Here is a 65000-nt window from a genome sequence, read left to right on the forward strand (position 1 = left end):
AGTACTCAGTAGGGTCTCTGTATGAGGGTTCACTTTGAGAAATGTAGCTCAGGTACTCCAGTGCTTTACAGAAGGACTGAGAGAGGGATAACACACACACACACACACACACACACGCATAGATAGATAGATAGATAGATAGATAGATAGATAGATTAAATCCATCCATAAACATATCTGTTTGTGAGAAGTTATGACTAATGTAAACTATGTGAGATGACAGCTGTTATTTTTCAGTTTGTCTAAAAAATTAGGTAAACATTCAAATACAAAATGTAACTCCATTATTTACAGTTCATATGCAGGAAAATACAGTAGTCTACCTGGGACGTTGCACTTACTACTGCACTTACTACTGCACTTTACTACAGAAATGCAATATTATGGAGAGAGAAATGTAATTGTACTGGCTACACGAAGACCCTAAAATAATATGAAACTGGCCTGCAGCTGTACGTAATACTGTTAACCAATGCAAGGAATTTTAACATCTTTTATTGAAACACTCACACATATCACTGACATGTTCCTCCAAAGCACCTTCTGTCTTGGTTCAAGTCGCAAACAAGGTCTTTTTGATAGGGTGCAGTGGCGAACTTGTTCTAAACTTAATGGCTTCGCCACCAGCTTAATATATTTTCACTAAACTAACACGCGGAGCAGGCGGAACAATTATTTCTGGCAGGCGGACCGGAAGACTAGAGCAAAAGAGAGAACTTGTGTACCGAAGATGTACTTTCATTGGCTAACCGCCTAGCGTTAACCTCCCGACGCACCGCCGCGCCGCCTTCCCGAGATGCATAGCGGACGCGTTAACTACGCATTGCGCTCTCCATAGGAAATCAATGGGCTATGTGCTGCGCGGTGGCCTTTGCCGCGAATGCGTACCCAATGCGTCATGTTAAACGCCTGTGTGGGTTGCATTGTCCCTCTCGCACGATACAGGTGTACAGCAACTCCTCTAAGCTGGCATTAGATGGGCATGTCACATATTATTGACTTTTTTGGTTAGGCTTACCAAGCGCACATTTATATTTTAATTAAGATTATGGATCGATCATTTAAAATAAAAGCAAATTTCCCGCACTGTTACTGAAAGCGTCCGATATGTCGCTCTTAGAAAGGCCAAATCCGAATGCGTCCTGTGAAACGCATATGTGGGTTTTATTGAAGAAAGCCATGAGCGTCTCTCTCGCACGGTAAAGGTGTTGGAAACGGCCAATATACTCCTCTATGCGGGCAATAGATGGCACAGGCATGTCACCTGTTATTGTGGGTTTTTTTTTGTTAGACCTACCAAGCACACGTCCATGTTTAAATTAAGGTTAGGCTACTGGATAATTTAAAACAAAACCAAATTGTCCGCACTGTTGCTGAAAGCGTTGGATATGTCGCCCTTGTATTGCAATTTGGCCAAATCCAAATGCGTCCTGTGAAACGCCCGTGGGTTGCATTGAAGAAAGCCATGACCGTCTCTCTCGCACGATGAGGGTTTTGAAAATGACCAATCAAATCCTCTATGCAGGCAATAGATGGCATGGGCATGTCACATATTATTGTGTTTTTTGGCCAAGCCTAACAAGCACACATTCATGTTTAAATTAAGGTTACTGGATCATTTGAAACAAAAGCAAATTGTCCGCGCTTTTACTGAAAGCGTAAGATATGTCGCCCTTGGATTGAAGGCCAAATCCGAAAGCGTCCTGTGAAACGTGGGTTGGATTGGAGAAAGCCATCTCTCTCTCGCACGGTAAAGGTATTGAACACGGCCAATATACTCCTCTATGCGGGCAATAGATGGCACGGACATTTCACCTGTTATTGTGGGGTTTTTTGTTAGACCTACCAAGCACACGTCCAGGTTTAAATCAAGGTTAGGCTACTGGATAATTTAAAACAAAACCAAATTGTCCGCACTGTTGCTGAAAGCGTCGGATATGTCGCCCTTGTATTGCAATTTGGCCAAATCCGAATGCGTCCTGTGAAACGCCCGTGGGTTGCATTGGAGAAAGCCATGAGCGTCTCTCTCGCACAATAAAGGTGTAAAACGGCCAATAAACTCCTATATCAAAAACGATTAATGACCTCCTTTTTTAACCAATCATCATGGAGGAAACATAACTCGTTGTTGCTCAAACCCTACGTCTGTGCAGTCGTTCAACATTGTGGTGAATTAATGACGAGTGAAGCCCAGAGCGTCTAATAACATCGCGGGTGGTTTTACGCTGAAGTTGGTTGAAAGCCATGAGCGTGCACCTACACGCGAAAGGGTGCTATATGCGTGGATAGAAAACGCCGAAGGACGTGACAAAACGGCCTTATATGACGCCCTGAGATGAGAACGGGTTGCGAAATACTGTTACTGCTGGATATGCTCTCTCTACACAAACACAGACATGAGGAAATACTGTTACTGCTGGATATACTCTCTCTACACAAACACAGACATGAGGAAATACTGTTACTGCTGGATATGCTCTCTCTACACAAATACAGACATGAGGAAATACTGTTACTGCTGGATATACTCTCTCTACACAAACACAGACATGAGGAAATACTGTTACTGCTGCTGCCCCACAAAAAAACCTTTGGTTCTCATAAAACATGTGTACCGTACATTAACATTCATGTTCAAACAAGAATAACAATAGTATTCAAGTATGATTGATCATTACCATGGCCATGATGTGATGAGAGCTCTTAGCAATTATTTGGATGGAGTTTCCCCCCTCTCCTCTCACCTCACTGGGCTGCAGTGTTGGGCAAGTTACTTCAAAATCGTAATGTACTATGCATTACTTATTACTGTCATTTCAAAGTAATTTGTTACATTATAATATTACTGTCTCTGAATTGTAAGGCATTACACTACTATTGCATTACTTTTAAGTTACTTTCACCAAAATATCTAGAAATATGGATTTGCCATTCTAAATGCAGTTTATTACGCTTAATGCAGCTTACTCTTCCAATGGAGGGAGGTGTGGTATAGCATAATGACTGAGCTAGGCTTAAGGCAACAGTAGAATGCAATAGGCGCAGTGCTCATAATGCAATACAAGGAACAATCATAGTCAGAATTTTGTTAAAAACCGACAAAAGGTCAAAGTCTGGTAAATTGTGATAGAAATACTGTAACTTTAAGGCCTAGGCCTACTCATTAAAATCAATAGAGAGCCTACTATATTGTAAATCAAAGCTTAAAGGAACCGTATGTAAGATTGTGGCCAAAACGGGTACTACAATCACTTTCAAATTACTGTAGAGCGGTGTATCCCCTTCCCCTCCCCTCTGACTGGCAGAGTTGGCAACCGGATGACGAAACACTACTGACTTTGTGATTAGTAGATAGGTGGAGGGTGACACATTAGGCCAAAACACAACATGACAACATCAACATCAGTTGAGGTCTGCAACTTCACTTTTTAAATGACAATATCCTGGCCAGACTACTGTTGTCAGTGATATAAGTATTTTAAATGAACATGATTTCTTAATGTCTAGTGACATATCAGGGCAATTTTATGATTAATTGAAATACATTTTTTACATACGGTTCCTTTAATAAAGACATGTCAAGATGGTGGCCTGCTGGCCATTTCGGTGCCCTAAGTGAGTGGCTTTGAGTGAGTGACATTTAAATGATAACTCAAACACCTAAAGTAAAATAAAAGGCCTATTATTTACAGACCATTACTGTGTATTTTTAAACATTAATTTCTGAAGAAATGCTGTTTTACTTATAAATGGTGCACTGTCACTTTAAGAGCATTGATCTTTACGTTGTCATAATGCCCTTTTGCCAGCTCTTGTTTACAAGCCTTATTTGTTTGAGTTACATTGATAGCACAATATTAACAATAATATGCACAATGTTAAGTTGTTTTAAGCAACCTTCATTGCTTTGGAAATGGAAGTATGCAATGACATGTTGCTTCACATTTCGTTCTGTGAATTATGAGCCTGGTATCCACCTAGCTATCTGAATGGAATGCGTTTCAGTCGACTCAGCATATCATGTGCTTCATGTAGCGTAAATGCTTGGAAAACGAATGATTGAAGACCCACCAATTCTAGTAAACGTTATTGATGAAGAGTGAAACGCAGTTTGCAGTAAAGCTACTATTTATTGGTTACATTTGGGTGCCCCCTCTGCAGTGTTGGGAGGGTTACTTTCAAAACGTATTCCGTTACAGAATACAGAATACATGCCCAAAAATGTAATCTGTAACGTATTCCGTTACGTTACTCAATCTGAGTAACGTATTCTGAATACTTAGATTACTTCCGCATTGAATTGGATTTTATAAGTGTAGGAATGCGGCCATCAAATCCTGCTTAGGCCTACTAAACAGGCCTATTCTGGTGTGTTCTTCTGTTCCAAATGGCTGAAGTGTTAGGCCCACATAGGAGAATGTAAAGTCAACTAAGCTACCTGATACAACTTTAAAATAGCAAGGTGACCACTAAAACTACTGTACAGCAGGCGACTAGGCTAATTAAAACAAACTAAATAAATAGGCTACTTTAAGGGCGTAGCCAGAAAATATATTAGTGCCTGTGAGATTTTTCGGTGGCATCAACCCAGTACAAGTGAGGGGCGCATATGACAGGTGGAACGCAAATGACCTGTAAATGTAAACACTATCTAGGCTACTGTATATCAGTGCTCTCAAAATGAACGTGATTGCGTAATGACAATCAAAAACCGCACGTTAAAATATGCTAGCCTACTCGCAAGAATAATTCTTCAGAGGCTCCACCATATAATTCATTTTAAAATGTAGGCTAGATCTAATTAGAAAAAAAAATAATCCATAAAGCTATTTTAAGTTAGAATAAAAAACTTAGAATGCAGTGCCTATTTTAGAGATTGGTTTAATTGTAGGCCTAGGTCTAAATCAACACGTGAACTATAGGCTCTGTTTATTGATTAGCAAACTGTGTAACCGATTGGCCGAAGTAGCCTGAGCTATTAATACTTGGGAAAATATCCTTTGAACAGACATCAGGAACCGCGATCAGTGAGGAACAGGAGTTACCTCCACTTACTTTACTCCTAATTTGCTGTGCAAACAGTCATTTCAGGGTCTCCGATGACGCGTCCATAATGCGCGCTGGCTGCGTTTTGAGGCTAGTGCAAGACGGCGGGGCTTGGATTTAAACATGGAAATCATAGATTGCTTTTAGGAGCTTCTGAGTTGCCTTTATTTATTTAGAGAGTGAATAAACTTATGAAACAGAGAAGTATCGTCATGTAATCCAAAGCAAAGTGCGTGATGCGCGTGGTGGGAGCAGTGGCACTGCCAGGCTACACAATCTTTTTCTGCATTTCTATCCCTTTATTCTCTTCAATTCAAGTTCACAGCACAAAGCTGACATGCACAACACCATAGTTTGTGTTTTATCAAGAATCAAAAAGATTAGCGTGGCACTACTTTAGATGTTTCATTAATTTACTTGTGCTATTTCGCGAGCTGAGAGATATTTCGGTTTCGCACACACAAAGTGCACTCTCTGACAAGCTGAAAATAATGAGCGTAGGCTTATGTCCATCCTGCAAATAGAGTCGCCTGCGACTATTTTGCACGGATTTTTTCTCCTCTCTTGTTCTCGCATGGTGTTTGCGAATATGTATCAAAACAAAACAAGCGCTTAATGTTGGGTTAAACTGCATTGTAACGCGCGTTACTGAAGTTTGTACCGAGTAAATATTACCCAATTTTTGTAATGCCTTACATTACCGCGTTACCGCAAACAGCAATATAGTAATTACATTACTTTTGTAACGCATTACTCCCAACACTGCTGGGCTGGTATTTTGTTCTGGAGAACACGCAGCTGTAGCTTCCTCTGTGCTCTTTTGTGGCACTTGTCACTTGGAAAGTGGAGTCATAACTGTTGGTCGAGGCCTTATTTATGCCAACTCCGTCCTTGCAGAGGTAAACAAACATCACTTCCTCAGGTTTCTTTGATCCAAATGTGCTGCACTTGAACTCAAAATCCCGTCCAACTTTAACACTTGAAGAAGCTCCAGAAATGTGAGCAGGGAGAACAGGATCTTTATCTCTAGCTGCTATAAAAAATAGTAAATACAAAGTGAATTTAAATGGTCTTGACATGTTACAGGTTTTCTTTTATTTCTCGATTAAACATACCTGAGCCCTGGGACACTGTGTGAATCTCCTCTGTCACAGTAAGTGCAACTGTAAGATTAAATTAACAATACAAAAATATACAATAAATTGTTTAATCAAATCTGTTATCAGTAATTTAAATTAAAACTTAAAGAGCATTTACTTACCAAGAATATATATTAAAATAAAAATCTCACAACGTGTGAGAACCAAGCCTCTGGACAGCAACACAGCAGTAGTTTCAGACTAAATTTAGAGCAGGCAGCCCTGAATGACGTATGTAGAAATGGCTTTTCACCTGTCAATGTATTCTTACAACAACAACAACACATTACATTTATATAGCGCTTTTCTTGAGACTCAAAGTGCGTTACATGGATGGGGGGACCTCACTAGTAACCACCACCAATATGTAGCACCCACCTGGGTGATGCACGGCAGCCATTATGCGCCAGAACACTCACCACACACCAGCTTGAGGTGGAGAGTGAGGGAGAGAATGAGCCAATTACAGTGGGGGATGATTAGGGGGCCAGATTGGGAATTTAGCCAGGACACCAGGGAACACCCTACTCTTTGCGATAAGTGCCATGGGATCTTTAATGACCACAGTGAATCAGGACCTCGGTTTAACATCTCATCTGAAGGACGGCATCTCCTACAGTGTAATGTCCCCGTCACAGCACTGGGGCATCAGGATCGATCTTTTTTGGCCAGAGGGAAGAGTGCCACCTACTGGCCACCCACCAACACCACTTCTAGCAGCAACCTAGTTTTCCATGGAGGTCTCCCATCCAAGTACTAACCAGGCCCACACCTGCTTAGCTTCAGTAATTCAGCTAAGACAAGGTATCCATTGGTCTGGCTGCTGGCAACTTATGTAAGTCAGTGTGGTCTCAGTTTTCTGCCTATGCCGCTAGTCACAACTTATTTTCTCTCTCAGACAAAGCATGATGTGTGTCCTGGTTTTAGCGAGGCTTTATCAGCTGGTTTTGATAATGAAGTCACGCTGACTGGTAAGGTTAAACACAAAAAAAGTCAAAGAGAATGGGGGTTGGGAATCTTTTCAGATGAGATTTTTTAATAACCAGTTGTTTGTGTATGTATGTAGGCTATGTATGTATGCGTATGTGTGTGTCTCTGTGTGTGTGTGTGTGTGTGTCTGTGTGTGTGTCTGTGTACATGCTAAGATGCTGCATTAAGATGTTGCCCGCTACGTTTCAGTTTTCATATTGTCATACCCTGTATTGACCACTAGAAGGAAGCAGCTCCCCTGGTCAACACATTTTCACATAATTTCTGTCTGCACATGTTTACTCTTCTGGTACATTGTGATGCTGTGGTGATCTTATGCCATAACCTTGTTACCATCATTGGTGTCATCCAGCATTAGTCATGCTACATAACCTGTATTGGAATTTCTTATGGTGTTGCTATTGGTGACAGACTTAAACAGACTTACTTTTAGAAAAGGCAACATGAGCTCACATGCAAGCTGACCAAAAGAATGTGAGTTAAGAAATGAATCTACATTTTGATAATAAATAATTATGAATACATAAATAAATAAATAATGTTTATGTAGATTCTATAAAACAGTGTGCAGATGAGCCATGCATTGAATATATGAATGAGGCTCAGCATATTCAGGTGTGTTGAAAGATATTTGGGGGGTGCTCTGCAGCACACAGATTATCCTGTAAATAATCTCACTACAAGCTGAACTCAGAAGTTGGCAGCCCTGATTATTCAGTTTTTATTATTATTATTATTATTATTATTATTATTATTATTATTATTTATTTCATTTGTAACAGACATGCACAGGTTTGATGCATAATCAGATATAACTGGTGGGTATATAAACCCAGAGAGGACATAACTGTCTGCTGTGCCACATACAGAGAGAGCCAAGATGTAACACTGGCAACAGGGTCGACACATTTGTCTGTCATACAAAATACATTTCACTTCACACTACTGCAACCAGGTAGACCAATGCTGACACTATGACAACCAATGGACCAATCATGTTGCTGATCTGCAACTCTGGTCTGAAATCTTCTAAAGTGGTGGTTTCGGTGGGAGAGTTGGTGTGACTGATCACTTCGTAGGGCTGACAAGATGATCTTTTCTGTGAACTTAACAAAACAGAACATTTAGGGGTAACAAGGCTGTGATGTCTGTGAATAATCTAGAGTTGATGCATCAAGATGATTTGGGGGAGAGAAAGGTCAAATAAAAGGTTTTTGTATGATAATACGCAGCTTAGAACTGAAGGACTAGAGAGAAGTCGAGGACTTCCTGTGGACGACATAGTGGTGGCTGTGGTCCAAATTTGCACACAGACTATACTTCCTCACAAGCACTCCCATTTTATCATGAGAAGTGTTATTTACAGAAGAAACATGTAGATAGTGAGAAAGGCTCATACAGAGGGTCATCATGACCTATAAGTATAAGTATTAAGTATAAGTAGGCCTATATATACTCTTTTGATCCTGTGATATACATACATCACAACCTGTCTTTAAATGAAGTAAAGTCAAAAAGCTGTATACTGCCTGGCTGTTTAAATACCTTCTCTGTTATCCTTGGATTCAGAGGGGTCCTTTGTACACATTATTGTACATCTAATCCTGCTATAATACAGAATATATTGTGCACCATGGTTTGCACTTTTTGGATGTGAGGCCTTGATCTTGTAAAATGATCTTGATCTTGTAAAATGAAGTAGAATCAGCTGAAGTCAACATTGTATCTAGACTCTTTGAACACCATCTCCATTATTTGGGAGACATTTGTACTACAAAGTTGCATGCATACAGGTTTGCTATCCAGCAGATGAGTCATCGAGCTTGCTTTGCCCATGTACTCTGTGTTCATATTCAAGTCAGCCTGGTCCAGTGGTCAGTCCCATCCACGTCAATTTACATTAGTGATCTGCAATGCATTTCATTTGTGCTCCTAAGAGTAGTTGGTTATATTTCACTTCAGTTAAAATGGTTCTTGTGATTGACTTGAAGCCAAAACCATATCCTCAAATGGGTGTAATGTTCAATAAATTGTCAAGCACTTCCTCATACACTTTCTTTGCTGTGATGGAATCACAGAGTTTCATTCTTCTAGTCTGTCTCATGATAAAATGTCACAGTAGGAGATGCTTTTCATTCTGAAACCCATTTTCTGAAATGTTCATAGTTTCGGTTACTTAGCAGATGCTGTTGTCCAAAGTGACATACAGAATATGAACACTACAATAGTTAAAATTGTAAGTACCGGTAAGCTGGTAAGCCTATGATAAGCATAATTACTCATGCATATAGTTGTTCTACGTAGTAGCCTATTTTACACAGAGAAATTAAATATGTACACATTTTATAAGGTGACAGTTCATTGATTTAACCATCAACAAATTACTTTTGGTCTCCCCTGAAGGGTCCACTCATTTCCATTACCTACAGAAAGGAGAGGAGGTAACACTGTCCTGTGGAACATGTCAATGGGAGGCTGATGTGGACTCAGACAACAGAGTGGACTGCAGATTATTAAATAACACGATTAATTTAAATAAATCAAAAGGTCAAAATGGAAAACCAAAGTTATGCGATAATGAAGAGATAAAGAGAAGCGAACCCAACGTGTGTGACATCAGTATAAAGAGGGGATTCTTTGCTTGTGTTAATGACTTTAAATCTGACTCTTGCTTCATTTATCCATTCAAACCCTGTGCTCATCATGTGGAGTCCTTCACTGTTGTTCAGGAAGAACCAGAGAGTAAGTGTGAATGTAATATACCTTTTGATATGAACAGCAATAGTAACAACATGTCATATTTCATTTCAACATTTCACTTTGTTCACAGTGGTGTCCGAACCTGTCATGAAAAGCTCAGTGAATGTGTCTGCAGGAGGATCAGTTAATCTGACATGCATCTTTACAACAAAGGGAAGGTATTCCAATCAGCCTTTTGTGGTGTACTGGATTAAGACTGGTGCTGAGAGCAGCACATGTGTGTACTCATTTCATTACGCTTCATATGATGATGCTGGTTTTGATGGACACTGTTCCATTGACAAAGATCTTCTGCTGAGGAGATCAAACACATCCAAACCTTCTCTTGCTGATACCAACACCCATAACCTGATGATCAGCAATGCCACTCACTCAGACAGTGGACAGTATGTGTGTGCCTTACAAGTGAACAAGAACCAGCAGCACTGGAGCGTAATCACCAACACTACAGTCACTGTGGGTGATACAGTCAAACCTGGTAAGAATATGCAACCCGATCACACTCGCCATGCGTATGATTCCGGACGCAAACCTGTGCACGCCAATGCGTACAGTAATGTACGCACTTGTAAATAATTCGCACATGCGCGATAGCCTGAAATAGGCTTCCTCGAGCTTGCAATGGTTTTCACAGGTAGGCTACAGTAGGCTAGCTTAAATCCGTTCATTTGCTTGTGTTTGCTATTGTTTCTGTTTCAAAATGTGTGTTTAAACTGCTACCCTATTTTAGTTGGATAACATGACCTATCACGCACATCTGTAGGATATTTAATATTTATTGGCGATAGTGTTTTGTTTTTTTAATTGGTATAAACGAGCGTGCATTTAATAGGCTATGAGCGAGCCTAATTTTAATAATAATAGCCTGGTAAAGCTGTAATATTTTAATTTGAGCCTTGTTAAACATCCGCGATATATTTAGTAGTTTGTTTCAGATTTGTGGACTGTTTGGAAGGTGACTGCTATAAAGTTCTCGGACATACTTTTTAAAAAAAGTGGCGAAAGTCCAGTTCAAATCGGAGAAATTTTCCATCACGTCCTATATTGATGTCATTAGTTTGCGACATAATTGTTCACTCCTCGGCTGCGCAGCCCAGATGGATGCATAGGGATGGATGTTGTGGTCAGCCTTGGTAAATTGGTACAAAAATATGTTTTTCGTGGTCAGTTAAACTCCTGTTCTGCCTCGTTCGCTTCCAAGTTTTGCAAGTATAAGAAAACAAGGAGATCACGTCAATAGGCCTAGGTTTTAAGACAACAGCTGGCAGCAGTCTGCCTGCCCCGTGTCTTACCATGCCGCCGGTGATGTAAGTTAGCAATGTCCCGTTTAATGTCAATATAACTTACTGTTCACGTTGATAGTTGGCTATTGGGTAATGTTTCCATTTTCTTTTCTAGTGTACTTTGATAATAAAACGATACATATTCAATGATGGAATGGATCATTCTATACACATCGATGTTACATGCACGCAATGAAAAAGCTAATAAGCTAGCGCTGGCAATAGGCAAACTTCATCAAAATGGACAGTTCAAAACAAACGTTGAATCTTATCATTCTCTGTTGCAGTAACTTAGAAGAGATGGATATTATAACAATATTGCAGTATTACTACAATATTTTCTTCAAATAAATCAACTGGCCGATACAATACTGCACTGAGGTAGCCATCTAGTCATGAGTTTGTGGTTGTAGCTGTTGAGATGCCCAGCTGTTATGGGGAAACAAAAATAACATTGCACCAAAGAATTGTCTTGTTTACAGGGCAATCCATGTATTAGTGAACACATGATGATTTCCTGTGGCCCAGTGGTCAGATAAATAAATGAATGAATTATTGAAAAAAATATTCTTCCCCTTTCAGAAAGAAGCTGTTCTGATGTGTTTTCCTTTCCACCCCAAATCCCTATCCCACATAATTTGACCAGTGGTCCTTGGTATGTCCATCTTGCATTTGCATTGAACACATTCATATTTTTAATTTTCTTTCTCTCAAAATGTATTGCTCGGCATTCTTCGGACATTCGACTCTGGCAGTGATTGTAAGTTGGAAGAGGTTAGCAATGTAAGGAAGGGTATAGTAGATATGATTTAATCTGGAGTGTTCAGTAGTATATATTATTTTAACCTGAGTGTCCAGTGTTCAGAAATCAGTCTTAGAATTAATATATAAGACTACTATAGAAATACTATAGCGTCTATAGAATATTATAGAGGTATTACAACATCACAGAATTATGTTATGTTCCGCTTGTGTTGTCCTGCTGTGGCTGTCTATTGTTGTTGTTGTTGTTGTTGTTGTTGTTCTGTGGTGTATGTGTTGTTGTGTGTGCAATTGTTGTTGTGTGTATTTTTGGTGGGCTGATGGTTGTTGTTGACTGTTTTTGAAAAAAGAACACTAACTGTAGGCAGTGCTCTTGGATGGGGATTTAAAGCAAGGTTCCTATTGATCTCCTTCAGATAATGTGGCCTCTTCATTTTCAACTGGGAAGGACCTGCATGGACTTGAGAATACAGAGCCAATCGGTATGTACAGTATTAGACACACACACACACACACACTCACTCACTCACTCACTCACTCACTCACTCACTCACACACACGCACTCTCTCGGAGGAATCAACGCTGTTACACCTATCCTGTAGATGTCAATTAATATGAATTAAGACATGTCACACCTTCCTATTTACTATGGTACATCATATTCAGAAAATACATAGTTTTCATGGCTGCAACTGCTTTGCCTTTGTGTTGGAGCTCAAAACATCATATGCCCCATTCATTCGCCAATATACAAAATAGAGCCATGTATACATTTATGTCCTCCAAAGTTTGCAGGAAGGTGGACCATGTGCTAATGTATGTTAACTCACATGTACAAGTGACAGGCTTTTTTTTTTTAGCTCCAATATAAAGGCAAAGCAGTTTCAGCCATGCAAACCATATATTTTCTGAAAGCCTGTCACTTATACATGTGAGTTAACATACATTAACACATGGCCCACCTTCAAGCTAGCAACCACCATAGCAACCAACATGCTTACCCTAACAACCACCATAGCAACCATGTTATTTTGTATAGCAACCACCATATCTACCCTAGCAACACCATAGCAACCATTCAAATTACCCTAGCAACAACTTAGCAACCACCATAATATGACCATAGTAACCACCATAGCAACGCCATTACTGACCTGACCAACAGTGTGTTTTTTGAAAAAAAATTGAAAAATGGTTAAATGTTAAATAGTCAAAAAACAAATTTGCAGGTCGTGTGCAGAAGGTCTGACTTGAATTTCAGCCTCGTAGCTCCATGCTACCACCCAAAACTCCACCTCTGAAGTGGGAGTGGTCAACTTTATTAAAGTTTTTCCTTCACAGTTTTTTTTGTGAGTGTCTCAGAGATCCCACCTTTGGAGCAGTTGTCAGGGGCCTCAAGGCGGTGCCGTTCGTCTTGGTCCCATCCCTCTAGCACCTAGTGTTACCGCGCCAGAAGAGAGAAACCTTGTACGTTTCGAACAGTTTCGAACAGTTTATCTCCTTCCGGGAATAATCCACCGACTCCAAACTGAGCCTGGCTTGTTTGTGATGTCCCGTTGTTCAACATATTCTGAATTTATACTTATCGGACCAACATAAGTGAGTTTTTTTGGCTAAAAATGTAAAAATGGCTAAACGTTAGCAATTCCACTGCTTGGTTATTTTGCATAGCAACCACCATATGTACCCTAGCAACACCCAAGCAACCACCTTAATTACCCTAGCAACACCCTAGCAACCATCTTAATTACCCTAGCAACCACTTGAATAATGTCAAGCTAGCAACCACCATAGCAACCAACATGCTTACCCTAACAACCACCATAGCAATCATGTTATTTTGCATAGCAACCACCATATCTACCCTAGCAACACCATAGCAACCATTCAAATTACCCTAGCAACAACCTAGCAACCACCATAATATGACCATAGTAACCACCATAGCAACGCCAATACTGACCTGACCAACATATGTGTGTTTTTTGGCTAAAAAATGATAAATGGCTAAATGTTAAATATTAAAAAAAAAAAAATTTGCAGACACAATGCTTTACGTTACAGCTAGAGGGATGAAACTTTGCACACTCAATGTGGGTCATGTGCAGACTTGAATTTCAGCCTCGTAGCTCCATGCTACCACCCAAAACTCCACCTCTGAAATGGGAGTGGTCAACTTTTTTTATGTTTTTCCTTCACAGTTTTTTTTGTGGGTGTCTCAGAGATCCCACCTTTGGAGCAGTTGTCAGGGGCCTCAAGGCTGTGCCGTGCCTCTTGGTCCCATCCCTCTAGCACCTAGCGTTACCGTGCCAGAAGAGGTAAACCTTGTACGTTTCGAACCATTTATCTCCTTCCGGGAATAATCCACCAACTCAAAACTGAGCCTGGCTTGTTTGTGATGTCCCGTTGTTCAACATATTCTGATTTCATACTTATCGGACCAACATAAGTGAGGTTTTTGGCTAAAAAGGTAAAAAAGGCTAAATGTTAAATCGCCAAAAAAGTCGTTTTTGCCAGCACAATGCTTTGCGTTACAGCTAGAGAGATTAAACTTTGCACGCTCCATGTGGGTCATGTGCTGAAGGTCTGACTTGAATTTCAGCCTTGTAGCTCCATGCTACCACCCACAACTCCACCTCTGAAGTGGGAGTGGTCAACTTTTTGAAGTTTTTCCTTCACAGTTTTTTTTGTGAGTGTCTCAGAGATCCCACCTTTGGAGCAGTTGTCAGGGGCCTCAAGGCTGTGCTGTGCCTCTTGGTCCCATCCCTCTAGCACCTAACACCCAGCAGGCTAAGCAATTTAATGCACGGTTGAAACGGCTGAAGCACCATTTGCCGTACATGACAAGGCAGCACTTCCTGCAGCATTTACGGCTGTATGTTTGGTACCACTCTAGGGTACGGGCTCAACAAACTGTGAAGTAAGTACGCTGGGGCACAGCGCCTCTCACCCCCCACCCCCCTCCCCCCTCCCCCATGAGGAGCGGCAGCATCATCAGGAGCGGCAGGAGCGGCACCACCAGCAGCAGGAGCACCAGCAGCAGGAGCAGGAGCGGCACCACCAGCACAAACCATCACAGCAATTATGCTCAGTTGTTTCATGATTATGACATTTATCCATATCAACAAATCAACATCACATCTGGCCCACGCCTTAGCGCTTCAGCAGGTGATTTTCTCTGGTGGATCAAAGCACGGGCTGGTCGATCAAAGCTGGGCTGCAACTAATGATTCATTTCATTGTTAATTTATGATTGTTAATTTATGATCAATTGATTCATCAATTGTCACAGCTCTACATAGTGGGAGGCGTAGTGGTAGTAATCAAGAGATCAAACAGTGGCTGACAAAACAAACACAAAAATTTAACACACTAAATAGTTGCTGTAATATCATTATTGATTATGTAAAGCTGTTCAAAGCAACATAAATAGATAACAATATAACACTTAAATTGAACAGGTAACAAATGAAGATGTTGGTCAGACTGTAATTAGGACAATAGCAATAGGCTAGGCAATAGGCTAATAAACAAATGCCCATTCAATCAATGATAAATAACAAGTTATAGTGCTTTACTGCTTAATGGACTAAGTGCATGTTGAACAAATGTGCCTTTAGACGCCTTTTAAAAACACTGTAAACTATCACAGGAACAGAGAGCACTGTGCAACGTATTGCACCCACATGGAACCACTGAGGAAGTCTTGAATTTAGCGTTCATGAGAGTAGGCCTAGTCGACAGAACAAATGGTAATCAGAAGACAGCATGGCGGTTGGGGAAGTACATCTTGATCATTGAATTGAAATAACAAGGAGCAGATCCAGTCAGTGTCCCATAGGCCAAAGTGAGAGATTTAAATGTAAAATGTAATGCTGGCTACTAGGCTACAGGGGGAGTATAGGAGAATAAGCCTAGGAGTGGATATGCATGTCCAATATCCATACCCCATGCATCTTCCTCCTTGCTTGAATGCCATGAACATGTAAAGCCCAAATTCTTTTGCCCGGCTCCTATTTGCAGATTTCTCATCTGCCTTTAACACCATTCAACCTCACATGCTGGCTAAAAAACGTATGGACTATTTCAACCTGGATCATCAGCTAATTCTGTGGATTACAGACTTTCTGACCCAAAGAACACAGACGGAGCTGGTCAACAAGAGGTTCTCTGACATCAGATACACGTCCACTGGCTCACCCCAAGGTTGTGTCCTCTCACCACTACTTTTCATCTTGTACACAGATGACTGTAGAAGCCGCCATGCTGATCGTCACCTAGTGAAGTTTGCTGACGATACTGTGCTCCTTTCCCTGCTACATGGTTCTGTCCAAGATCACGGGCCTGTCCTCAGTGAGTTTGTGGAATGGTGTGATAGCTCATTTTTGGAGCTAAATGTTACAAAGACCAAGGAGATGTTTATTGACTTCACTATGCGTGGAGGAAGCAGGACTGCAACTACAATCCATGGGGAACCAGTGGAAGTTGTACATGAATACAAATATCTGGGCACTATCATTGATGACAAACTGCGTTTTGACTCTAATACAGAGGTGAGTATGAAAAAATGTCAACAGAGGCAGTATTTCTTGAGGAAGCTTTACTCCTTTGGAGTGAACAGGAAGATTCTTAGCATTTTTTACACTTCTTTATTGAAAGTATACTGACCTTTTCATCCATGTGCTGGTTTCACTCCCTCTCAGTCAAAAATAAGAAACACCTCCAGAGCATTGTGAACACATGTTCTAAAATCATTGGCCACTCTCTTCAGTCTCTGACATCACTGCACGACAAGGCAACATTAAGGAAAGCCTACTGCATCCTAGAAGACTCTACCCATGTCCTACACAGGGTTTTTGAATGGCTGCCCTCTGGCAGGCGTCTGCGCTGTCCTCTGGCTAGGACTAACAGGAGGAAGGCCACCTTTACTTTTGAGGCTATTCGCCTTTTGAACTTGAATCCAAGCCCCCTCCAATTCCATCTCCTGGAACTACCCCCCCCCCCCCCCTACACTCCTGTCTGTCCTATTCTTTCTTTGTCTGTCCTGTCTTATATGTTGTGTTATGTCTTATATGTCACTATGCCTGCATAGAAAAATTGCCCCTCAGGATAAATAAAGTTTTTTGAATTGAAATTGAATTGAATTGCTGTAACAGTTGGCTACATATAATGTATTTTCACTGTAGGCCTATTAAGACACATTATCTATGTATCTATCTAATTTTAATTATGGTAGCCATAGTACATGTGAGATTACAACAATAATAATGAATGTAGTAATACAAACTAAAATGACTAATGAGTAAATGAATGAATGCCTTTATTGTTATTGCATTGGGTGTTTGTGGTGCTGATGGTGTTTGTGCTGCTGTTGGTGCTGCTCCTGCCACTGACACAGCTGCAGCTGGTACTGCTACTGTTGCTGGTGGTGCCTCAACAAACTGCTGCACATTCTCTGACTAAGGGAAAAGCGCATCGTTGTTAGATATGTATGTACAAATGTCTTTAAACACAATGGTTGCACTTGAAATCATTCATCCTTCTCTTTTTAAGTATTTTCTGTGTTTTTAAGGAATGAAGCAAAACTACAGCAATTTAGACAGCTTGATACAATTGTACATATATACCTGGAGATTGAAATCTGCATTAAAGGCTGGAAGTGGTGATGCTGCTGCTGGTGCCCAGCGTCCTTGCATCATGGGGTGGGTGGGGGGTCGTTGCTGGTGCTGGTGATGGGGGTGATGGTGGTGCCTCAACAGACTGCTGCAGCTCAACAGATTAAAGGAAAAGCGCATTATTGTTAGATATGTATGTACAAATCTGTTTTAGTCTGTAAAACACACTGGTATGCAAAAGGTTTTAGACAGGTTCATACAATTGTATATATACCTGGAGATTGTAATACAATATATTGTATGAGTGTACCACCTGCCTCAGCTTTTCAGCAGTGAAAGCTTTACGCCCTTCACCTTTTCCTTTAAAAAATGCATCAAAGTGTATCAAAATGACCATAGTGAGAAACAAAGTTAAAGTCAAATCATGTTGCAACAGCTGTGTGCATGCAGTCGAAACAGTAATAGCTGGTTATTCAATATTAACGTACCGTCACTGGCTGAGGCAAAGGGCAACTCCTCAGGCCACCAAGGCGGCCTGTGTTGTGGCAGATATTCAGGCCGAGACAAACCCTGACTCAGTGCTGAGATAGAAGGGTGTTAAAGTGTAATCAGATTCAGTAGTCTGCATCATTTTGATCTTTAAATAAGGAAATTGAAAACATAGAATGCCAGTCATACCATGTTCTTTTATCAGACGGCCAATTGCCATCCGGCAATGTGTGCCACTGATATCAGGGTCAACATACGGCCTCTCACCCCCCAAAGCATCTGTAAGACAGTACGCTCAGTGTCATTAAAAACAAATGTTAAGGTTCCTTTTCTGAACTTCAAGAAAGGATTGACACAAAAACAAACCTTAACACCACTTTCATTTATACATACCACTTGACACACCCCTATTAGTGTATATATAGAGTATATATGTTCAGCAGCTCAGCCTTCCTGTCATTGGTCCAAAAGGCCTCAAGATACTTTGGCCCTAAATTAACCGTAACCTAGGGTTAACTCCCCCCCCCCCCCCCCCCCCCTTAAAATCCATTATCAATTAGGTTTGTGTTGCCATGTCAATATAATTTGTATCAAAACTCAGGGCCAGATTGTGACCATACTAAAATAATTGTTCTTCCATTGAATGTCATCTTCGATAGATCTAATCTAGAGGCGATTGCTCTAAGACTACAGGGGAAGCGCAGCCTCTAAAATATCACGGGAAATCGCATCAAATAACACTATTACATTAGCTTCTAGCCTACTATATTCCAACTAGAACATGCTGAAAAATTGTTCATCTTCATGGCTAGTTTGTTCAGCAGTAGGGTTTTGCCGGTCATTTATTGTGATTTCGCACCCGTAAAAAAATTATACTTTACCTCTCTTTTAAAAGCAGCCTCCCTCCCTGTTTTTTGGCTAAAAATTGAAAAATGGCTTAATGTTAAAGGAACACGCCACCCAAAATCAGTAGTAATATATGTTCTTACCTTAACTTTCACGAGTTGAGTCATACCTCTCCCGCGCCGGTAGGTGCACTCAAACGCTCTGTCGCGCGGCACGAATGTGTTAGCATGTTGCTATGCTAGCGGGCTCTGCCGTGGCCGTAGAGAGAGGAACATAGCAGTAATCAAACACCTCCACATTTTCCCTACTTAAATACAGTTGCACGAGTAGTTGATAAAAATGTGTACGTCACTCAACATGAAACGTGGCGATTTTCCAAGCGAATAAACAGGAGAACTACAATGTGTGGCGCAATAGCACTTGGGAGTACTTCGACCTAGCGTGGTAATATTATTAACACCTAATTGTAGATCCTATCCACCACAGAGTTTAGAATCCATGCTGGATCGACCCTCAGCCTCTCCCTCCCCTCTGAGCGAGAGAGAGGCACACACACTAGAGATGCGCTGATGGGCTATTATTTCAACCATAACTGCATAGCAAAACTTATCATCCATCAGCACCAAAGTTTGTTGACCAATTTTCAAAACCGCACCCGCCCACCATCCGTTGGTTGTTTTAATGTAGGCTAGCCTATATGGGTGATGCAGCGCTGCTGACGTGAGGCTAGAAAGCCCTTGCCTGTTCTAGAAAGACTGATCTAATGCAACAAACTTTGGTGCTGATGGATGATAAGTTTTGCTATGCAGTTATGGTTGAAATAATAGCCCATCAGCGCATCTCTAGTGTGTGTGCCTCTCTCGCTGATATAGTGGTTGCTAGCTTGACATTATTCAAGTGGTTGCTATGGTAATTAAGATGGTTGCTAGAGTGTTGCTAGGGTAATTAAGGTGGTTGCTTCGGGGTTGCTAGGGTACATATGGTGGTTGCTATGCAAAATAACAAAGCAGTGGAATTGCTAACGTTTAGCCATTTTTAAATTTTTAGCCAAAAAAACTCACTTTTGTTGGTCCGATAAGTATGAAATCAGAATATGTTGAACAACGGGACATCACAAACAAGCCAGGCTCAGTTTGGAGTCGGTGGATTATTCCCGGAAGGAGATAAACTGTTCGAAACGTACAAGGTTTCTCTCTTCTGGCGCGGTAACGCTAGGTGCTAGAGGGATGGGACCAAGACGAACGGCACCGCCTTGAGGCCCCTGACAACTGCTCCAAAGGTGGGATCTCTGAGATAGAGGGTGACACGGGAAGCAATTTTCACTCCCGTCCCATCCCGAGCCCGCACAAATACTCCCGTCATATCCCGATCACGTGACAGCCCCCCCAAAAAAATTCTGTCCCGCAAAATCCCGAGAGAAAGACTCCCGAATCCCGTCCCACTCCCTATGTTGATGTCTAAAGTTATCCGACTGTTAGGCTACAGTTGCGTGCGGTGACCATAGGCTACATTTTGGTCGGGCAGAAAGCCTTGTCTAACTTGTCTTTAATAGCCGATCATTTTGGGCTACATTAAAATTACATATTTTACAGTACTTTGCTGTAGGCTATGCTTAGGCTCATTTCATAGATCTCATCCCATCAGTTAAGTTTGCACCGTTCTCATCACGTTAAACCAGCGAAGCATAGCAACGTTGTTGCTATGAGTAAACAAAACAATTTTTTGCGTTCCGCCAGGTTATGCGATATATAGGTTAAATATATTGAGGAATGCGATCGTCGAGGTGCCATGCCCCAACATTGCATGACACATTAAACTCAACGAGATCCGCTTTCCCGGACAGCTCGTGCAATTGAATAGAGCTGTCCTCTGCTGACACTTTCGCCTGTAACTGTTTCTTTGCATCCATTTGCCCTAGGGCCTATCTGAAGCTGATTGATTGTGAACAGGGCAGCTGCTTGTCTTGCTCTGATAGGCTACCAATCAACAACAAGACATTAATAGCCTAATTTTTGGCTTCCCGCCAGCTCCCGTTTATTATTTCCTGTCCCGTCCCAATCACGTTACCAACAGTGAAATTTACTCCCGTACTGCGGGAAACCCGCGGGAATACCGTGACCCGCGGGAGTCCCGAAAAATTGTCACCCTCTACTCTGAGACACTCACAGAAAAAAACTGTGAAGGAAAAACTTTAAAAAAGTTGACCACTCCCACTTCAGAGGTGGAGTTTTGGGTGGTAGCATGGAGCTACGAACTGAAATTCAAGTCAGACCTTCTGCAAATGACCCACATGGAGTGTGCAAAGTTTCATCCCTCTAGCTGTAACGCAAACCATTGTGTCTGCAAAAAAAATATTTTTCTATTTTGTATATTGGCGAATGAATGGGGCATATGATGTTTTGAGCTCCAACACAAAGGCAAAGCAGTTGCAGCCATGAAAACTATGTATTTTCTGAATATGATGTACCATAGTAAATAGGAAGGTGTGACATGTCTTAATTCATATTAATTGACATCTACAGGATAGGTGTAACAGCGTTGATTCCTCCGAGAGAGTGCGTGTGTGTGAGTGAGTGAGTGAGTGAGTGTGTGTGTGTGTGTGTGTGTCTAATACTGTACATACCGATTGGCTCTGTATTCTCAAGTCCATGCAGGTCCTTCCCAGTTGAAAATGAAGAGGCCACATTATCTGAAGGAGATCGATCAATAGGAACCTTGCTTTAAATCCCCATCCAAGAGCACTGCCTACAGTTAGTGTTCTTTTTTCAAAAACAGTCAACAACAACCATCAGCCCACCAAAAATACACACAACAACAATTGCACACACAACAACACATACACCACAGAACAACAACAACAACAACAACAACAACAATAGACAGCCACAGCAGGACAACACAAGCGGAACATAACATAATTCTGTGATGTTGTAATACCTCTATAATATTCTATAGACGCTATAGTATTTCTATAGTAGTCTTATATATTAATTCTAAGACTGATTTCTGAACACTGGACACTCAGGTTAAAAGAATATATACTACTGAACACTCCAGATTAAATCATATCTACTATACCCTTCCTTACATTGCTAACCTCTTCCAACTTACAATCACTGCCAGAGTCGAATGTCCGAAGAATGCCGAGCAATACATTTTGAGAGAAAGAAAATTAAAAATATGAATGTGTTCAATGCAAATGCAAGATGGACATACCAAGGACCACTGGTCAAATTATGTGGGATAGGGATTTGGGGTGGAAAGGAAAACACATCAGAACAGCTTCTTTCTGAAAGGGGAAGAATATTTTTTTCAATAATTCATTCATTTATTTATCTGACCACTGGGCCACAGGAAATCATCATGTGTTCACTAATACATGGATTGCCCTGTAAACAAGACAATTCTTTGGTGCCATGTTATTTTTGTTTCCCCATAACAGCTGGGCATCTCAACAGCTATAACCACAAACTCATGACTAGATGGCTACCTCAGTGCAGTATTGTATCGGCCAGTTGATTTATTTGAAGAAAATATTGTAGTAATACTGCAATATTGTTATAATATCCATCTCTTCTAAGGTACTGCAACAGAGAATGATAAGATTCAACGTTTGTTTTGAACTGTCCATTTTGATGAAGTTTGCCTATTGCCAGCGCTAGCTTATTAGCTTTTTCATTGCGTGCATGTAACATCGATGTGTATAGAATGATCCATTCCATCATTGAAAATGTATCGTTTTCTTATCAAAGTACACTAGAAAAGAAAATGGAAACATTACCCAATAGCCAACTATCAAGGTGAACAGTAAGTTATATTGACATTAAACGGGACATTGCTAACTTACATCACCGGCGGCATGGTAAGACACGGGGCAGGCAGACTGCTGCCAGCTGTTGTCTTAAAACCTAGGCCTATTAACGTGATCTCCTTGTTTTCTTATACTTGCAAAACTTGGAAGCGAACAAGGCAGAACAGGAGTTTAACTGACCACGAAAAAAGACATACTTTTGTACCAATTTACCAAGGCTGACCACAACATCCATCCCTATGCATCCATCTGGGCTGCGGCAGCCGAGGAGTGAACAATTATGTCGCAAACTAATGACATCAATATAGGACGTGATGGAAAATTTCTCCAATTTGAACTGGACTTTCGCCACTTTTTAAAAAAAGTATGTCCGAGAATTTTATAGCAGTCACCTTCCAAACAGTCCACAAATCTCAAACAAACTACTAAATATATCGTGGATGTTTAACAAGGCTCAAATTAAAATATTACAGCTTTACCAGGCTATTATTATTAAAATTAGGCTCGCTCGTTGTGATCGGGCTGGCGTTGCGGTGATGGAAACAGGAGACAGTGGTGATGTTTCTCAAAAGTAGCCAGGTTTTTATTTCCACCTTAGCAGCTGCATGCATGAACCAGTATGGAGAAAAATCGGAAAAAGAACAAAAAAACCAAACTCCAAACAATAATCTCAAATCAATCAATGAGATTCCAAAATATATCCAATCGACTTTGACAACCCTTTTCAATGATGGGGCAAACTGCTGCAAATCACAGAACGAGTGTTAGGTCTATTAGCAGGGGCTATCACTTGCTCACCTCAGACCATTCTACCTCCTTCTGCCTCAACCATAGTCCGACCAGAGAATTTACCTCTGCCGACTAAACCAATGCACAATCAATCAATCAATTAATTAACAAAACGCATCTTCTCCATATAAATATCCATTAATACATTCCATACGATAAAACCCAGTTTCATAACAAGGCAATCTTATTATCTAACTTCATAACCTAATACATAGCATACATAACCAGAACGTCCCCAAACACCCCTCTTGTCCTGCACACTTGACCTCTGCTTGTTCAGTACGTCACACTCCACGAACTTATAATGTTCCTTGCGACTTTCCGTCGGGTCTTTTCTCCGTCCCCAGACCAGGAAGCGCTATTGTCCGACACAATGAACAGTTTACTAAATGTCCGTGTTCCCTCAACCTTCAGTTGGCCACCCTGAAAGTAAGGCTTATTGTCCTGTATGCGTTTGTGGTTTGCAGTTGCTGCAACCATGCTGGATGCCGTTCGTGTTCGTGTGTGCAAATAAAGTGTGTTTGTAAATCACGTTGTCCGATCTTTGTATTTAGCTCCCGTATGAAATAAACTGTAGCCGTAACGGGCAACCGCACCGTTACACTCGTATAGCCTATTAAATGCACGCTCGTTTATACCAATTAAAAAAACAAAACACTATCGCCAATAAATATTAAATATCCTACAGATGTGCGTGATAGGTCATGTTATCCAACTAAAATAGGGTAGCAGTTTAAACACACATTTTGAAACAGAAACAATAGCAAACACGAGCAAATGAACGGATTTAAGCTAGCCTACTGTAGCCTACCTGTGAAAACCATTGCAAGCTCGAGGAAGCCTATTTCAGGCTATCGCGCATGTGCGAATTATTGACAATTGCGTACATTACTGTACGCATTGGCGTGCACAGGTTTGCGTCCGGAATCATACGCATGGCGAGTGTGATCGGGTTGGAATATGAGCCTCACTTGAAATTCAGTTTCTTCCTCAGTGCTTCATCTTTTGCGATGGAACAACTAGTTAGATACATACTTTAAAGACCCTGACATGGATGTGCAACTTGTTTGATTTGTCTGAAGCTGACATTCATTTCTTATGTGATCCATGCTCACCTTCATGGGCGTGGCTAAATAATGGATGGTAATGCGCTGACACTACCTCACTATGGTATTTCTAATGATTAGATGAGTATACTGAAGCCAATCCAACAACCACTGGAATTACCACTGTTGGTAAATTCAGCTTGACATTTCACATGAAAGGCATAATGAAAAATGCAGTGAGGTGTCTGAATAAAAGTAATGCTATATGCATTCATTAAAGCAGGACTCATATTAATAACAATAATAATAATAATAATAATGTTTACTTATAGAGCACTTTTCTAAAAACAACTCACAAAGTGCTAATGACGCACTCCCCACCCCTGGAGATGGCATTGTTGGTAAGCACAGTGGAAAAGCATACATCTCCCTCTGTTGAAGCACTATAATGATATGATTTGAAATCATATTTTTCAGAATTAAATTCTATCTACATGGCTGGCGTAGTAGTGCCCATTATTCTCATCGCTGTCGTCATCATACTACTTAGAAGGAGATCAGCTTAGTTATTCTTTCTCAAAGCAGAAGTTGTCATCTTTGTTGTGTTCAGTGCACACAGTTTCCCTGCTACGTGGGAGTGTGATTGGGGTCCTGCTGGTTATTGGTGTTGCTCTCCTGGTTGGGTTTGAGCTCCACAGAAGGAGGACCTTTGAGTTTAAAGGTAAACATGTTATGATCAAAGACTAATAATCCTGTCAGACATTTCAACAATCATTCAACTGTTATGATTTGATAGGGCCTGATACACAGATTGCAGACGCAGAGCATTCTGATACATACGGTGAGTGTGCAGGTTCTTCACGTTCAATTGCATGTTCTCAATATGCTTATAATAGCTGCTCTCTCTTCATGTCTCGGACATTTTGAAGTCTCTTAAAAGCTGTATCTTTCCTGTGTTTGGATTGGTCAGTTTAGAGTTCTGTTGAGAGCTGTTTATAAGGTGCTCTAAGCGATGCCACACGTTTTTTAGGCTAAAACATTTTATGTCACTTACTGCAAACAGCACCTAACCAACCGCTAGCTGTCTGTGTCCTGAATACACTGTAAAAAAAAAGCGATCTGAAAGCCCAGGCTCCAAGAACGGCAACAAAAACAATCTGGGCAAACCTAGCCCATGAAAACATAACAAACTGTTCCAGCAAATCACAGAAAGATGCAGGTTTAGGAGTTTCAATTGCACGGGAGCAACACGAGGGAGGGGGAGCGAGCTAGCTCTTTGTTTTTGTTTGAAAGTCAACAGAAGTGACGTTGCCCAGCATCACTTAGACTTAGAGCACCTTTAAGTGTTAAACTGTTCATGTAGAGCCCTACATTTACGTTCACTCATTTAGCAGATAATCTTTCCCAAAGTGATTAATGGTACAGTAACTGTGTTGTTTTAGTTTACTAAATAGCCTTCTCTGTGTCATCTGTGGTAAATCCTGGAGTAACTTGTTAAAGGAACACGCCACCCAAAATCAGTAGTGATATATGTTCTTACCGTAACTTTCACGAGTTGAGTCGTACCTCTCCCGCGTCGGTAGGTGCACTCTGTCGCGCGGCGCGAATGTGTTAGCATGTTGCTATGCTAGCGGGCTCTGCCGTGGCCGTAGAGAGAGGCACATAGCAGTATTCAAACACCTCCACGTTTTACCTACTTAAATACAGTTGCACAAGTAGTTGATGAAAAATGTTAAGGCACACAACATGAAACGTGACGATTTTCCAAGCGAATAAACATGGGAACTACGATGTGTGGCGCAATAGCACTTGGGAGTACTTCGACCTAGCGTGGTAATATTATTAACACCTAATTGTAGATCCTATCCACCACAGAGTTTAGAATCCATGCTGGATCGACCCTCAGCCTCTCCCTCCCCTCTGAGCGAGAGAGGCACACACACTAGAGGTGGTGGCTGGTTGTTTTAATGTAGGCTATATGGGTGATGCAGCGCTGCTGACGTGAGGCTAGAAAGCCCTTGCCTGTTCTAGAAAGACTGATCTAATGCAGCAAATATATTAAAAGGCAAAAGTCGTACATTGGCTAGGCCTATCCCCAGAATATCAGCAGCAAACTCAGTCTCTGTCGCGCAAAACAGTCTCCAAATAAAACGCACATCGGCCTGTTGCCTATTCTGCCAGCTTGAGAATCAACCAATCAACCATCAACCAAGAATCTTTTGTAAATTGCTTTACAATTACCGTCGGGCCTATAGGCCTACACTCTAAGAAATGGAAGTACCAGTGTGTACCTAAGTCGGTACAAATGCTTGTCGCTGGGGCAGTACCCTTTTGAAGTACAATACTGTACCTATGAATGCAGGTACATTTGTGTACCCTAGCCATCTGTACCCATCAAGGTACACTTGTGTACCTGCAATGACTAAAATGTACCTGTATATATCATTATCACATAGTACCCTTAAAAGGTACTATTCTGTACTTCAAGGGTACAACCCCAGTGAAAATTTAAGGTGGTATAACTAAAATATATGCACAACCAATAAGTACATTTAAATGTTTATTCTGGGGGGATATTACACACAATACTTCACATGAATACAGGTACAATAAATGTAACATGTTCATATTAAAAACACATTCATATCAAAACATCAAAATATCTTATATCCATATCAATATACATATTCACGTAAAACATGTTATGACTCTTAATGTAAGTGTAAATAATAAAACACTTTGGTTTACAATATTTTGCCTGAATAGCCACATTGTGTTTATACGCAGAAGGAAAAAAATATATTAATTTGCACGATAGCACTAATAACACCTTTATATGATCTATAAAATACCAATATTTGAGTTAGTAATTACTCCAACAAACCTTGTATGCTTTCAAGTTTATGTTAATACTCGTGTATGTGACAGTGATGAAAATACAGTATCTGCTTGCCATAACCATTACACGTTGCAAAATTAACAAAGTCCTTGCAGTAACTTAGTAGCTATGATCTTAGATCTCATTCACAGTGCATACACCATAGAATTGAGTGAACGATATGTGTGATGTAATGAGTCATATAGCGACATTTTAGAGTAGTATCTCAGAAAACAATGTGCAAGCCTTTGGGAAATATTAGCAAGCCTGTAAAAATGTACAATATATTGTTACAATGTTCATTACCTCACCAATAAATCAATCAATCAGAAAACACACTCCAATCCTTCCAATCATGAGGCGAGCCATTAAAAAGGCAAGAGTCTCAAAAGGCACCAAAGTTCAATTTCAAAAACTGGCAGAAATCCAACATATTCTTCAGGAGAGTGTGCTAAGTAAAGGTCAACAGCAGTAGAGGCTGCTGTTTTCCCCCTCTTCAACTTCTGTTCTTCTGCATATATCCACTTTGACTTACTGGAACCTTACTTGATCTACAGGACGTTCACATATTTTCAATAGCAGTGGTAGCCTCACCAATGACAGCAGGGGTTTTACATCTGTTGGAAGCAAAATGCAAACACAAACCTCAGAATAAGATTTTTTTCAACCACACAAATAAATAGCCTCAGACAGATTGTGTAAAATACCTTGTCTAATACATGTATGTAACTATATCAATCTGCTCACCTGGCATAGATCAGCGTTGAGTCATTACAAGTTCCATGGACCGGCTGACTCTCCCAAACTTCTCCTTACTCCTTTTCACCGTATCTTTATGAACGAAAGCTGCCTGCTCCACTATGTGTTTGAGAGACAAATGCCATGCAATAGAATAATATAATTAAACAAAATGACACAACAATGAAATAGCACAAAGATAATCTTAACCAATATATAAATTGCTATTGGGCAAAAAAAAATCTAAAAGTCTGTATTATTATAATTTGCATAATTTATTATGCAATACTTTTCTATATGTATTTAACATCAATAAGAAAAATACCATTACAAAAAAAACACCAAGTTGGGTAACTTACGTAGCCATTAGATCCTTTAGGAAAGGTAAGCTTACTTCCAAGTGGCCATGTTCTGCCTTGGTGGGTATCTGTGAGAAGGATTAACGTTAGATTTACTTTAGACCATTATCAAGCTCTGAGTAACTTTATAACATTATAGAATGGTTCTGAGTTGCTCCCTCTAGCTTCTAACTAGATAAGCAATGACAACCAGGATGTTCTGGTGAACATAGGCAACTCAACTAATTAATTTTCACCTAAACAAAATGACAGTGTTGAGAGTGATCGATCATGCTTACTGCATGTATGCACTTACCAGGCTTCTTTCACCTGCACTACCGTTGATATTAAACCAGCCTTTCAGGGAAGTTAGCAAGTATGTATGGCTAACAGTGCTAGGATATGCTCATATATCTATGGGCTAAGCTAGTTAGGATAATGATTGCTAGTGAAAGTTGGCTTTAATGGCTTCCACAAAAACTTAACATTGACATGGGAAATAGTAAATAATAAAACACACACACAAATCATTTCCTTACCATTTATCACGATAGTCATGCATTATTGAAGGAGTTTGAACTCCATTTAAAAATATCTGAATTCATAGCTAACCTAGGCTAAGTTGCTAGCGAATGCTAATGTTAGCCTTTAAGCCAACAATATGACTCCATTACTGTAACAGTAGGCTATTTACAATGTACAAACCGAATTTCGATAAATTGCAACTACACCTTACCTCTGAATAGCTTTGCCTCCTCTTCCACAAAGATTATTCCATCCTGCACATGTGTTTTCTCACACCAAGCTCCTCACTGAAAGTTGCTCCATTTCTTGGTGAGTGAGATGAACAAAGTTGAGGGGAAAAATAACGGTTGCTCCCGTCCCGAATCTCCTCCCCCAACAACTTTTGAGTGACAGGCCATGTACTTTTTGTACCCTTAGGTACAAATATGGTCCCTTTGCGAAAAGGTACATTAATGATCCAGGAACGGTACATATTAGTACTTTAGGGGCTCAATTTTGTTCCCTTTAAGGTACAGGGTCAAAAGTTGTACCTAAAAGAACAAAAATGTACCCCAACCGTACCCCTATTTTTGAGAGTGTATTGCCTGGCTTGCCTCAGCTTCGGTCACGTCCTTTTACAATTTTATCAATGTAATAAAAAACGCAATTTGCCACATAATTTCAGCATGCTCCTGGCCTACTAATTAATGCCTATTGTACTTTATTTTTTGCAAAAAGAAAGAAATCCTTGATAAAATAACAAGTCATTCACATTATAGGCTACTTTACACACTGTTATGTCAGGTTGACTGACAAGCCTGTTCTGAAGACTCCCATTCATTTTGACTGCACGAGCGCGTCTTTTTCAGACAGACATCGCAATTCATTTTATAGCAGGCCATCGGACAAATATGACGCCTCGATATTAAAGAAACTCCGACTCCATTCATTCTGAAAGTCCACCGCACAACAATGCAACGTGCATGTTCACATTTTTAGTAACAACCGCCAAACTTGCTTGCTTGCCTTACACATCTAAGTTTTCCGACTATTTTTCTTACCTTCTTTTTCCGCTGTGGATGTTAGTGAGTTTGTAGTTTTAGCTCTTAGCCTACGTTCTGAACATCTCGCACTGCCATCGCCCGATGTCATTTCTTAGTCATATCACTCTCTGTCTCTCTTTTAAATGCCTATTCCCTGAATGGTAGGCTACAATTATGTGTTTTATATGCTAATATCTAAACAAAATAACCCAGGCAGTCTCATCTAGGATATAACACAGGTTGAAGTTGGTTCTATTTAGGGAGGTGAACATCTGTAGATGACTCAGAAATGACATCGGAAGACAAGGAGTGAATATGGCAAGAGGCAAGCCGAAGTCTGCTGACAAGGGCCCGACGGTAATTGTAAAGCAATTTACAAAAGATTCACTGAACAAAAATGCTGATGTGGTACATGAAAATGTAGCTAAAAATGTGGAGAATGCAATGCAATCAAGCATTTTGGACGATATATTGTCACAAGCTGGCAGAATAGGCAACAGGCCGATGTGCGTTTTATTTGGAGACTGTTTTGCGCGACAGAGACCGAGTTTGCTGCTGATATTCTGGGGATAGGCCTAGCCAATGTACGACTTTTGCCTTTTGATATTTGCTGCATTAGATCAGTCTTTCTAGAACAGGCAAGGGCTTTCTAGCCTCACGTCAGCAGCGCTGCATCACCCATATAGCCTAGGCCTACATTAAAACAACCAGCAGGTGCGGTTTTGAAAATTGGTCAACAAACTTTGGTGCTGATGGATGGCTGATGGATGATACGTTTTGCTATGCAGTTATGGTTGAAATAATAGCCCATCAGCGCATCTCTAGTGTGTGTGCCTCTCTCGCTCAGAGGGGAGGGAGAGGCTGAGGGTCGATCCAGCATGGATTCTAAACTCTGTGGTGGATAGGATCTACAATTAGGTGTTAATAATATTACCACGCTAGGTCGAAGTACTCCCAAGTGCTATTGCGCCACACATTGTAGTTCTCATGTTTATTCGCTTGGAAAATCGTCACGTTTCATGTTGTGTGCCCTAACATTTTTCATCAACTACTCGTGCAACTGTATTTAAGTAGGTAAGACGTGGAGGTGTTTGAATACTGCTATGTGCCTCTCTCTACGGCCACGGCAGAGCCCGCTAGCATAGCAACATGCTAACACATTCGCGCTGCGCGACAGAGCGTTTGAGTGCACCTACCGACGCGGGAGAGGTACGACTCAACTCGTGAAAGTTACGGTAAGAACATATATCACTACTGATTTTGGGTGGCGTGTTCCTTTAATATAAAGTTTTGATTGTAAACATGTCTCACTCTCTTGTGTGTCTAGAAAATACCAGTGCTGAAGCTCAGAGAGAGGATGAGCTCTAGATGACTCAGAAGCCATCAGGAGTCACAAATCTACATTTTGTTTTCGGTGTGTTATTTTCATTCTGTTGGAAATGTAAAGATTATGGTGTGAAATCATTTATTATACAGTATTTAAAAAAAAAGTTTAACGCACAACATTAGCCAGTCAAGATATCTTGTTGCTTTGATTGAGTTGTCTCAATGTGAGTTTGGTGTGTTCGCTAATCTAAAAATGTGTGTTGCTATGTAGTTTTCTATGCATTTCAATGTTTTAGGTTTTGTTTCATGATGTTATATTTCATTGTGTGTATTTGATGGGTTTCAATTTAAAAACAAGACAGAACATTTGTAACCGGAAGTTGTTGTCATCAGACTACATCAGGTTATATGGCATCTTGATTTGTCCAACTTAGTTGTCTTAAGCAAAACCGCACAAGGGAATATAATTGTTTTAAATAAAACCATTTGCTTAATACCAGTTACTTTACCCAGTCTAGCACTGCTTCTACCAGTTTCATAATGCTGTCTTTTATATTTCTCTGCCACTAGATGGCAATGTTACACAATATGAATCAGAGCCGTATATAGAGATATCTCTATATACTGCTCTGATATAAATAACTCAATGCAGACCATACACTACACAAACACAGACAGATTCACCACTACTCCTAATCAAGCCTGATCTCCTAGGTTACTGATGTCTTACCAAATTCTGTAGGTTACATTGGTTTTGCTGGATGGTGGTCACATGAAACATAATTTATAAATAAGCTCTAAAGCAGAGGTGTGCAACAGAAGATTCTGATTATTGGAAGATGACTGTTACAGCCCTGAGATGTTTTACCATAAAATAATAGTATCGACATCTATTAGGGGGCTCCCATACCCGGTCGCCTGATGAACCATTGGACGACAGGGAGGCGCCAGGGGACAGCGTCATTCCATCAGTGGAATGATGCAAACTAAATATATCACACACACAGCAGACTTCACAGCAACATCATGTGACTCTTCTGGAGATGACTGCAGTCAGCAGTCGAAACCGTCAGGTATGACAAAATAACTTTAAGCCTGTTGGATAAGAAAATCACTTATAAGTTTAAATAGTTGGCTAAATGAACTTGTTCGGATTGCTGATAATATGTTCTGCATAGTACATAATTTTTTATGTTGTTTTTATGTTTTAGTTTTGCTTTATTAATTAATTTGCTTGCTTCTGGGCATACTGAGCATTTACATAAAATATTTAAAGGCATCCTATGCACGTATGTTACCTTATGCTTTGAAGTCATTTTGATGGTAAATTAACTTGTAATAAGGGAGAATTGTGGGGCTATATAGCAGCCAGCGCCCTGAAGGAGAACTAGCCTTGCAATTTGGGTCTCGTCGACCTGTCCTGGGAACATCTCACGAGAATTGTGAAACATTACCTGGTCAGGAGTTATAGTTCTCTGGAGATTGTCTTTGCCTGTTGCTATTCCATCAGCTCCAAAACAAATGGACATATACCGTGTCCAGAGGGAAGGGCTCAAGCTGTGAGTGGCATTTACAAAGGTATTAAAGTATTAACATTTTGTGACTCTAGGGGGAGCTATAGAGTCGCCAAAAATGCGCAAAACTGCAATAGATACCTTTAAATCTTTTCACAGTGGTCTCAACCTGTAACAGAATCTCCATTCAGGAAACTACATTCTACATTTAGATAAGAGATGTATCATGACATTGTCAACCACCACAACCTCAATAGATAAATAAAAAATACATTTTAATGGATAATGGACTGCTGGTAGACAGGAGGATAAATAGTTTCACTGACAAAGTTATAATAAATGGCATGAAATACACTCATATGAAACAGAATTTCTAAATAGGCTCTAAAACTCCTGTTCAAGAGAAGAGATGTGGCAGTAGGTGTGTAGACCATGAGATGCTGCAGTAGCCTAACGGTGCCTACACACGGTTGCGTTGAATGCAGTGGAGAAGCATCTCATTCACTTTGCATAGGTTTATGTCATCCGTTGCCGAATTGTATTGTAGTTCCGTTGGGTTGCTTTGCTCCCGTTGCCGTCAAAAAGAAGAGAAATGTTCAACTTTTGCTGCACCAACGGACAGCAATGCAAGGCACCAGCCAATCAAATTACGGTTATGCTTCAAGGTATACACCACAGGAAAACCCAACGGCATGCAGTAACGCAACGCGAGCGTGTCAATCTAGGGTAAGTGCAGCAAAATAAATTTAGACATCTTACTTCCTGTCTAAATACTTGGTGTCTATACTATAAGAGACACAATTAGTAACATTCAGAAGGCAGCATTAGAATGACTGATAAGGAGACAGGTTTCTGGAATACATTTTTGTCATAAATATGTACATCTTAAAGAGTCAAGACATGACTGGCATTGTATACATATCACAGTGAAGGAGAGAGATGTTTAGAAGCAGTGAAAATGTAATATAAATGTTTAAACATTGCGTGGACACAAGTGGACACACATTCTCCATACTCATCACATCACCCAAGTTAATTGTCTTGTGGATCATGGCACGGCTCGTTCTTCACTGAAGCTGACTGGGTTACCATGGGAACGCACACGCCAGGGCTGGTCTCAGTTGGTACTTTCAAAATGCCTGACATTTTAAAACAATGTGTAAGATAATGGCTTGAACATAATTTTGATGGAACACTGACTCATAACAGGGAGAATCTGTTTGTTTCAATAGACGTCATTTTTGCCTTTATTATGATAGGACGGTTAAAGACTGAAAGGAAGTGAGTGGGAGAGAGAGAGAGATGGGATTGGGAAATGCCCCGGGCCGGCTCCCCATGGGCACTTGGACCCAAATGTAGTAGGATATGAGTGCTGTAGCCAGTTGCACCACAGCACCCCCCTACCCACCCAGACATATTTTTGACTGCAGTCCTTTATTATTTCTAATTTCTTATAAATAAATATATTTTGGTTGAAAAAAACACTGTTGTCCAGCTCCCTCTTTTATGTTGTGGTTCTGAGCTGGCCATAACATTGTACATTTGGTATCGTATCGTAGCCTATAGGCCTAAAGGATAAAAAAATAGTGTTTACATACTGATTATTTACCTCTTCGTTGACAGAAATGGCCACTGGTTATAATAGCCACAGCAATCATGACCACTCCGATGCTGCACAGTATCCGAAAGAAGTTCTCATTACAATGTGAAACCTGTTCAGGTTGTAACTCAACAGGTGTGGACATATCTTGTGCTGTCGGCATACAACAGGGTTTTGAATAACAGAGCAATTTCCAACAATAGGAAATTAAAAACAAAGCACATTTTCACAGACTCATTAAAGTTAAGTTTAAATTGCACTGTGAAAAAAACCCTTAAATACTCACCATGAACTTCCAGGAAAACTGCACGTCTTCCACACACATCCGGCTCTGTTGCAGACAATAGTGCATCTGACACCACACAGCTATAGTTGCCTGTATTGACCTGCTGGACTCTTCTGAGATGGAAACTAGCCTGCTTCTTCTGAGAATCCCACATCTCAATGTCAATGATGGTGTGATTCCTGCAGAGGTACGCAAGGAGGACTACGGTGTCTGGAGCATCAGTAGAGGAGCATCTGAAATCCACATGTGCTCCTGCTGTCACTCTGGACTCATCAGTGGCTATGACTGCTGGATATACTCTCTCTACACAAACACAGGCATGAGGAAATGCTGTTACTGCTGGATATGCTCTCTCTACACAAACACAGACATGAGGAAATACTGTAACTGCTGCTGCCCCACAAAAAAAACCTTTGGTTCTCATAAAACATGTGTACCGTACATTAACATTCATGGTTCAAACAAGAATAACAATAGTATTCAAGTGACTGATCGGCCATGATGTGATGAGAGCAGCTCTTACCAATTATTTGGATGGAGATGGAGTTTCCCCCCTGTCCTCTCACCTCACTGGGCTGGTATTTTGTTCTGGAGAACACGCAGCTGTAACTTCCTCTATGCTCTTTTGTGGCACTTGTCACTTGGAAAGTGGAGTCATAACTGTTGGTTGAGGCCTTCTTTATGCCAACTCCGTCCTTGCAGAGGTAAACAAACACCACTTCCTCAGGTTTCTTTGATCCAAATGTGCTGCACTTGAACTCAAAATCTCCCCCAACTTTAACACGTGAAGAAGATCCAGAAATGTGAGCAGGGAGAACAGGATCTTTATCTGCAGCTGCTATAAAATATGAAAAACAAAGTGAATTTAAATGGTCTTGACATGTTACAGGTTTTCTTTTATTTCTCGATTAAACATACCTGAGCCCTGGGACACTGTGGGAATCTCCTCTGTCACAGTAAGTGCAACTGTAAGATTAAATTAACACATGAATACAAATATAGCCTACAATCAATAGTTTCATCATATCATATCAGTAATTGAAATGAATACTTAAAGATCATTTACTTACCAAGAATAGCTATTAAAATAAACATCTCACAGCGTGTGAGAACCAAGCCTCTGGACAGCAAAACAGCAGTAGTTTCAGACTAAATGAAGAGCAGACAGCCCTGAATGACGCATGTAGAAATGGCTTTTCACCTGTCGATGTATTCTTAAGTCAGTGTGGTCTCAGTTTTCTGCCTATGCGGCTATAGTCATGATTTATTTTCTCTCTGAGACAAAGCGTGTCCTGGTTTTAGCGAGGCCTCATCAGCTGGGTTTGACAATGAAGTTGTCTTAATGCTAAGATGCTGCATTAAGATGTTGCCTGCTACGTTTCAGTTTTCATATAGTCATACCCTGTATTGACCACTAGAGGGAAGCAGCTCCTCTGGTCAACACATTTTCACATAATTTCTGTCTGCACATGTTTACTCTTCGGTACATGGTGATGCTGTGGTCATCTGATGCCATAATCTTGTTACCATCATTAGTTATGCTACATAACTTGTATTGGAATCTCAAGGTATTGCTATTGGTAGCTCCATGTTTACGCCAGCAGGTGGAGCGTAATAACTCTTCTTTCAAATATATTGGTAGGCCTATGTTCATTCACATAGAGAAACATCAGTGACAGACTTAACCAGACTTGCTTTTAGAAAAGGCAACATGAGCTCACATGCAACTTGTCCAAAAGAATGTGAGTTAAGAAATTCATCTACATTTTGATAATAAATAATTATGAATACATAAATAAATAAATCATGTTTATGTATATTTTATAAAACAGTGTGCAGATGAGCCATACATTGAATATATGAATGAGGCTCAGCATATTCAGGTGTGTTGAAAAATCTTTGGGGGGTGCTCTGCAGCACACACATTCTCCTGTAAATATTCTCACTACAAGCTGAACTCAGAAATTGGCAGCCCTGATTATTCAGTTTTTATTATTATGACCACCGCTAGCGGTCATATAGGGATTGTCAAAGTTTTTTTTTTTTTTTTTTCCCGTCATCTACTTCCTGAAATTTTGGTCAACGATACCCGGGGCACCGAAACACCGGGGCACATGAAATTTGGTGGGTATGTAGCCCCACTAGACTTTTACGGAAACATTTCGTTTGGTCCCCGGGGGCCACTCCCCCTCCGCGCTGGGCCCCCCGAAACCCCAAAATTCAGTTTTTCCTAAATAACTACCTGAACCGTGGCACCGAGGATGAAGACATTTTTATGGTATGTTGGTCTCAAGGGCCCACATCAACCTAGCCCATAATCACTCATTTGTGATTTGCACCCCCCCGGTAAAAAATGAAAATGCAATATCATTCTGCTTTAATCGCCCCTTTCTTCAGTAAAGACGTTCAGAACTGCACCAAATTTTATGTGTATGATTAACCTGACATTCTCTGGGGGTATGCCAAGTTTCGTAGAATTTCATCCATGGGGGGGTCTAAAAAATTAAGTTATGTATACATTTAGTGACTGTACACTCATTGGCCTGTAGATGGTGGTGCACACATATACACATGCACACACACACACAGGCACCCACATACTATCGGTATTAGAACGGCCGATACATAATTACAAATTCAGTAGGATTAAAAGAAAGCCAAAATAAATATTCATCATCATCATCATGGCTGCATTTCCAGTATTGGGCGATAAGTAGTCGTTTGTCCACTAGATGGCGCATCGTTGCAGTGAGACGTAATTTTGTTGGAAGTTAATCTAAAGTGGGTTGGAAAGACACTACGCTTCCTACAAGGACAAGACTGTAGGCTACAGTAGTTTACCGCAGAGAACGTCTAAGGGTAGGATGATTTCTGCATGACATGTAATTCCCATTTCCTCTTGAAGCCGAAATAAAACTGAGAATGGACATGCTTGTTTTTTACTGCAGGTAGGCTACGTTAATCCTATCAATAGCAGAACGTAGGTAAAATAATGTTACCATTAGCATGGTTGAGTGATGGAGGCAAATCTGATTATTGATGTATTTGTAGAAAACCATAAATGCGTTTATAGGCTACCAAGCAAATCAATAACAGCACTAATTGTATCTTTCGACTGTCATCTCATTTGCTTATGACCATAACCTAGGCTACTAACAGGAGCTAAGTGAGTTAGCCTAGCAATGTAGATTTATTAACGCACCCGTGATGATCTACATCTCCATTTAAACCAGATATTTTAGAGCGCACGTTGAGATGTATTCAGGGCAGGGCTGTACCTACACATATTTGTTGCACGTGCTACAAAAATCATTCTTTGCGATGGATGATTTAGTACCAACGTTACACCGGTCAGATACAGTTTTGCCTATGGCTATTCCGTGAGACTGAGGAGCTTTTTGTTTGTTCGAAGTGCGTGCTTAGGGTGTGAGAGGGGAGTCGATGTGCTTTGATTCCAGCTTGGTAGTTGTAGTCTATGCGATTAAAAACACGTGTGTGTGAAGTATCCAAACAATGATAACGCTTTCATTATGGCTGCTTTAGCCACATACCTTGAGCTACTGTACAGTGGGTTGGGTTCCATTTAGAAGTGTCCACTTCATTCGGCCTTTCCGTGATTCACAGGTATTCACACAGCTACGTGAAATGTATTACTACTGATATGCAAAACTATTAACTTTTCGCCAAGAGGTGGCAGCTTGATACTGTAAGGTGTAAGCCATTGGTTCCAAAGGAGATTTTATTTGGGTCGCCAGCATAGCCTAGTGACAATCTGTGTTGTGTAATAGGCCTAGCATAGGGCCTACCTTATATAGCATATAGTTTGTTAACAGTCACGGTTTTGTCATAACTCCCTCTATGCATTTTTGCATTTAGAATAGCTCTAAAACCGGGGGGCGAACATGTCGCAGGGGGGGCGCCAGTGCGTGGATATCTCAATCGCAAATTAAACAATATTTCTATCGGGCGCCTACCATGGACTAGGCTGGGTGAAAATCAAAAGATTGCGTCAAAAGATTGAGCTTAACCATGGACCTCATAGTTGCAAAATGCAAGGGAACATGAATCAGCATATTATTTGCACAAACAATAACGGACAGTAGCTCTTCAACTTTGCCTGTTAAAATGTGTATGAACAGTCTCGCAACGCATTTCATGAAGGCCCTTTTGGACATGTCAGTTATTTGCACCACTGGGTAAAACGGCATTTTGTTTTAGACTACTGGTATTTAATTTGTGCATTGACAATAAAGCTGAATATCATTTGAACTAGATGACTAAACTTATGCATATGTAGAAGAAGAAACATTCACAAAAATCCATGACATGACCTCTCTTCTTGATAGCTGTTGAAAACTGCATGGAACTGACAGGGATTGTTTTGTTTAATAATAAATAAATTAGGGCTGTCAAAATAACTGATTAATTTCGATTAATTAATTTGAGAAAAAATAACTGATTCAAAAAATTAGTGCAGATTAATCGATTTCGTATGACCTTTGCCCCCGAGCCGTTCTAGTCAGTAAAAATTAGACTGTAAAATGAAGGAGAGAGAAGAAAACGTGCTGCCTGGATCATTGATTGGAACATTTACTTTTAAAAAACGGCCTGATGGTGTTGATAAAAAATAAAGTGTTGAAAATAAAGTCCTCTGCAATGTCTGCAGCAAGGAATTTGCATATCACCGGAGTACATCAACTCTATAGTCGCACATCAATGCAAAGAAATAAGTGTTGACATTGAGGGGAGTGTTAATTTATTTTCATTGTGTCCCCTAGGTTATATCTTTGGCCTGAAATGCCTTGTATGTGAAAAAAAAATTCTTCCCGAAGCACTTTATTTTGAATTTATTTGAATTTGAAGTCATTTCCTCAGCATATTAGGCCATATCATAGATTATTATGGCAATTATTTGAACAGTGAAAATAATAATAAAAGAGTTTTTGAACTTTAATGTCACTAATGCTGATTATTCAATGATTAATTTGAATTTAAATATTTAAAATACTTTCACAGCAAAAATTATATATGTGATTAATTTAGATTAATTAATCACAGAGTATGTGATTAATTAGATTATTTTTTTTAATCGATTGACAGCCCTAAAATAAATAAATACATTATGCTGCTACCTTCTGCTTTTCCCAAATACAATGTAGCCTATAGGTGTACCTTTCATCAGTCCAGTTGCAATGGATGGACTGTGATGAACTGCCCTACTTGTGATTGTTTAGAGATTTTAAAGGTTTTATAACAATGCTACAGATTTTTTGGCTACGAAACAAATCTATTCACCTTTGCAGCGCCAGTAGGCTACTTTGTGTGCGGAATGTGTGCAAACACACATTCCAAACAAGCATACACAAAAGTTTCAAGAGTGGGGGATGGAGTAGAAGATGGAGACAAATTCATTAATATGATTTATTTTCGCGGAATGGACTTGCAGGACTGAGCGGCGGTCATATTTTGTACCGCTATGCGGTACATCTAGTTATTATTATTATTATTATTATTATTATTATTATTTATTTCATTTGTAACAGACATGCACAAGTTTCCACATAAATGTTGCCATTTGATGCACCCATCAGATATAACTGGTGGGTATCTAAACCCAGAGAAGACATAACTGTCTGCTGTGCCACATACAGAGAGAGCAACAGGGTCGACACATTTGTCTGTCATACAAAATACATTTCACTTCACACTACTGCAACCAGTTAGACCAATGCTGACACTATGACAACCAATGGACCAATCATGTTGCTGATCTGCAACTCTGGTCTGAAATGTTCTAAAGTGGTTGTTTCGGTGGGAGAGTTGGTGTGGCTGATCACTTCTCAGGGCTGACAAGATGACCTTTTCTGTGAACTTAACAAAACAGAACATTTAGGGGTACAAGGCTGTGATGTCTGTGAATAATCTAGAGTTGATGCGTCAAGATGATTTGGGGGAGAGAAAGGTCAAATAAAATGTTTTTGTATGGCAATATGCAGCTTAGAACTGAAGGACTAGAGAGAAGTCGAGGACTTCCTGTGGACGACATAGTGGTGGCTGTGGTCCAAATTTGCACACAGACTATACTTCCTCACAAGCACTCCCATTTTATCATGAGAGTGTTATTTACAGAAGAAACATGTAGATAGTGAGAAAGGATCATACAGAGGATCATCATGACCTATACTCTTTTGATCCTGTGATATACATCACGACCTGTCTTTAAATGAAGTAACATATACATACATCACGACCTGTCTTTAAATGAAGTAAAGTAAAATACATACATCACAACCTGTCTATGAAGTAACATAATATACATACATCACAACCTGTCTTTAAATGAAGTAAAGTCAAAAAGCTGTATACTGCCTGGCTGTTTAAATACCTTCTCTGTTATTCTTGGATTCAGAGGGGTCCTTTGTACACATTCGTGTACATCTAATCCTGCTATAATACAGAATATATTGTGGACTTGGATATGGTTTGCACTATTTGGATGTGTGGCCATGAAGTAGAATCAGCTGAAGTCAAAACATTGTATCTAGACTCTTTGAACACCATCTCCATTATTTGGGAGACATTTGTACTGCAAAGTTAGTGAGTCATCGAGCTTGCTTTGCCCATGTGCTCTGTGTTCATATTCAAGTCAGCCTGGTGCAGTGGTCAGTCCCATCCACGTCAATTTACATTAGTGATCTGCAATGCATTTCATTTGTGCTCCTAAGAGTAGTTGGTTATATTTAACTTCAGTTAAAATGGTTCTTGTGATGACTTACTAAAAACCACGTCCTCAAACGGGTGTGATGTTCAATAAATAGTCAAGCACTTCCTCATACACTTTCTTTTCTGTGATGGAGTCACCGAGTTTCATTCTTCTAGTCTGTCTCATGATACAATGCCACGGTAGGAGATGCTTTTCATTTTGAAACTCACTTTATTAAATGTTCATAGTTTTGGTTACTTAGCAGATGCTTTTGTCCCAAGTGATTTACGTAATATGAACACTACAATAGTTACAATTGTAAGTAAGCTGGTAAGCCTATGGTAAGCATAATTACTCATGCATCTAGGTTGTTCTACGTAGTAGCCTATTTTACACAGAGAAATTCAATATGTACAAATTTTATAAGGAGACAGTTCATTGATTTAACCATCAACAAATTACTTTTGGTCTCCCATGAAGGGTCCACTCATTTCCATTACCTACAGAAAGGAGAGGAGGTAACACTGTCCTGTGGAACATGTCAATGGGAGGCTGATGTGGACTCAGACAACAGAGTGGACTGCAGCTTATCAAAGACCGGGAATTATTCAAATAGACCAGCATGTTCAGCTAGAGAACCGGACCTATGCAAAGAGATAAAGAGAAACACATCCAGAATGTGTGACATCAGTGTGAAGAGGGGATTGTTTGCTTGTGTTCATTACTCCAGAAATGGCTCTTGCTTCATTCATCCATTCAATGCCTCTGCTCATCATGTGGAGTCCTACATTGTTGCTCAGGAAGAACCAGAGAGTAAGTGGGAATGTAAGATGCCCTTTGAACAGAAAGATTAACAACATGTCATAAAGTGTTTCAATTTCAACATTTCACTTTGTTCACAGTGGTGTCCGAACCTGTAATGAAAAGCTCAGTGCATGTGTCTACAGGAAAATCAGTTAATCTGACCTGCATCTTTACAACAAAGGGACATTATTCCAATCAGCCTTTTGTGGTGTACTGGATTAAGACTGGTGCTGAGAGCAGCACATGTGTGTACTCATATCAAATGGATGTCTATCATGGTGCTGGTTTTGATCACTGTTCCATTGACAAAGATCTTCTGCTGAGGAGATCAAACACATCCCACCCTTCTCTCACTGATACCAACACCCATAACCTGATAATCAGCAATGCCACTCACTCAGACAGTGGACAGTATGTGTGTGTCTTACAAGTGGACAAGAACCAGCAGCACTGGAGCGTAATCACCAACACTACAGTCACTGTGGGTGATACAGTCAAACCTGGTAAGAATATGAGCCTCACTTGAAATTCAGTTTCTTTCTCAGTGCTTCATCTTTTGCGATGGAACAGATAGTTAGATACATATTTTAAAGACCCTGACATGGATGTGCAACTTGTTTGATTTGTCTGAAGCTGACATTAATTTATTATGTGATCCATGCTTATCTTCATGGGCGTGACTAAATAATGGATGGTAATGCGCTGACACTACCTCACTATGGTATTTCTCATGATAAGATGTGTATATTGAAGCCAATCTAACAACCACTGGAATTACCACTGTTGGTAAGTTCAGCTTGACATTTCACATGGAAAACATAATGAACAATGCAGTGAGGTGTCTGAATAAAAGTAATGCTATATGTATTCATTAAACCAGGACTCATAATAATAATAATAATAATAATAATAATAATAATAATAATAATATAATGTTTACTTATAGAGCACCTTTCTAAAAACAACTCACAAAGTGCTAATAACACACTCCCCACCCCTGGAGATGGCATTGCTGGTAAGCACAGTGGAAAAGCATACATCTCCCTCTGTTGAAGCACTATGATGATATGATTTGAAATCATATTTTTCAGAATTCATTCCTATCTACATGGCTGGCGTAGTAGTGCCCATTATTCTCATCGCTGTCGTCATCATACTACTTAGAAGGAGATCAGCTGGGACCAAAGGTGAAACATTTACATGTAATTTTATAATTTTATGATTTATTTATCATAAACATTGAATTCAGTTCTTATTTTGTTGTTGTCTTTACAGCGACACAGACTGTGATATTCCAAAGGTAATCTTTTAGATCTTGTTGTGTGTTTGATGATGCGTTCATTTATTTTCTTTGGGATGGGTCTATGATTAAGCAGATATCTTTGTGTGTTTTTTTCTCTCGACTCTCCTCACTATCCCTCCTCATTACTGTCTCTTCTCCTCACTACCCCTCCTCATTAATGTCTCCTCACCTCACTATCCCTCCTCATTACTGTCTCCTCTCCTCACTATCCCTCCTCATTACTGTCTCCTCACTATCCCTCCTCATTACTGTCTCCTCTCCTCACTATCCCTCCTAATTACTGTCTCCTCACTATCCCTCCTCATTACTGTCTCCTCTCCTCACTATCCCTCCTCATTACCGTCTCCTCACTATCCCTCCTCATTACTGTCTCTTCCAGTTATCAGCATGGTGAGGCAGAGGACAATGATGATGAGTGTGAGTTGTTTTTTGGGTGTTTTTCTTCTTGAGAGTGAAATTATATTCATGCTATAACAGTGAACTCTGTAAGGAGAAGTTCGGTGTGAAATTGACCTTAGCTGTACTGAAAGATGTTGCCGAGTACTCACATGTGTCCAATAGGCACCTTCGCTCACCCCCTAGCATTCCAAATTACGCCGTTTTTAGCCGAGTAGCTGTGGGGGCATAGCGTAGCCTATGCAACTAAATCGCTATTTTTACACCATTAAAAAGGTTCCAAGTAACTCCACACTGCATTGGTAGACTTCTGAGGGTCTTGGAACCTTTTTAATTGTGTAAAAATAGCGATTTAGCTGCATAGGCTACGCTATGCCCCCCACAGCTACTTGGCTAAAAACGGCGTAATTCGGAATGCTAGGGGGTGAGCGAAGGTGCCTATTGGACACATGTAAGTACTCTGCAACATCTTTCAGTACAGCTAAGGTCAATTTCACACGAACTTCTCCTTTAAGAAAGTAATGTTCTCTTAATTGCCCTTTGTAGGTTCCCCTTATGCGGTGAGCCAGAGAGAGCAGGAACCCATGTACTCCCTTGTTCAGCTGACTGAGCAGGAAACTGACTGTTCCACCAGCGGGGATGGAGAACTCGCCTCAAAGGCGTCGGGACACAAGACCATCATGAAGAACAACTCCATTTATGAAACCGCGGGTCCATAGCTTCAAACTCCTGCCAATGCACTGTGTCAGCACTCAGTTGGGGCATGATGAGGGGGCTACTGGAGGCTTTTGGTTTTGTTGTGTATGGACTAATTATTTTTCAGTTGATGTTATGTACGAAGCATAACTTCTAAGTGGGTGTTTTCTCACCTTTCACTTCATTGCATCCGTTTGTGCTTGTTTTAGATCATGTGGTTATCAGTCATTAGCGTCCTCATCGTTGTTGTTTGGGGTGAGATGCATAAAAGTTGCTTAAGTTCTTTTTCAGTTCAAATGAGGAAGGAACTCTTGCTGTCTGAGCTTCCTGTGAAATTCCCCATGAAGGTTGAGTTTCTCAGTCTAGTCTTTCAAATTCATTGAATATTGGCTAGAAAGGGGAGAGTGCAGTTTTTGCACTCGAATTCTATTCAGGTGCATCAATCTACATGTTATGTGGTTCTGTTTGTGTGAAATATAGTTTGTGCTATGTAAAGATATATTTAAAGGCAAAAATGAACAAATACCAATGTTATTAAAATATGTTTTTAAAAGTCAGCCCAAAATGAATATGTGCATTTGTTTTTAACTTCAGATAGACCTAACTTCATGTTTGTTAAGTCATATCTACTCTAAAATTTTAGAATACTTTTGATTGCACGCTGACAGAGATGCACAACATGCTCCCTCAAAAAGCCACAAATTCAAAAGCACAATTATCCTGTTCTGACATTATTCCTACATTATTCTGGAGGCGTGTTATGGAAACCTTTTCGGTCAGGCCCGGGTCTCGACCGGCGGGGGGGGGGGGGGGGGTTGCACATAATTGTTTAGCTGGCCCAATGAGTTGACCATTTTCCTAGGAAATATCGCATAGGCTTTGGTCACAGAAAGATAAATGAGTTAAGGTAGTGAGGTTTGGGGTCATGCTCCCTGGAAGAGTTTTTGGAAAAATGACTCCTTCAATGAGGACTTGATTCAAGGCATCTGCTATGGAAAAATGACAGTTACAAAGCATGACATGACATTGCCATGAGTGTGTCATAAACATTATAAACAAGTCATACATGTTTATGGCATAACGATTCTATCATTTGTGTCATTCGTTTTTTGCAATGTCAAGTTAAGATTAGGTTTAGGATTAGAGTTAGGGTTAGGTTTAGGGGAAAAAGCTCAGGCTCCCGGAAAGCCAGAAAGCGTGAGCTCGCAAATCATTTTCAACCGTTCTCCTCTAATGATTATTGCTGGCTGAGCAGATTTTTAAACTTTATTTTCTTTTTTCCTTTTTCAGGTTTCCATAATGGGTAAGTATTCTGTATAATTTCTCTTTTAATTCTGTGTATATTAATGCTTATTTTGTTTTTCTGTTTTTCAGGTTTCACATACTGACTTGTATCCCCGAGCGCCGCTGTTGTAGCGCCTGGATTAGTGTGTGCTACACCTCACTGTGTGCTGAGTGTGTTTCACTAATTCACGGATTGGGATAAATGCAGAGACCAAATTTCCCTCATGGGATCTAAAGAGTATACTTATACTTATACATGGCCAGAAGATCCCAGGTGTCCCAATGGAAACGATCTGACCATAATTGGAGAAGGTAGGCCTAGGCCTAAAATTTAGTGAGAACAGGCGCGCGCAACTTCAGACAAGGAACAATTTCGGGTGCGAAGTCCTGTGATCAAAATTGGATGTGGCCTAATAGCCTAGGCCTACTAAGTAGGCTACTGTATGTCCGAAAAGCAAAGCATGTCCCACATTAGGGCAATCCACAACATTTCTCGCTAAACTGTCTATCGCAGCAATTTGGCGCTATATAATTGGAAAGCCCGTGTTCCGCTCGTTTACACATGGGCTACAGGTGGGTTTTACAGGCACTGGGCCAGTGTAGTTTCTTGAGATACGTAAAGTGCAGCCCCTGAAAACTACCCCCGAGTTGCCATGACATTTTTTACCCCACTGCTAGGCCTACTCTGCCCACAATAAGGGCAGGCTAAATCACACTGATTTGAAGTTATCTAAGTGAGCGCCGACCGCATCATAGCCTATAGGCACTGGCGCAGCACTTCACTCCAGTATAGTTAGATCGATCAAGTTGGATAGTTGAATTATAGGATGCTCCAGAACTCACACCGACAGAGTCATAAAGGAGCCATACCACAAGTCACTATGAATGTGGTTCTGTTGACCTTTAGTTTTGCGTGCAAACACTACTGTGTTTGGAGGACAGTTGGTTTAGGGCCAAATTCAGCACATTTAATCGTATCGCAATAATGCCGATAAGGCCATCCTTAAAAATATTTTCGTTTGCCGTAACCCGACCGACCCTGTCAATTTAGAACCGACCCAAATATTTATTTTTTTCCCCTTTTAGTCCGACCGACTTGCTGGTTGTAAACTTGCGTTAATACCGACCGATTGTTTTTTTTACTCTAAACAACCAATACAAATGCAATAAAATAATATTTATTTTAGTAGGCCCAAGTATTGTGAATATAAATTGCCTACATGCAAACGTGGCTCACTTAAATAAAACCCTGTGGCGTCATCTCTACAACATTGGTTTTACGCATGTCACACTATAGCCTACGCTTCGTTTCATTCACACCAACTGATAATGCTTTTACTTGGCACGAAGTTCTGGAAGAACTGTGGCCAGATCTTTTCTTAACCCTTCTCCCCCCCCCCCCTAGTCTAACGGTGACCGTGTCGGAGTATTGAAATTGGTTGTGCTCTATTTAGCATTTCTCAAAATATGGGTCCGCAACATGGAGACTGCTGGTCCGCGGAGTCGTGGAGTGAAATTTGGCCCGGTGCTTCATTTGACAATTTGCTGCGCAGTTGATCAAGAAACCGCGGATCGACGAAAAAATAAAACAAACGTTTCTGCTATCGATGTCATTAAACATGGAGCCCTACAATCAAGTGGTGGTATGAGCATTCATTCAATGCGTGTCTGCGCGAGAGAAACTGAAACTAATCGATAACGTTGGTATCAAAGCTCCGCTTCAACCTGTTGGAAGGCTATTTATTTATTTAAAAAAATAAATTGCAAAAATGCCGATAACCGTGATTTGGTTACTATAATCTAATCATGATATCACATTTTCATAGGCCTACGTCTCAGTGGCTGGTAAAAAAGTTGAGTGGCTAGTAGATTTTGGAATTCACCAGCCACAGTGGCAGGTGGACAAAATATTTAATTTCCATCTCTGCTGGAATTGGCAGTGCTGGTAAGCAGTGGAAAAACATCCCTCTGTTGAAAGACTGTAAATATGTAAATATGATGATATGATCTAAAACCATATTATTCAGGCATCTACGTGGCTGGCGTAGTGGTGCCCATCATTCTCATCGTTGTCGTCATCATACTACTTAGAAGGAGATCAGCTGGGACCAAAGGTGGAACATTTACATGTGTTTTATTTGATAATTATATGATTTATTTATCATAAACATAGTATTCAGTTTGTATTTTATTTTTGTCTTTACAGCGCCTCAGACTGTGATATTCCAAAGGTAACCTTTTAGATATTGTTGTGTGTTTGATAATGTGTGATTTTAATTTTGTTGGGATGGGTCTCTAAAGCTACTAAGAGCAGATATCTTTGTGTGCTTTTTTCTCTCGACTCTTTTCCTCACTATCCCTCCTCATTACTGTCTCCTCACTATCCCTCCTCATTACTGTCTCCTCTCCTCACTATCCCTCCTGATTACTGTCTCCTCACTATCCCTCCTCATTCCTGTCTCCCCTCCTCACTATCTCTCCTCATTACTGTCTCCTCTCCTCACTATCCCTCCTCATTACTGTCTCCTCACTATCCCTCCTCATTACTGTCTCCTCTCCTCACTATCCCTCCTCATTACTGTCTCCTCTCCTCACTATCCCTCCTCATTACTGTCTCCTCTCCTCACTATCCCTCCTCATTACTGTCTCTGCCAGTTATCAGCATGGGGAGGCAGAGGACAATGATGATGAGTGTGAGTTGTTTTTTGGGTGTTTTTCTTCTTGAGAGTGAAATTATATTCATGCTATATCAGTGAACTCTGTAAGCACTTATATTAAGAAAGTAATGTTCTCTTAATTGCCCTTTGTAGGTTCCCCTTATGCGGTGAGCCAGAGAGAGCAGGAACCCATGTACTCCCTTGTTCAGCTGACCGAGCAGGAAACTGACTGTTCCACCAGTGGGGATGGAGAACTCGCCTCAAAGGCGTCAGGACACAAGGCCATCATGAAGAACAACTCCATTTATGAAACCGCGGGACCATAGCTTCACACTGCTGCCAGTGCACTGTGTCAGTGCTCAGTTGGGGCATGATGAGGAGACTACTGGAGGCTTTTGGTTTTGTTGTGTATGGACTAATTATTTTTCAGTTGATGTTATGTACGAAGCGTAGGCTAACTTCTAAGTGGGCGTTTTCTCACCTTTCACTTCATTGCATCCGTTTGTGCTCGTTTTAGATCATGTGGTTATCAGTCATTAGTGTCATCGTTGTTGTTTGGGGTGAGATGCATAAAAGTTGCTTAAGTTTTTTTTCAGTTCAAATGAGGAAGGAACTCTTGCTGTCTGAGCTTCCTGTGAAATTCCCCATGAAGGTTGAGTTTCTCAGTCTAGTCTTTCAAATTCATTGAATATTGGCTAGAAAGGGGAGAGTGCAGTTTTTGCACTCGAATTCTATTCAGGTGCATCAATCTACATGTTATGTGGTTCTGTTTGTGTGAAATATAGTTTGTGCTATGTAAAGATATATTTAAAGGCAAAAATGAACAAATACCAATGTTATTAAAATATGTTTTTAAAAGTCAGCCCAAAATGAATATGTGCATTTGTTTTTAACTTCAGATAGACCTAACTTCATGTTTGTTAAGTCATATCTACTCTAAAATTTTAGAATACTTTTGATTGCACGCTGACAGAGATGCACAACATGCTCCCTCAAAAAGCCACAAATTCAAAAGCACAATTATCCTGTTCTGACATTATTCCTACATTATTCTGGAGGCGTGTTATGGAAACCTTTTCGGTCAGGCCCGGGTCTAGACTGGGGGGGGGGGGGGGTTGAATATAATTGTTTAGCTGGCCCAATGAGTTGACCATTTTCCTAGGAAATATCGCATAGGCTTTGGTCACAGAAAGATAAATGAGTTAAGGTAGTGAGGTTTGGGGGCATGCTCCCTGGAAGATTTTTTGGAAAAAATGACTCCTTCAATGAGGACTTGATTCAAGGCATCTGCTATGGAAAAATGACAGTTACAAAGCATGACATGACATTGCCATGAGTGTGTCATAAACATTATAAACAAGTCATACATGTTTATGGCATAACGATTCTATCATTTGTGTCATTCGTTTTTTGCAATGTCAAGTTAAGATTAGGTTTAAGATTAGAGTTAGGGTTAGGTTTAGGGGAAAAAGCTCAGGCTCCCGGAAAGCCAGAAAGCGTGAGCTCGCAAATCATTTTCAACCGTTCTCCTCTAATGATTATTGCTGGCTGAGCAGATTTTTAAACTTTATTTTCTTTTTTCCTTTTTCAGGTTTCCATAATGGGTAAGTATTCTGTATAATTTCTCTTTTAATTCTGTGTATATTAATGCTTATTTTGTTTTTCTGTTTTTCAGGTTTCACATACTGACTTGTATCCCCGAGCGCCGCTGTTGTAGCGCCTGGATTAGTGTGTGCTACACCTCACTGTGTGCTGAGTGTGTTTCACTAATTCACGGATTGGGATAAATGCAGAGACCAAATTTCCCTCATGGGATCTAAAGAGTATACTTATACTTATACATGGCCAGAAGATCCCAGGTGTCCCAATGGAAACGATCTGACCATAATTGGAGAAGGTAGGCCTAGGCCTAAAATTTAGTGAGAACAGGCGCGCGCAACTTCAGACAAGGAACAATTTCGGGTGCGAAGTCCTGTGATCAAAATTGGATGTGGCCTAATAGCCTAGGCCTACTAAGTAGGCTACTGTATGTCCGAAAAGCAAAGCATGTCCCACATTAGGGCAATCCACAACATTTCTCGCTAAACTGTCTATAGCAGCAATTTGGCGCTATATAATTGGAAAGCCCGTGTTCCGCTCGTTTACACATGGGCTACAGGTGGGTTTTACAGGCACTGGGCCAGTGTAGTTTCTTGAGATACGTAAAGTGCAGCCCCTGAAAACTACCCCCGAGTTGCCATGACATTTTTTACCCCACTGCTAGGCCTACTCTGCCCACAATAAGGGCAGGCTAAATCACACTGATTTGAAGTTATCTAAGTGAGCGCCGACCGCATCATAGCCTATAGGCACTGGCGCAGCACTTCACTCCAGTATAGTTAGATCAAGTTGGATAGTTGAATTATAGGATGCTCCAGAACTCACACCGACAGAGTCATAAAGGAGCCATACCACAAGTCACTATGAATGTGGTTCTGTTGACCTTTAGTTTTGCGTGCAAACACTACTGTGTTTGGAGGACCGTTGGTTTAGGGCCAAATTCAGCACATTTAATCGTATCGCAATAATGCCGATAAGGCCATCCTTAAAAATATTTTCGTTTGCCGTAACCCGACCGACCCTGTCAATTTAGAACCGACCCAAATATTTATTTTTTTCCCCTTTTAGTCCGACCGACTTGCTGGTTGTAAACTTGCGTTAATACCGACCGATTGTTTTTTTTTACTCTAAACAACCAATACAAATGCAATAAAATAATATTTATTTTAGTAGGCCCAAGTATTGTGAATATAAATTGCCTACATGCAAACGTGGCTCACTTAAATAAAACCCTGTGGCGTCATCTCTACAACATTGGTTTTACGCATGTCACACTATAGCCTACGCTTCGTTTCATTCACACCAACTGATAATGCTTTTACTTGGCACGAAGTTCTGGAAGAACTGTGGCCAGATCTTTTCTCAACCCTTCTCCCCCCCCCCCCCAGTCTAACGGTGACCGTGTCGGAGTATTGAAATTGGTTGTGCTCTATTTAGCATTTCTCAAAATATGGGTCCGCAACATGGAGACTGCTGGTCCGCGGAGTCGTGGAGTGAAATTTGGCCCGGTGCTTCATTTGACAATTTGCTGCGCAGTTGATCAAGAAACCGCGGATCGACGAAAAAATAAAACAAACGTTTCTGCTATCGATGTCATTAAACATGGAGACCTACAATCAAGTGGTGGTATGAGCATTCATTCAATGCGTGTCTGCGCGAGAGAAACTGAAACTAATCGATAACGTTGGTATCAAAGCTCCGCTTCAACCTGTTGGAAGGCTATTTATTTATTTAAAAAAATAAATTGCAAAAATGCCGATAACCGTGATTTGGTTACTATAATCTAATCATGATATCACATTTTCATAGGCCTACGTCTCAGTGGCTGGTAAAAAAGTTGAGTGGCTAGTAGATTTTGGAATTCACCAGCCACAGTGGCAGGTGGACAAAATATTTAATTTCCATCTCTGCTGGAATTGGCAGTGCTGGTAAGCAGTGGAAAAACATCCCTCTGTTGAAAGACTGTAAATATGTAAATATGATGATATGATCTAAAACCATATTATTCAGGCATCTACGTGCCTGGCGTAGTGGTGCCCATCATTCTCATCGTTGTCGTCATCATACTACTTAGAAGGAGATCAGCTGGGACCAAAGGTGGAACATTTACATGTGTTTTATTTGATAATTATATGATTTATTTATCATAAACATAGTATTCAGTTTGTATTTTATTTTTGTCTTTACAGCGCCTCAGACTGTGATATTCCAAAGGTAACCTTTTAGATATTGTTGTGTGTTTGATAATGTGTGATTTTAATTTTGTTGGGATGGGTCTCTAAAGCTACTAAGAGCAGATATCTTTGTGTGCTTTTTTCTCTCGACTCTTTTCCTCACTATCCCTCCTCATTACTGTCTCCTCACTATCCCTCCTCATTACTGTCTCCTCTCCTCACTATCCCTCCTGATTACTGTCTCCTCACTATCCCTCCTCATTCCTGTCTCCCCTCCTCACTATCTCTCCTCATTACTGTCTCCTCTCCTCACTATCCCTCCTCACTACTGTCTCCTCACTATCCCTCCTCATTACTGTCTCCTCTCCTCACTATCCCTCCTCATTACTGTCTCTTCCAGTTATCAGCATGGGGAGGCAGAGGACAATGATGATGAGTGTGAGTTTGGGTGTTTTTCTTCTTGAGAGTGAAATTATATTCATGCTATATCAGTGAACTCTGTAAGCACTTATATTAAGAAAGTAATGTTCTCTTAATTGCCCTTTGTAGGTTCCCCTTATGCGGTGAGCCAGAGAGAGCAGGAACCCATGTACTCCCTTGTTCAGCTGACCGAGCAGGAAACTGACTGTTCCACCAGTGGGGATGGAGAACTCGCCTCAAAGGCGTCAGGACACAAGGCCATCATGAAGAACAACTCCATTTATGAAACCGCGGGACCATAGCTTCACACTGCTGCCAGTGCACTGTGTCAGTGCTCAGTTGGGGCATGATGAGGAGACTACTGGAGGCTTTTGGTTTTGTTGTGTATGGACTAATTATTTTTCAGTGGGCGTTTTCTCACCTTTCACTTCATTGCATCCGTTTGTGCTTGTTTTAGATCATGTGGTTATCAGTCATTAGCGTCCTCATCGTTGTTGTTTGGGGTGAGATGCATAAAAGTTGCTTAAGTTCTTTTTCAGTTCAAATGAGGAAGGAACTCTTGCTGTCTGAGCTTCCTGTGAAATTCCCCATGAAGGTTGAGTTTCTCAGTCTAGTCTTTCAAATTCATTGAATATTGGCTAGAAAGGGGAGAGTGTAGTTTTTGCACTTGAATTCTATTCAGGTGCATCAATGTTATGTTGTTCTGTTTGTGTAAAATATAGTTTGTGCTATGTAAAGATATATTTAAAGGCAAAAATGAACAAATACCAATGTTATACTTTTGTATTAAAATATGTTTTTAAAAGTCAGCCCAAAATGAATATGTGCATTTGTTTTTAACTTCAGATAGACCTAACTTCATGTTTGTTAAGTCATATCTACTCTAAAATTTTAGAATATCTTTTGATTGCACGCTGACAGAGATGCACAACATGCTCCCTCAAAAGCCACAAATTCAAAAGCACAATTATCCTGTTCTGACATTATTCCTATTATTCTGACATTATTCTGGAGGCGTGTTATGGATACCTTTTCAGTCAGGCCTGGGTCTAGACTGCTTAGATTGGTGGTGGGGGGGGGGGGGTGGTGGGGGTTGACCATTTTCCTATATAGGAAATATCACATAGGCTTTGGTCACAGAAAGATAAATGGGTTAAGCTAGGGGGGTCTGGGGGCATGCTCCCTGGAAGAATGTTTTGAAAAATGACTCCTTCAATGCAATCAAGGCATCTGCAATGAAAACTGACAGTTACAAAGCAGGATTATTGCAGCACTTGAACTGGTCACAACAAAAAACAGTTACACTTTACTCGAAGGTATTTACATAAGAGTGACATGACACTGCCATGAGCGTGTCATAAACATTATAAACAAGTCATAAATGTTTATGGCATAACGCTTCTATCATTTTGTGTCATTTGTTTTTTGCCATGCATGTCAAGTTAAGATTAGGTTTAGGTTTAGGGTTGGGTTAGGATTAGCTTTAGAGGAAAAAGCTCCGGCTCCCTTCTTCTTCGAATCTTTTGTGACAGTTCTCCTCTAATGATTAGGCCTAGGCTATTGCTGGCTGAGCAGATTTTTAAACTTTATTTTCTTTTTTCCTTTTTCAGGTTGCCATAATGGGTAAATATTCTGTATCATTTCTCCTTTAATTCTGTGTATATTAATGCTTATTTTGTTTTTCTGTTTTTCAGGTTTCACATGGCCAGAAGATCCCAGGTGTCCCCTCGGGATCACAATGTAAACGATCTGACCATAATTGGAGGAGGTAGGCCTACGTAGTAGGCCTATATACATTTAGTAGTGAGAACAGCAACTTCCAGACAAGGAACAATTTCGGGTGCGAGTTAAAAAGAAAGTGTCAAATTAAAGTGATAAAACCGCACTCTCAAGCTTTTTCTCATTGCTTATTTATTTAGACCATTCACACAGACGCGTTTCGGCCTAAGCCATCATCAGTGGCTACATAAATAAGCAATGAGAAAAAGCTTGAGAGTGCAGTTTTATCTTTAAATTATAGTTAGTTAGTTAGTTAGTTTACTTGTCCTTACATAGGAAATTTGTTTTCACATACTGTACAAGCCTCACAAACATGAAATACATAGTACACGGTTCTTCACCCACCACCCACCACCCTGTCACCACATACCCCACCCACATAGATGTTAACAGCACATGTACTGCACATATATCACAACAGCACATATACATCACATTACACAGATACAAACAGGAAAACCATCACCAGTTGGCATTACAGAGGAATGAGGGCGGCACAGTGATCCATCACCGCTGTGACCTGTTGTTTAGTGCTGCTATTGCAGAGGGCACAAAGCTTTTCCCAAAGCATACTCGCTTCCACACCATGGCCCTGTATCTGCGTCTAGATGGAAGCAGAGTGAAGAAGGGATTGAGGGGGTGGGTGGGGTCATGAGCGATGGTCTTTGCTCTGTTCTTGGTGAGTGTATTGTTTGACATAGGCCTACATTGTTTGACGTCAACGTTTTTTCCAGATAAATTCTTATCTAAATTCTTACCATGGCATAATAATAAGTGCTATATTCCTTCGGGGGACCTATTCATGTGGAAAACACTCCTCAGGTTAAAAAAATATAATCCATTATAAATAAAAAGATTGTGTACTTTCCTCTCCTACTATGTAATAGACCTATGTCTTATTTATAAATAATATATATATTAAGATGTTTATTCAGGGATTCCTTGATTAAGGGGGGACATGAAGAGGAAATCGTAAATTCAGTAGGCTTTTCTCCTTAATTGACCTAAGTCTATGCACATTTCTATTTGGAAACTAAGGGGGTTGGTCAAAAGTAAGGCATGTATAAGGGTGAAATTATGGGGTGTTGTTTCGTAGTATATGGAAAAGCCAAAGCTGTAGGCTAGCCTGTGATCAAAATTGGTTGTGAGTTTAATGTGTTTCCATAGGCGTGTAGCCGAAAAGCAAAGCATGTCCCACATTAGGGCAATCCACACAATTTCTCGCTAACCGTCTATCGCAGCAATTTGGCGCAAATATAATTGGAAAGCCCGTGTTCCGCTCGTTTACGCGTAGGCTACAGGTTTTACAGGCACTGGGCCAGTGTAGTTCCTCGAGATACGTAGGCCTACAAAGTGCAGCCCCTGAAAACTACCCAACAATAAGTTGCCATGGCATTTTTTACCCCACTGCTAGGCCTACTCTGCCCACAAGATGGCAGCGCCGTGTAATATATCTCACGTACTGTAGACTGTCAGCAATTATAGCCTATGTCTACTTGGGGTTGGGGACATAGGTTGATATATTTATAAGAAAAGGCGAGCTACTACAATGCATTTTGGCGTCGAATTACATTATTTATTTGACATTAAAATATGCATGATTTAACAGCAGATGTGTCCTTCCATGCTTCTAGGCCTACATCTTACTACTCAATAGTTTTCCAGGCCTATTGCTTTATGTATTTTCGAATCACAGCGCACCATGCAGCCTAGCAGCCAATAATCATACGTAAAGAAGTTACAACATCTGAATGAACGCGATGAAGTTATAGTCCCATATGGACAAGTGGGTTAAGGAATCCCAACAATAACATTGTAGACCACACCTCCAACACAGTTTGAGGAGGACATCCACGCTCTCAGCCCCTCCCCTCCGTGAATATGGCTGCGGCTTTTGCAATGCAAGCTGGCTGCTTGAAAATGTTGTCAACGATGACCCCTGGTTAGTTGAATTCTTTGAAGTATCTAGTTACTGTCTACAGGAGAAAGGCTTGGAGAAGTTGGGAGAGTTTATTGCCCTTCTTATAAAATATCGCCTGAATGCGTCAAGGGTGCAACATTTTCGCTAACGTTGCATGCACCAGCAACAGCCCGCTGGACTGACTGTCGGGGTTGACGTTGGCAAAGTTCGGCAATTTGAGATTCATCTGTCAGCTGCTTAGGTTCTTCGATAGCACTTGGATTTGATTTCAACTTAACCATCACACTCTGGCTGAGCGGCGACCAAAGATAACCGGATGAATTGTGCGAATGAGGTGGTCAGGTGTAACGTTACGCTGAACTAAATGGGGATTTTCAACTCAAGAAAATGGACTTTAAGAGCTCAGGGTTTGAGATCATTAGCCAGCAATAGCCTGGTAGCTTGCTAATCTGGCTAGCTAACCAGCTAACGAATCAAGTTGTTAGAATATTGAACGTGTCCACTGTGCAAACTAAATAGCCGTGCACTGGACAAATATTTATGCGCTTCACTTGGTTCTTTTTCTGAGTTGAATTCTGTGCAGTGAGCTAAGGGAGCTCCTCGGCTAACTGGTTGCTAGCATGTTTTCGGTGAAGCCACTGAAGCCGACGTTCAAGTCCTATCTTCCCCCTGTACAGGTGAGTGATGTGAAGATTCACTTTGGATTTTGGATTTCAACCTTTAAATGGTTGACCGAAAATGACCGCTTAACACGTAAAACACTTGCTTAACACTTTGGTCGCGATTTTAAGGTTGGCATTTACTCATTAAAGTGATCCATATGGATACTGGCAGTATCATTCGGATGTTATGCGTGATTGGTTAGATTGGATAGTAGGCTATACCTGACCCTGTTTTATTTCGGCAAAATTAAGATGGACAGGTTTGCTATATCATTAACTAGGCCTACCTGTACTGGAACTGTGATTTTGCAGTTGCCTACTGATTATTGTCAAAGGACTTTCAAATGTAGGCTACGTTCAACATGCACCTGTGAACAGCAACCTTACTTTCACCATGTGTAGCCTACTATGTTTTACTGTAACCTTTGCTGGAAATGAGACTGCTTTCTCAAAAGCATAAACATACATGTTTATTGTTGTATGAACTTGTGTACAATCCACAGACTGATCTGAAGAAAAGTCCTCAGCTGACAATCCGGAAACTTGAGGCCAAACTCCTCCCAGGTGAGTTCTCCCCTGGCATGACCTTCATGAGTTGCCAGTCATGTCACACAGATAGAAGCCAGGCAACTTTAAGGCAAGTCAGAAAATGTAGCACACATTTGAATTGAGATGATCATCACTGTTCACTTTCTTTTTTCGGTCATTAGTTTGAAACAAAAGCTGTCATTGCATGGCAATCTTCACAGAGATCACACCAATCTTTATTTTTGCAAGAAGATTTTCATATGTTTTTGTGCCACAATATGCATACAACTTTGTGTTCAGTAATGATTATGCTCCTTGGAATAATAGTTTAGAGCTGTGGTTTTTGTAAGGTAAATGGTCAGATTATTGTGAATGTCCACTGTCCAGCCAGGCCTTTAAGAGTTTGATGGGATAATGTGTGAGTTTACTGCAGCCACAGAATCTTAATCAACTTTCATTCCCAAGGTTCTTTGCTGCATTCTATAGAGCCCTTGCAATGGTATACAGAACCTGAGTCCCTCTAGACGCCTCAGCTCTCTGGCAGTAGTCACCATGGTGATGTAGTTCTGAAGCCATGTCTTTCTTTTCTGTCTGCAGACGGCTACGCATAATTTAGCTAACAATAGCTTTGAGCAAGTCTGTGCTTTGTGCTTTCTGCCTTCTTACCCATAGTTAGTTTGTGTGTGTGTGTGTGTGTGTGTGTGTGTGTGTGTGTGTGTGTGTATACAGGTGAGAGGAGAGGGTTTTAAATGATTAATTTCATGCCTTCAAAGGTTTCTTCTGCCTTACTTGACAAGGATGCCCACTTTAGCTGTCACCGTATTCTCCGTCTGCGTTCACAGAGCCGTGTGAAATTTAAATGCATGGCTTCATGGCTCTAGCCTCCAGGGCTGGCCTAGTTTGTGTTTAGCTGGGTCGTGTGTTTTCAGTCGGAGAACTCTTCCTCTTCCTTCTGAGTTATCAGGGGACTGCCTCCTATGAGACTTCTGATGTGAAGGTATGTGAGTGGCAGGTGATCTGTAGGGTGTGTCATCCTCCTCAGTCTTGCGACCCTTTGTAAATGTGCATGTGACTGGGACACAGACTTGTTTTGTGCGTGCTATCAGCAGAGGGGTTTGCATACCACAGATAAGGTTGAGTGTGTTATTAAGTGGCAGACACTAGGCTACTACTTTGTGTATAGTATGCTGTGGTCGCAGTATAGAAAACTGTGGTCTGTTTTTGTTGTCCACTGGCCTGGGTTTTCCCATGCTGCCTTACGCGCGCGATTTTATTCATGCTGCTAGGCAGCCTGGATTCTATGGACTTCGTTTTCACCTCAACGAAGGAACCAATCACAAAACGGAGGGAGGGCAGCAAGACGATTGACGACACACCGAAGCCATTATGAGCTACTTACAGATGCATTTGATAGACATTCGTAACACCCAATCAACGGCTCTGGGCGTTCGTAAACCAGGTTTCAAATACGAGAAAATGAATGTCTAGTTCCCAGACCCCATCCCAGGCTAATTGTCCACGGCAATTTAAAGAAAATTTTCAATTTGATTTTGAAACATTTGAATATGAGTATGATGGCAGCTTCCCACTTCCCTGTTGCTACACCTGCCACAGGTAAACTGACAGCTTAGAGTGATGGCCTCTCCATCTCTCATGTTGCGTTGTGTTGGTGTTACTCAAATGACCCAGCTGATTGTCAAGTCTTTAGGAGTATCCAAATGACCCAGCTGATTGGCTAATCTTTAGGAGAACCCAAATGACCCAGCTGATTGGCTAGTCTTTAGGAGTATCCAAATGACCCAGCTGATTGGCTAGTCTTTAGGAGAACCCAAATGACCCAGTTGGTCTTTAGGAGAACCACAATTACCCAGCTGATTGGCTAGTCTAGGAGTATCCAAATTACCCAGCTGGTTGGACTGGTCTTTAGGAGAACCCAAATGACCCAGCTGATTGGCTAGACTTTAGGAGTATCCAAATTACCCAGCTGATTGGCTAATATTTAGGAGAACCCAAATGACCCAGCTGATTGGCTAGTCTTTAGGAGAACCCAAATGACCCAATTTGTCTTTAGGAGAACCAAAATTACCCAGCTGATTGGCTAGTCTAGGAGTATCCAAATTACCCAGCTGGTTGGACTGGTCTTTAGGAGAACCCAAATGACCCAGCTGATTGGCTAGTCTTTAGGAGTATCCAAATGACCCAGCTGGTTGGACTGGTCTTTAGGAGAACCCAAATGACCCAGCTGACTGGCTAGTCTTTAGGAGAACCCAAATGACCCAGTTGGTCTTTAGGAGAACCAAAATTACCCAGCTGATTGGCTAGTCTAGGAGTATCCAAATTACCCAGCTGGTTGGACTGGTCTTTAGGAGAACCCAAATGACCCAGCTGATTGGCTAGTCTTTAGGAGTATCCAAATGACCCAGCTGATTGGCTAGTCTTTAGGAGAACCCAAATGACCCAGTTGGTCTTTAGGAGAACCAAAATTACCCAGCTGATTGGCTAGTCTAGGAGTATCCAAATTACCCAGCTGGTTGGACTGGTCTTTAGGAGAACCCAAATGACCCAGCTCATTGGCTAGTCTTTAGGAGTATCCAAATTACCCAGCTGGTTGGACTGGTCTTTAGGAGAACCCAAATGACCCAGCTGACTGGCTAGTCTTTAGGAGTATTCAAATTACCCAGCTGTTTGGGCTGGTCTTTAGGAGAACCAAAATTACCCAGCTGATTGGCTAGTCTTTAGGAGTATCCATGACCTTGCTGGTTGGACTGGTCTTTAGGAGAACCCAAATGACCCAGCTGATTGGCTAGACTTTAGGAACAGCCATAGTGTGGATGGATGTGTGCACTGTTAGAAAACATCCATTTCTCTGATGAGCCTGTACAGTTCTTGTGCAGACGAGGCTCATTTCCTGTGGCTGTCACGGTGTGTTCCCTCACGCTGACGCTAACCCTGCACAAATAGTCTGCTAATGGGTTGTGTGTCTCCTTCCGTCATGGCAATATGGGAAATTTACACAGGACTAATTTCATTAAACTCCCGCAACACTGTCCGGCTTTGTGTGCGTCGGTGATATGGAAAAATGGGAATGTCCCATCCAACCCACAGGATCAGAAGAAACTAGACTTGGGATAAATAAGAATAGGAATAGCTTTTGGGAAGCAGAAGAGATGGCGTTCAGCTGGAGTAGCCGTAAGAATCTGCATCCTCAGTCATAACCAGAGTAATGAGAAGCACAAGTCCCATCACATCAGGAGTGGTGTAGTATTAATTGATGCCTAAGTACGGTCTACTCTGCACTGTAGCTTGAATGTCATTCCTCATTTATGACAGTCACTGAGGATAAAAGCATCTGCTAAATGTTTGTGAATGTAAATAGGAGTGGAGGATGACAAGGATGAAGATGATAATTAGAAGGACGACGAAGAGGCCAATCTTCTTAAAAACAACTACAGAATCAAGGTTGCCGGACTGGAGTTACAAGCTGCTTTCAGACCTAGTTGTGAGCATGTTCTGCGGATGTCCAGCGGTTGGGCCGTATATCTGAACAACATAACAGCTATTTGGAATTCCGAACTTAAGTATAAGTATAAGTATATATACTCTTTTGATCCCGTGAGGGAAATTTGGTCTCTGCATTTATCCCAATCCGTGAATTAGTGAAACACACTGCACACAGTGAACACACAGTGAGGTGAAGCACACACTAATCCCGGCGCAGTGAGCTGCCTGCAACAACAGCAGCGCTCGGGGAGCAGTGAGGGGTTAGGTGCCTTGCTCAAGGGCACTTCAGCCGTGGCCTGCTGGTCGGGGTTCGTACCGGCAACCCTCCGCTTACAAGTCCGAAGTGCTAACCAGTAGGCCACGGCTGCCCTAAGGAATGGACTGAAGAGGATGGCATGTATTTGCATGCAGTCAGTGTGTGGGCAAGTTAATCCAAAGCTACTTTGAGTATGTGGTTAGACATAGCGTTTAAAGCAACACCAAAGAGTGTTTTGTACCTTAAAATAATGTTTCCAAAATTGTTTCCGTGGTTCATCAACTCGTAACAGGGTGAACGGCACTTCTGCATTCGCTTCGTGGCCCTCTATCGGCTATAACCGCACTATGTAAGTTTGCCAGATCGGGTAGCGGATCTGTAGTTCGATGGAATGAGACATAAGAAACTACAAATTTGACTTGCATGATGTCGCAATACATCGTAGCCTACTTTCATAAAATCATGCAACATATTCTACCTTGTCTATGGACATCGTTATTTATAAAGCCGTTGGATAAACAAATAGCGTGCGTGCGACAGAGGAAAAGTTCTTTGGTGTTGCTTTAATCAGTGTGTTTTCATGGAAATTAGCACATGACATGTTATCTTGTTAGCAACTTGCTCTACCAGTTTAGTTACTGTTCCAGGAACATGGTACTGTAGTAGAGCTTGTTTGATATGGTGGCAAACTGTCAACATTTGTAGCTGTGGTACGCTGCCACGTGCAGTGCAGAGGAAAATACTTCCATGATTATTATTCTGTAATTGATTTTCACATATTTCTACATATTCACACAGCTTTCTTGCATATATGTTCATGTACTATTGCTATTATGCTTAATGTGAGCTTTTCATCTTTATTAGAAATAAATGTCTATTATTTAGAAATGATTTAGAAATTGTTTTATATTATTTTGAAATAATAATGTAGTGTATACATTGTAAGTTGCTTTGGACAAATGTCTCTGACCAATACCATAATTGTAAAGGCACACATTAGTATCTGCTGCCCTTGTAATATAGGGTCTGTTTGAGCTCCTTGTTGTGTGGGTCAGTGTTGCATGGACACCGCACACTGTATGGAGGAGCACAATAGGCCTGTGGTGATTTCGGGTTGCGGTTCTGCTTATCGCATCCCGGTTCCCGGTTGTTTCTCATCGATTATACTCGATTCTAATATTTCGGTTCCCAACTGTAGCCAGAATTAGGCCATGGTCCTACTCAAAGTGCTATAACAGGATTATTATATGTTGAGTCCAGCTGTGACTGGCGCCATGAATAGCACTGTGAGCAGACCATGAGAGAGAAGTTCTGGGTGAAGCCATGGGAAGAGTGATGTTGCATGTGTGAATAAAACTGTGTGAGTGTGTGCGCACGCAGTGGAAGATGTGAGAAGAGAGGAAGTGGGCTCAGCGTGAGAAAGAAAGAAAGAAAGAAAGAAAGAAAGAAAGAAGGAAAAATTCGGCCGGTGACAAACATCAGGAAGAGAGTCTGATTGCACAGAACCAAGTGGAGATTTGAATGTGGAGCTGAAGAGGGGAAATATGAATAGCCAACGTCTAATGTGAGATGAGCACCCAGCAGCACCTGTGGTCGAGCTTGGCAAATAATAAGTTTTAGAAGGGAAGGAAAGGACAATGGACATAAGCTAAAACATCTCTTATCCCCAGCTAAACTAACATCTACAGTCGACCCAGAGGTATTGTCCAGACTCTGCTGTGTTTTTATGTAAGTTGCAAGAATCCGCGTCGTTCTATTAAATATCGTTACTTTGTAGCCTTCCAACCGGTTGAAGCGGAGCTTTGTTACCACATTATCGAGTGCTTTCAGTTTCTCTTGCGCAGACGCGCACACGAATGCATTGAATGAACGCTCATATCACCACACTTAATTGTAAGCTTATGCCTTTATGTTTTGATGGCACCAAATTAGCAAGTATTTCCTCCCTATTGCAGAAACATTTGTTTTCTTTTTCTGTCGGTCCGCGGTTCCTTGATCATTTCACTCCGCGGCTCCGCAGACCAGCAGTCTCCACGTCGCCCATAGTTTGAGAAACGTTTCTGTAGAGGACTATGTTGTTACTGGGGCTGGAGGAGTCCTGGGGGGTATTACTTGGAATACCCCCGTGGGGTCCTGTAGGGAGAGGACTGTTGTCACTGGGGCTATAGGCATCCTGTAAGGAGAGCACTGGGTGGGTACTGTGTTGTTACTGGGGCTATAGGCATCCTGTAAGGAGAGCACTGGGTGGGTACTGTGTTGTTACTGGGGCTATAGGCATCCTGTATGGAGAGCACTGGGTGGGTACTGGGCTGTGTTGTAACTGGGGCTATAGGTATCCTGTAAGGAGAGCACTGGTTGGGTACTGGGTACTGTGTTGTACTGGGGCTATAGGCATCCTGTAAGGAGAGCACTGGGTGGGTACTGTGTTGTTACTGGGGCTATAGGCATCCTGTAAGGAGAGCACTGGGTGGGTACTGTGTTGTACTGGGGCTATAGGCATCCTGTAGGGAGAGCACTGGGTGGCTACTGTGTTGTACTGGGGCTATAGGCATCCTGTAGGGAGATCACTGGGTGGGTACTGTGTTGTACTGGGGCTATAGGCATCCTGTTAGGAGAGCACTGGGTGGGTACTGGGTTGTACTGGGGCTATAGGCATCCTGTATGGAGAGCACTGGGTGGGTACTGGGTTGTACTGGGGCTATAGGCATCCTGTAGGGAGAGCACTGGGTGGGTACTGGGCTGGACGAGCTGCTGTGTCCCCATCTGGAGTAATTGGCCTCTGAGGCGTTTCCCTTCTGCTTTATAATTAAGCAGCGCGAGATAGACCTTCCCTGTTTCCAAAATAGACACCCCGTGCATACTTTCCCTCTTTTAAAACGCTGACCCACACAAAAACACAACCCTCCCTTCAGCTGTGTGTGTGTGTGTGTGTGTGTGTGTGTGTGTGTGTGTGTGTGTGTGTGTGTGTGTGTGTGTGTGTGTGTGTGTGTGTGTGTGTGTGTGTGTGTGTGTGTGTGTGTGTGTGTGTGTGTGTGTGTGTGTGTGTGTGTGTGTGTGTGTGTGTGTGTGTGTGTGTGTGCAGTTCCACATGGTGTTGTGTGTGTGTGTGTGTTAATGTTTGTTGGTGTAATTGTTGTCTTTGTTTTGGGTGCTGTTGTGTATAGTGATTTGTGGATGTATTTCAACACTGGTGTGTGTGTGTGTGTGCATGTGCTTGTGTGTGGTGTGGGATTTGTTTTAAATCTAACATGGTGACAGCAGGCTGAGAGGAGCCGTGCTCGTGGTGACCCACTTCTGTCTTTGGAATGGAATTTAAATGCACAATTTAGCTGCCCGCTACCCGGCGGACCTTATTTATTCTGGTGTCTAAATCGTCCACTTACATCCTGACCTGACTGCAGAGTGTTGCTCAGATGTGCACAGGGAAGGCCTGGCGTGCTGGACCACTAAGCGGGGCATTCGCTAACGCTGGCAGATTTAGTACATATGCCAACATGCCAGCATTTCTATGGT

The 65000-nt window shown here is 41.1% G+C and overlaps 2 protein-coding genes and 7 long non-coding RNA genes across 23 annotated transcripts in view; 3 read left to right on the forward strand and 6 right to left on the reverse strand.

The window, feature by feature from the left end:
* Positions 1-1040, reverse strand: part of LOC143133112 (uncharacterized) — a 3720-nt gene extending 2680 nt beyond the window's left edge. Inside the window, exons 1-2 of the long non-coding RNA XR_012988449.1 lie at positions 511-1040; positions 1-76 (exon numbers count right to left, since the gene is read on the reverse strand). The exon at positions 1-76 is cut by the window's left edge and continues 73 nt beyond it. This is a non-coding gene — a long non-coding RNA (uncharacterized LOC143133112). The remainder of the gene's footprint in view (positions 77-510) is intronic.
* Positions 1041-10012: 8972 nt separating this feature from the next.
* Positions 10013-49509, forward strand: LOC143132420 (uncharacterized). 7 transcript variants are annotated; one of them, XM_076291924.1, is made up of 9 exons: positions 41654-41707; positions 41988-42320; positions 42410-42814; positions 43050-43097; positions 43258-43326; positions 43403-43498; positions 43587-43611; positions 43994-44031; positions 44557-45263. In XM_076291924.1, the coding sequence occupies exons 1-9, from the start codon at positions 41656-41658 to the stop codon at positions 44727-44729; spliced, it is 1239 nt and encodes a 412-aa protein (XP_076148039.1). In that variant the 5' UTR covers positions 41654-41655; the 3' UTR covers positions 44730-45263. The 7 variants fall into 7 exon arrangements, 5 of the variants coding, with proteins under 5 accessions (XP_076148044.1, XP_076148039.1, XP_076148040.1 ...); XM_076291925.1 differs by lacking the exon at positions 43258-43326; XM_076291928.1 differs by lacking the exons at positions 43050-43097; positions 43258-43326; positions 43403-43498; ... (1 more) ...; positions 43994-44031; positions 44557-45263 and adding exons at positions 48018-48104; positions 48197-48221; positions 48646-48683; positions 48801-49509.
* On the forward strand, positions 10509-14416 carry LOC143133113 (uncharacterized). Of its 4 annotated transcripts, XR_012988451.1 has the most exons (5): positions 10531-10569; positions 11137-11242; positions 11801-11873; positions 12397-12462; positions 14183-14416. It is a non-coding gene; the product is annotated as an uncharacterized LOC143133113 (long non-coding RNA). The 4 variants fall into 4 exon arrangements; XR_012988452.1 differs by lacking the exon at positions 11137-11242 and having other exon boundaries at positions 10509-10569; XR_012988453.1 differs by lacking the exons at positions 10531-10569; positions 11137-11242 and adding an exon at positions 11368-11599.
* On the reverse strand, positions 17285-17681 carry LOC143133114 (uncharacterized). Its single transcript, XR_012988454.1, has 2 exons — positions 17609-17681; positions 17285-17440 (listed from the first exon to the last, which is right to left on the reverse strand). It is a non-coding gene; the product is annotated as an uncharacterized LOC143133114 (long non-coding RNA).
* LOC143133115 (uncharacterized) lies at positions 17710-18591 on the reverse strand. The gene is made up of 3 exons (XR_012988455.1): positions 18275-18591; positions 18085-18177; positions 17710-17956 (listed from the first exon to the last, which is right to left on the reverse strand). It is a non-coding gene; the product is annotated as an uncharacterized LOC143133115 (long non-coding RNA).
* LOC143133116 (uncharacterized) lies at positions 19081-24481 on the reverse strand. Of its 5 annotated transcripts, none has more exons than XR_012988458.1 (4): positions 24343-24481; positions 22148-22220; positions 21555-21620; positions 19081-19179 (listed from the first exon to the last, which is right to left on the reverse strand). It is a non-coding gene; the product is annotated as an uncharacterized LOC143133116 (long non-coding RNA). The 5 variants fall into 5 exon arrangements; XR_012988460.1 differs by lacking the exon at positions 24343-24481 and adding an exon at positions 22940-23062; XR_012988457.1 differs by lacking the exon at positions 24343-24481 and adding an exon at positions 22779-22848.
* LOC143133117 (uncharacterized) lies at positions 26845-29625 on the reverse strand. The gene is made up of 4 exons (XR_012988461.1): positions 29268-29625; positions 28553-28620; positions 28203-28313; positions 26845-28072 (listed from the first exon to the last, which is right to left on the reverse strand). It is a non-coding gene; the product is annotated as an uncharacterized LOC143133117 (long non-coding RNA).
* On the reverse strand, positions 35500-35967 carry LOC143133118 (uncharacterized). The gene is made up of 3 exons (XR_012988462.1): positions 35875-35967; positions 35723-35770; positions 35500-35642 (listed from the first exon to the last, which is right to left on the reverse strand). It is a non-coding gene; the product is annotated as an uncharacterized LOC143133118 (long non-coding RNA).
* A 7003-nt stretch (positions 49510-56512) lies between the features above and the next one.
* mtmr10 (myotubularin related protein 10) overlaps positions 56513-65000 on the forward strand; it is a 53249-nt gene continuing 44761 nt past the window's right edge. For both annotated transcript variants that reach the window (XM_076291930.1, XM_076291931.1), the window contains exons 1-2: positions 56513-57217; positions 57706-57766. In XM_076291930.1, coding sequence (XP_076148045.1) covers positions 57161-57217; positions 57706-57766 — 118 coding nt within the window. In that variant the 5' untranslated portion in view covers positions 56513-57160. The remainder of the gene's footprint in view (positions 57218-57705; positions 57767-65000) is intronic.

Source organism: Alosa pseudoharengus, unplaced genomic scaffold (genome assembly GCF_046254945.1).
Source record: "Alosa pseudoharengus isolate Yale_2024_CS ecotype anadromous, Long Island Sound unplaced genomic scaffold, YU_APseudo_1.1 YU_APseudo_1.1_scf_19, whole genome shotgun sequence".
In the NCBI taxonomy this organism is placed as follows: domain Eukaryota; kingdom Metazoa; phylum Chordata; class Actinopteri; order Clupeiformes; family Clupeidae; genus Alosa; species Alosa pseudoharengus.

Coding starts and splice junctions, on each gene's coding strand:
- LOC143132420 (XM_076291924.1), top strand. CDS start 41,656: ATGGAGTCACCGAGTTTCATTCTTCTAGTCTGTCTCATGATACAATGC. Junction 42,321..42,409: donor TGCTCAGGAAGAACCAGAGA/GTAAGTGGGAAT, acceptor CTTTGTTCACAG/TGGTGTCCGAACCTGTAATG. Junction 43,499..43,586: donor GAGATCAGCTGGGACCAAAG/GTGAAACATTTA, acceptor TTGTCTTTACAG/CGACACAGACTGTGATATTC.